Source organism: Papaver somniferum, chromosome 2, assembly GCF_003573695.1.
Source record: "Papaver somniferum cultivar HN1 chromosome 2, ASM357369v1, whole genome shotgun sequence".
Classification (NCBI taxonomy): Eukaryota; Viridiplantae; Streptophyta; class Magnoliopsida; order Ranunculales; family Papaveraceae; genus Papaver; species Papaver somniferum.
This window is the reverse complement of record NC_039359.1, coordinates 141,326,066-141,398,154: the sequence shown is the minus strand read 5'-3', so window position 1 is coordinate 141,398,154 and position 72,089 is coordinate 141,326,066. Positions and strand designations below refer to the sequence as shown.

The 72,089-nt window shown below is 36.8% G+C and overlaps 2 protein-coding genes across 5 annotated transcripts; one reads left to right on the top strand and one right to left on the bottom strand.

Moving 5' to 3' along the window:
* Positions 1-35,163: 35,163 nt before the first annotated feature.
* Positions 35,164-36,399, bottom strand: LOC113354040 (transcriptional regulator SUPERMAN-like). The gene is made up of 2 exons (XM_026597491.1): positions 36,303-36,399; positions 35,164-36,143 (listed from the first exon to the last, which is right to left on the bottom strand). Exons 1-2 carry the CDS (start codon positions 36,303-36,305, stop codon positions 35,388-35,390), a joined length of 759 nt encoding a protein of 252 aa, XP_026453276.1. The 5' UTR covers positions 36,306-36,399; the 3' UTR covers positions 35,164-35,387.
* A 14,804-nt stretch (positions 36,400-51,203) lies between these two features.
* LOC113349302 lies at positions 51,204-55,431 on the top strand. Of its 4 annotated transcripts, none has more exons than XR_003360070.1 (3): positions 51,204-52,664; positions 52,763-54,514; positions 54,677-55,431. XR_003360070.1 is itself a non-coding variant. In XM_026593249.1 (3 exons), the coding sequence occupies exons 1-3, from the start codon at positions 51,500-51,502 to the stop codon at positions 53,973-53,975; spliced, it is 1,794 nt and encodes a 597-aa protein (XP_026449034.1). In that variant the 5' UTR covers positions 51,204-51,499; the 3' UTR covers positions 53,976-55,431. The 4 variants fall into 4 exon arrangements, 3 of the variants coding, with proteins under 3 accessions (XP_026449034.1, XP_026449033.1, XP_026449036.1); XM_026593249.1 differs by having other exon boundaries at positions 51,204-51,571; positions 52,156-52,664; positions 52,763-55,431; XM_026593251.1 differs by having other exon boundaries at positions 52,221-52,240; positions 52,317-52,664; positions 52,763-55,431.
* Positions 55,432-72,089: the final 16,658 nt, after the last annotated feature.

Sequence of the window (72,089 nt, the reverse complement as noted above, 5' to 3'; positions counted from 1 at the left end):
CAATTTCCTATAGTCAATACAAACACGCCAACCCAACGTCACTCGGGTCGGGATTAACTCATTGTTATCATTCTGGACTACAGTAATACCGGATTTCTTGGGAACAACCTGAACGGGGCTGACCCACTTACTGTCTGAAATGGGGTAGATAATGCCTGCATCTAACAGCTTAAGAACCTCGGTTCGAACTACTTCTTTCATATTAGGGTTTAGTCTTCGTTGCATCTCCCTAGAAGGTTTGGTATCTTCCTCTAAATAGATCTGATGCATACAAACAGTAGGACTTATACCCTTAATGTCTGCTATGGTCCACCCTAAAGCTTCCTTGTTGTTTTGAAGGACGGTCACTAGCCTACTTTCCTGATCACTATCCAAGTCAGAAGCAACAATCACAGGTAAAGTTTCAGACGGGCCTAAAAACACATACTTCAGGGTATCTGGCAATGGTTTTAGGTCCAACTTAGGAGGCTCTTCTAACGAAGGAACGAGGGTAGACTTAGAAACTGGTAGTGGTTCGAACTTAGGTTTCCATCCGTTACTATGTCTAACAAAGGGGTTGAATCTAACAAAGCATTCACCTCATTAATCACATTATCATCATCGAAATCAATCCCAAAGTGAGCTAGGCATTTCTCTAACGGATCTTCTAACAAAGTGTTTGGTAATGACTCCTCGACTAATGTTCCTATCATGTTTACCTCTTCTATGCTCGAGTCATCTAGTTCAGAGGGTAGCTTACTAATATGAAAGACGTTCAGTTCAATAGTCAAATTACCAAAAGACAAATTCATAATACCAGTTCGACAATTAATGATCGCATTGGATGTTGCTAAAAATGGGCGACCTAAAATCACTGGTATCTGGTTCTCTAGGTCAGGGACAGGTTGCGTATCAAGGATAACAAAATCCACTGGATAAATAAACTTGTCGACCTCAATAAGAACATCCTCGATCACACCACGAGGAATTTTAACGGACCTATCAGCTAACTGAAGTGTCATCTGGGTAGGTTTCATATCACCAAGTCCTAGCTTGAGGTACACATGGTATGGAAGTAAATTCACACTGGATCCTAAGTCAAGCAAAGCTTTCTCAACACGGTATTTACCTATTGTGCAATAAATGGTAGGGGACCTTGGGTATTTATACTTAGGAGTAGTGGTATTCTGAATAATGGAACTCACGTGACTAGCTAGGAAGGCTTTCTTTTGGAAACTAAGCTTACGCTTTCGTGTACACAAGTACTTAAGAAACTTAGCATAAGCGGGAATCTTCTTAATCGCATCCAACAATGGTAGGTTGATAGTAACCTGCTTAAAAATATCTAATATATCATTAAAGTTCGACTCGCTCTTAGTTGGAACTAGCAGATGGGGAAACAAGGCTCTGGGAACAAATCCGGGATCAGCAGGACCCTCATTGGTCTTTTTAGAGACTCTATCAGTCTCCTCATTTTCTGGCTCAGAAGGGTGAACTACAGCATGTTCACTATCAGGCATGGTAACCTTATTGTCAACTTTCTTTCCACTCCTAAGGGTTGTAATAGAGTTCACATGATTGTACGATTTCTTTGCTTTAGGATTGGGTTGAGTTTGACTAGGAAACTTACCTTTTTCCCTCAAAGATTCATTTATCTGACTAACCTAGTTTTTTAACTTAGAAATAGCTTGAGAGTTAGCATAACATATATTTTTACTTTCTTCTATCCCTTGAGCAACCATTAGGTTGATCTTATCAGAGTTTTTAATAAAAGAGGCTAGAGTGTCTTCTAAACTTGTGATCTTTTAATCCGAAGGGTTCTGAAACTGGGGTTGACCTGAAGAGTTCTTAGCATAACAAAAACCTGGGGGAGGCTGAGAATTACTAAACTGACCTTGATTCTGGCCCTTAGACCAAGAAAAATTAGGATGGTTTCTCCAACCAGGGTTGTAGGTTTCTGAGTATGGGTCAAACTTCTGACGGTTCTCAAACCTAGCGTTGTTATAGACAGCATGGGCTTGTTCTTCACTAACATGACCTTCCCAAAACGAGTTATTGGTCTCTACTCCACAACTAGAGACTTGAGAGGCTCTAATCCTATCATCAGGTTCAACAAGAGACCTATAATTAGGCTGATTCAATTCCAAAGCTTCTAACATTCTAGACAAAGCATCAAACTTAGCATCTGACTCGAAGCTTGTATCTACCACATTGGTGCTACTTCTATTGACCAAGAGTCTTTTAGGGGGTTCAACACAAGACTCTCACTGTTGGGATTTTTCAGCGATAGCTCCTAAGAAGGTAAAAGCATCATCAGTATTTTTACTGGTGAACTCACCAGCGCACATAGACTCGACCATGGCTTTGGTCAAATAGTCTAAACCATTATAAATAATCTCAACAAGTTTCATTTTATCAAATCCATGGTGAGGACACTAGGATAGGAGATCATTGAATCTCTCTAAAAACCTATAAAGAGACTCTCCCTCTTGTTGCACACTAGCACTAATTTTCTGCCTAACAACTGCAGTTTTATGCTTAGGGTAGAATTTCATATAGAAAGCAGCAACAAGTTCCTGCCATGTTTCAATGGACTCAGGTGGTAGGTTGTTCAGCCAGGTCTTGGCTTTATCTCTCAAGGAAAAGGGAAACATATTAAGTTTCAAAACTTCATCAGTGAGGTCTTTTATTCTAACTGTCCCACAAATTTCCTCAAAGTCCCTAATATGAAAATAAGGGTCATCATCATCTTTTCCTAAGAACATAGGGATCATCTGAAGAATACTAGGTTTTATCTCGAAATTAGCCGTACTGGCTGGCAATTTAATGCACGAAGCTCGGTTGGTCCTAGTTGGGAACATGTAATCTTTCAAAGTTGCCATCGCTGGCACAGCTGAAGTACTAGGGGTACTTTCCTCACGAAGAGACAGATTCTCAAAACTAAAGTTTCCAAAAACAGGGCTCTCAAAAGAAGAGTCTTCGAGCTCCACACTTTCACAAGAAGAACTTCTAGGCTCGTCACTAATAAAAGGGCCAAAATTATTTCTTTTCCAAGACCTTTAGGGCATACACTAACAAAAGAAAAAGAAAAAAGTCCTAAAAGGAAGGGAAGTTCTATGCAAACACAAACAAGGCTGACTCCACCACAACAAACCTACTGATTTCTAGCAAACAAAAAGAATGAAGGCTCCACTTAGATTGTTTCTAGACCAGCTTCTAATCCTTCGAATGGGAATTCGTTACAATTTGATCAAACCCCTCTGGAATCAATCCGAGTCAAAGTAAGTTGAATAGAGGCGAGGGAAGCTGCGTAGAGCTTTGATACCCAAGGCCTCACCGCTATCACAAGGCGGCGCAATAACGCATTCAACTCACAGAAACCATCATGAACTTCGAAGTATGCTAAAAGAGTAACCAATATTTTTCGAACGACTTTCCTACTAAGCTCGTTACCCTATAGGTCTCGTTCTATTCCTAATTTTAAAGCTTAGGTTCGCGTTTGGTTTCGTTTTCCTAAGGCGGGCAAGAAGAGAACGGTGATGAAATCCGAACCCTTATCTTGTATGGCCAGTCCTTTCCCTTTACTAGGAATTTAAAACAACCGTTTTCAGTTCCTCAGCATATATGCAAACGAAGGAATACAGTAACTCGCTGACAGGGGATTCACGAGTGTTTCAACAGGCTTACCTCCCGTTCCAGACGGGAGATGAACCGATGTCGTCGACTCGGGACACAAATCCTATGTTGTGTACGAACCCGAGGTGATATCATAATCACCGTCCTTCTCTGCAAACAGTTTAATATTTAATCTACCCTTCCGTAGGGTTTAAAAAAAATTAATGTCCAAAGTCCAAAAGAAAGGTCCAAAAAATAAAGTGCAAAAATAAAAAGAAAAATACAAAATAAAAATAATTCCTAATACAATCTAATAAAATAACACACTCTTTTTTTTTTCTCTCTTTTTCTATAAAATAAAAAAAATTCTTCTTCTTTAGCTCCTTTCGCTTTGCCTGTTACTTCAAGTCTTTAAATATTCGCCAAAAGCTTTGGCAAAAAATTCTTTCGCTCCAAATTCCCAAAATCTGAAAGGAAAAGACAAAAACCCAAAAATATAAAGAAGAACAAAAAAAACTAAAAAAAAATAAATCTAAAAACTCTATCCTAAAGACAAGTCCGCGTCGGCGGCGCCAAAAATTTGATGTGTTCTCAAAGTTGTTATAGATAGTGATGAAAGGTTTGTTTTAAGACTTGTGATGGCAATGAATTTTAGACTTAATAAATATTTAAAAACAAAGAAAACTTATTACAAAATTGACTTCAAGATATTAGAAAACAAACAAGACACTGATTTCACTATTACACATGAATAAATTATGGTAAACAATCCAAAACTCTAATTATATTGTAAGACTCTTATTTCTTAATTCACAAATAATCTGGAAAATTCTCAAAAATTAATTGTATCCCTAAGCATAGATTATCTAAACAAAGCATAACCTATCTAATTGAATCACAACTAATGAAGAAATTTTTTGCAAACAATTAAAAACTCTGCAAAAGCAGTGATTGAGTGAATTATAAATTATAAATTAGAGGAAATAAATGATTACCAATTATTCATGCGTAAATAGCTTCCTCACTGCCTTGGTTGTGGGAGAATTAGCTCATCATCATGTTGGAAACACGCTCAAAAATCATTTTTATTGCACAAGGGGTTTACAAATGAAGAAAATGGGAGAAATAATGCTTAAACCGGGTTTGTAACAATTATTTCTGTTACAAACCAAACTGTTACAAAGAACGATATAAGGTTTGTGTAGCTGTCACTGTTGCAGATAAGTATGCCCTAGTGTCGCTGTTACTGTGCAAATAAGTCTGCCTCTCCATTGTAGCATGTACGACGGTTTATGTTGGTCGGTGTTCTTCGTGTGGGTCGTTGTTCTTCGGGTGTTCTTCACCAGCAGCAACAATGGAGTTCTCTGCAACTTTGATTTCTCGCCTCTGTTGTCTTCTAAAGTCTCCCTAACTCCCCACCCCCTTCTTACTAATCCTCAGACACTTATATAGCCTTTCAACACCAAAATATCTCGTCATAACTTCATCAAATTCTCCATAACTCGTCTTGAAGAAAAAACATTCTTCGAATATTTTCTTCCCTGAATTAACTCTCTCATGCGCCTGTTGTACACGGAATTGATCCAGCAAGTTTCTACCTAATACCAGTATCAGTTATACATGCAATATCCTCAAGAAATCTCCTCAACATGGCACAAAAATCCCGAGTATCTTTCCCATACGTGGCTTGCCCTGTTTTCTTCTTGCGAGTTATCCAGCCAAATTCGATCGAAACAAGCGCCCATAACAGATTTTTTATGACATATCACGTCTATCCACTAAGTTTCAGGGATTTAATCTCACTAAATCACGTCCGAAATTCGATCGAAAATTCTGGCAGCAACTGTGACTATTTTCCCGCCAATTTCAATTTTCAAAAGATGAAGAAGAAGGGGTTGTCCCTTAACTAACAGCTGGGGTGCGAATAGGAAAGAAGGTGCCCCTTGGTAATTGAGTTCCCCATACCCAACGGTGAGAGTCCGAATAACACGTGTCCTCCAAGGGTGCCCCGGGCAACTTTTCGAGCCGAAATTTCCAAAAATATTTATTTCCAAAAAAAAATATTTACAAACACACAAAACACCATAATAAGGACGAAAACGAGTACTAACAATACGAAATATTGAGGACAACTTCGACACATAAATACGTCTATCACATTCGTGCATGCGGCTGAAGCTCATTGGAGGCCAAGGACATTGTCAGCGAAGCTGGAGCTAAAAGAGAATTTAATTCTCTTTGTTGCGGTCAAGAAAATACAAGGACATGGACTTGAAATGAATCTTGTGTGCTGGCAATATGAACCATGGTTGCTGAACGTCTGAGACAGCCTGAAGTTTTTGACATGGGCTTAACAGCTCGGTAGTTACAAGCCTGGAAACCTGCTGAAATAAAAGAGTGACAGAAGCCCACTGTATTTGTTAGTGGAGTTCACCTCAAGTGCAGAACACATGTGCACTCAAGATGGGAGAAAAATTAGGTCTCAAAACCAAAGTCGAGCAAGTTCATTTATTTCAGTCACCAGTGAACAAACAAAGAAGGAGATCTGGTTTTGTTGTCGTAGCCTTCAACCTAGCCATGGCAGAATTCAAGTGCCAAGAAGCTTATCTGAAGATGAGAAGAGGAAGGAAGATGGAGTAAAGTTGTTGGTGTGTTGGATCAGAAACATGGAAGAACTGAAGCTGTTGTTGCCCTTATTTGTGTGGATGATTAAAGTGGGTTTGGAGAGAAATTCAACAGCAACAAGAATAAGAAGATGATGTTGAGCTTTGGTGTCTTTGAGGCTCGAGTTTGGAGCTGAAATGGGTTCGATTTGGGCCAGAATCACATGGAAGAAATGGGGTTTGCAGTCACTTATTCAGCTGCAGAACGAGATGATTTTAGGACAAATTCGTGAATGGGAATGAGCAGAATTTGGGGATTTGTTGCTGTTGGGTATGGTAGTCAGGAGGAATGGCTCAATGTTGTGGTGATTCGGTTAAGTTTTGAGCTTGTATTGATGCCGGAAATCAATGAAGAAGATGTTACTGTGGCCTGAGATTGATGGGTGTTTACGAGAGCTGAACTGAGCTGGATTTCAGTGAAAATGGGAAGATGGTGATGTTGCTGCTACTACCGAGTCTCGTAGCTGAATGGTAGCGAATTTGAGAAGTTTTGAGTTGAAGTTCAGCTGGAATATGACGTTTCTGTGTCTAATTTTTACAATGGGTCTTTACAAGGGGTTTTGAGAGATTTTGAAAGCTTGGAAGGATACGGTAGAAGTAGCTTGAACGAGTGGCAGTTCTATGGAGTTTTGGGAAAGGTTTTGGCTGAAGGGAGTGTTGGAGAATAACAATTAAAATTGATCAAACAAATAATAATCAATAAAAGAGGCACTTATCTGATTTTCGTGTGTTCTCCTTAGTCAACTGTTAATGTCTTGAATATCCTGCTAAACACCATGGAAACAAGAAAAACGGTAATGGTAGATTGAGGCGCATGTTCAACATATTGTCCTTAAGACAAGAATGCCCCGGCCACACTCTGAAAAAGATGATGCTATAGCCCTACGGGTACATCTGCCTCCAAGATACAACAATCTTAACAAGCTTGAATAGCACATTCAAACTTGTCCTTCTAGAACTTGGCAGCGGAAAACTCACGAATCGTTAGCACTTAGAACCCTCGTATCAAACATCGAAAAAACGAAGAAAGTACTAAAAATCTTAGGGGATATAAGAGAGGTTTTTTCTATATATCTATACAATAAAAAAAATTCTTCGTATATATAAAACCCTAACCCGATAAAATTTGGAAGGTGTTTTTATTTTTGGAAAACCTTTTTATTAGTAATTTTTATCACATAAAACTGTAATTTTTTCCAACAATCCCCACATGAATAAAAATACGATAAACACGGAAAACAAGAAATTCATGAATAGGCATAGGTGTCCATAAGGTCTTGAACCTTTGCTTAGTGAGAGGTTACCTGAACTACTTACTTATTAGCCAGTGTCCATAGGTCTTGAACTGTCTAACATTTGGTGTAACTCGCGATAACAACCACACATGATATCTCCACGGTTGCTGCAAGCTCCGCCGTTGTGTCCATTTTGGCCTGGACGTCTTGTTTCTCAGAATGCCTAGAGAATCAGCTCATATTCTCATAGTAAGCGACCCACTTCCTCATTCAGATAGGTGAGTTCCATTAAGAGTGTTCACTGCTACACCCCACTTCAATCTTAAATTGAAACTATGGAACTCATTAAGACTTATTAAAGTCACCCTTCACATGAAGTCACACTATCACATCTACACCATAGGGAGGGACAGGAGATATAATCCTCTGATAGTGTTTACCTTTACCTACCATAAATTAGTTGTCTCATTCGAAACCTTGATCTTGGGATCTCCAGTCAGCAAGGTTGAGTATCCTTCATGGCAAGTTTATTTTATATGAGCTTAAGTCCCATTCCCCCTCGATGTATAATTACGAACTATCTCTTTAGAAAATCCTTTCGTCAAAGGACCACTAATTTTTCTGTTGACTTCCCTAAGTCTGTGAGGTTCTCTTTTGACTTTACATGTCTACTGAGACCTCTTTTTGACTTCACGAATCAAATAAATTACTTCATTAAAGAGTATAGTTGTCTTACCGAATTATCCTTCTTCGAGTATGTCTAGACTTTGTCATTGCTCATTTACTTTAGACTCACATAGTCAATTGAGTTTCTGCAATGATGGCCACAGGCTTCGGTCACAGAGGAATATCTTCTAAGAAGCATCTTAGTAATCATTCGTCTTCCTCTTATGCTTGAATTAAAGCACACAAACTTTGATTTCTTTAATATACAAGTTCATTTTGTCTGTTTTAAGGACTTCCTTAGACAGACACTCCTTAAGAGGATACACACATAGGCTAAGATTTATCCATAGCCTGAAACAACAACATCTCTTAAGGTCAGTACAATATGTATTACATACACAATTTAAGATGTACCTCAAGTATCGCAAATATCTAATCAGATCATCCAGTAATTCTCTTGAGATACATGGGTATTTGTATACATCTGATATACTGCACATTTACAACACACATTAAACGCATCGAGTTTGACAAAAACCATTTCCTTCAGAATTTCTTCTGGATCCTTTCGATCATTTAGATCATATCAGCCATCTTGGTCTTTCAGTCAAATCATAAACATATCACATATTTCATAGGTGGTTGTAAAGCATATATCACATAATTGAAATTAATTATGTACCTCATGCATTCCAATCTCTGGTCTTCTAATCAGAGCATCCCTGTGTTTTCCCAGATTAAACGCGGATATGCACATCTATTTTGCAACACGTACTAAACACGTTAGACAGAAAATAAAAAAAATAAAAAAATATATGGTTACCTACTGATCCTTTAGACCATGTCAACCGCATATTAGTTTCCTGTCAAATCTGAAGTGGTCCATAATCACGTGTCTTTCTTATATTCTTCAAGGTTTTTTAATGCATTCATCATATACCTCTCATCCTTGATGGATTGCAAGATCACATTTCTTATCCCCCACATTTAAATACTTCTCTTAAGAATTATTTAAAACTTAGCTCTTGGTTTGAGCAAGTGCAAACCGACATCAAGTTCAAGAATTAAGCATGAATATGTGATGCTCTTCCCCTGAAACGAGCTCCACTATACCTTTGCATGCTTATTCAAAAGAATTGGCAAATTAACTTTCTCATACCGACGAGTACCGTTGTACCTTCGCATGATTTTATTGATGGAGAACACACTTTGATTCGCACAATCTAGTGATTCCGGTTCCCGCATACATCGCTTCGTCTTTGCACGTAAAACAGATGTGAAAGTTGTAACAGACCAATAAATCGATGTAACATATCGAACTCCTAGACTCTCATCAAGCAAGTCACCAAGCTGCGTTCGTTCTGGATGGCTGCTACGTGCAGCGATAGTATAATAAACACATGCAGCACAGTGAACGTAGAATATAGTCAGACAGAAAAGCCTGACGCACCTCACCCAAAAGTAGTTGAACTTGATGTTTTTATCCATTGCGGAAAGCAAAGAACACACTCTACGAAGACGCCAGAGACTAAGCATGATGCTCCAAGAAATTTCCCAATGGTTGTCAACGAATACGTAAGATTTTCTGTCTCGTAGCCAATGAAGAAGGTGATGAAGATATCTATCAAGAAGATTCCATCGATGACAATATACGCGATCTCCAGTCCTCGAACTGGTTTGAAAAGAAAACCATATTGGAAAGGAGCCATCAGTGCGGTGTATACGACTAGCAGAAGGAGAAAGTTCTGCCAGATTTTGTAACTTCAATCATCAGGTGAAATTACTGATCCCTTCATGACTCTAGGGTAACTCCTCCTAGCACCACCAACTAATCCAGAATGGCTGCTTCCATGGTTGGAAAAAAAAAACATCAACTTATTCAATGTCCTTCTCGAGCTCAAATCCACCACCATCTTTTAATCAGTAGCAGACCTTCTCCCACTCTCAGCATCTTCATGACACTGCCAAGTTTCAAACTCGATGTACACTGCCTTCAACAGCAATCAATCCATTCCCAGGCATCGTGAGTAGCATCACTGATCAAACTAGCATCATCACTGCCAACTCCATTGGTAATGGCAGCATCACCTTGATCTTCTCCGTCACAGCTCCATTAACACCAGGAGTATTGCATCTCTATATCGATAATGGCATAGACCAAGTCATCTTTATCTCCTCACTGTCATTGTTCTGTTTTGCTCGTTCAACTCCTAAACATCACCGCCATTAGAATCGCTAGCAGTTATCGTCTACTGCAATAAATGGCTCGAGCAGCAGCCAACAACTTCATTCTTTCGATCAGTCACCGTTAAACCTTCTCGATACTCTGCTCGACTTCTATCTAAGCCATCTGTGATTCAATAATTGGAAGACGCACTGCAACAAGTTCAAAAAATAGCTCAAGAATCTCTTGTGCAGCCATCATGTTCTCCTCCCGAATGATATGCTCGACCCGATGACGAAAGTGCAAACTTCCACTTAGCGAATTACTCGACAGGAAACTGCAGTTTCTTCTGTATGCGAGGACCACATAGGCTTCAAATATCTAGAGTTGTCCGTAATCTTATGGGATATGGTATAACGCTTACTCCAATATTCTCTCTTGAGGTAATCTTTGATTACCCAAATTTCAAAACCGATGACAGGATTACCTAAAAGCACGCATAGACACCCATCCAACACACCAATATGCCGATATGTATAGTTAACGACTTCAGAATCGTCTGGTTGTAGGATTTCTCTGGTAATCTCATCTGTTATATCCAATGCAACTAATACTTCGGGTGTAACTACTACTTTGGAGGTAGAAGATGACCAACCTGATTTGGACAACGCAAACGAATGAAGAGCCCCATTACAAAATACCCCGTACTCTTGTGATTTAAAACTACACATAATATAAGGGATATTTCGAATTCGTTTCCATGCATTCGATCTAAGTGAATAAACGACAACTTCAGACTGGTTGAAGTTTGAATAGCTCTTAATTCATACGAAGTTGTATTCATCACACTTCGAGTTATAACCGAACCCATGTCTGGTCGATAGGTAACCAAGATTCGGCTTACGAGACATATCATCAAATTCAGGTGGTGGTCTTGCCAGCAGTTTGTATTCAACCCATTACATGAACCCACAAAAGAACTTTCAGCATTCACCAGCTGTTTGCTAGCGGGCGAAGATTCTATCTTTTGAATCGGCACTTTATTAATACCATCACCATCAAGTAATGGTGATGTAAACGAATCATCATCTAAAGTGTTATATACTTCGTTGGCACCCTTTGGTGGCAGGATTCCAAAGATAAAAGAAATCCCTTTCCTGATTCCATAAGCGTAAGCAAAGTATGCCATTACAAGAACCAACCAAATCAACCAAACAGTATACATATGTGGATTTCACCGGTAGCCTTGCGAGGATCTCAGGATAGAGATCTTGCGGAATGCTTGACATTGATCCTTTTCTCCGTTGGAGTTATAGAGCGAGCATAAACCCAGGGTTTGCATCCGGAGGTCGGATTTATACACCTCTGTGGTTGCATCTACAACGATCTTTGAACCACCAAACGATTCTGTAACACCTAGTCGCGGACGCTTCAACATATACAATAAGCACATGGTCCAACAGCTTTACTGGCGTGATTTATAACGAGTATTATCAGATTGACCCGCCGAAATTAGAGGATATACAAGATATCCCATATAGGCCCCTGATTAAAGCACATATTAACCAGTTAGGTTCATCACGATCACATGTAGACTTAAAAAAGAAAACCAGTCGATGTGTATAGTACGAGAGCTACTGATCAAACCCAATTCGATTCTTTCTTAATTGCTATTCTAATATATATAATTCTTGTCTTAAGATTGTTGGAGAATAACAATTAAAATTGATCAAACAAATAAATAATCAATAAAAGAGGCACTTATCTGATTTTCGTGTGTTCTCCTTAGTCAACTGTTAATGTCTTGAATATCCTGTTAAACACCATGGAAACAAGAAAAACGGTAATGGTAGATTGAGCGCATGTTCAACATACTGTCCTTAATACAAGAATGCCCGGCTACACTCTGAAAAAGATGATGCTATAGCCCTACGGGTACATATGCCTCCAAGATACAACAATCTTAACAAGCTTGAATAGCACATTCAAACTTGTCCTTCTAGAACTTGGCAGCGGAAAACTCACGAATCGTTAGCACTTAGAACCCTCGTATCAAACATCGAAAAAACGAAGAAGAAGTACTAAAAATCTTAGGGGATATAAGAGAGGTTTTTCTATATATCTATACAATAAAAAAAAAATCTTCATATATATAAAACCCTAACCCGATAAAATTTGGAAGGTGTTTTTATTTTTGGAAAAACCTTTTTATTAGTAATTTTTATTCACATAAAACTGTATTTTTTCCAACAGGGAGTAGTTCTAAGTTGCCGTTATAACTGAATTGGTGGTAACATGCATACTGGTGGGTGTTGTCGAAAGGAGTTAAAGCTTTTGAAGTTGAGACGCGATTATGATTTCAGGCTACGATTCAATGAAGGAAGTGGTTTGTTGGTTTGAGTTGGAGGTGGATTCTGAGAAGTTACAGGCAAGCCATGAATGACAGGGTTCTTGTGGCCAATTTTGTGCATATTGTGCGTCTAATCTGAAGCTAAAAGGGTAGTCCAGAGACATGGTTGCAGTCATGGGTTTATTGAGAAGGTGCAGAGAGTTAGGCGCAAGTAATGAGGTGTTGTTGCATCCTGGTTTGAGTGAATAAGTGCGTGGGTTCTGAAGAAGGTCTGGTGGATTTTCAAGCCGATAAAACAGCTACGGAGAGGAGCAATAACAGCCGTGGATTAACTGTGAATGAATGGATAATGTATGGGGTGTTTTTCGGAATGTATAATGATTCAGCTGAACCAATGGGGAGGATATATAAGAGAACCCTAAAAAATTCAACATGGGCTATCTTGACATCACCAGTTTTGCCGCAGCTGTTCCAGAAATCTTAAGAGGAGTTCCAGTGATTACCAACAATACCTAGCTTCCAGAAGTAGTACAGCAGCAACTCTGGTTTGCTGCCTGGTTTTTCCTAAACTTCTGAGTTTCTTTTACACATCTTAAACCATATACTTTATTGTTAAGAGCCTATGAATATGAGTAGCTAAACCTATTTTTGATTAAGGGCGATTTGGAAGCCCGAAGCCCGGATTATGAACTCAATGATATGAAATAGTTTCTTCTTTCGCCATTATTTCCGTTATTGTTTGATTTATACTATGCCAATATTGTTTATGAGTTATTTGTTGATTGTTTAAGTTCGAAATTGAATAGTCAATTCATAATCTTATTGCTAGTTTAGAATTTCTTTGACCCGTAATTGTCTAGAAACTATAAACACAAGTAGCAATATATGGGTATTGATGATGGGACTTTGTTAAGTACCCATATGTAGAAATTGACACTATTAGGTGATTCAAGCTTTTGAGTTCATCACTAGGAGCAACCTTATCTCACAAAACTTAGAGCATTTGTTTAAGTCACACCTAGAGAGCGTACTTCTAGGAAACTTGGCAAGTAGAATCCGGTAGTCGAGCGCTTCCTTATCCGGTGAGCTTAGGAGATAATAACTGGATAGTTGAGCGTACTAATTATCTTAGGGTTGTTAGTAACGAGATAATGTGAAGAACGCAGTTATGTGTCACTTTGGTTTATATTCCGTGGTCGAGAATGAATCCTTAATCAATTCCATCTCATATTTGAATACAATTTGCAATTTTCAGAATTTTCTACAACAAAATAATCTTGCTAAGAGTATTTGCATAACAACTTTTGCTTAACACACCTCCCTTGGGACGATCCTGCTTCCAATATATTACTTGCTAGTGTAAAGAGAAGTAGAAAATATTATTTGCGAGTTTGACACCTCGCAACGAGTCATTAACAAAAGCTCTTATGTCTAATCTAATAAACTCTTTTGTCTGGTTAGATCAATCTAACTTTAACTACCGAAATAGTCAAGTATAGATTCGCACTCAATCAAAATAGATCTCAAAGAGATATATTGAGAATTCCGATCTCACACAACTAATCAATCGAATAAATCTTATTCTAGTTGGATCCCATCCGATCAAGGTTTGTGCACACAAATTCACAAGATACGAAAACCAATAAGAAATCTTCCGCGTCTTCAAATCTTCTTTAATCTTCAATAACCTGCACAACACCACTTGAATCTCTTGTGATCAATCATGCACAAAATGAGGTCTGTTAACAATGGATTATCACAAGATGTCTTTAGATCTAACAACAGTTCTATAGATCTCGTCGATACTTCGATCTAGTTTGAGTGAATCTTATATCAGAAGAGAAGATTCTCAAAAATAAACAAACTAGGTGCAATCAAAGTTTCAACAGCCGTTAGTCGATCAAATCAATCGAAAACTAATAACACTACAATTATCTAATTTCCCACCAAAGGTACCCGTAGAGCTTCTTGATCCCATAGAAGTCTTTAAACGAGCGGTCGTAAGATATTTCACCTAATTAGCATACTTTCCTCTCCGAATAGACGGCTCTACCAGAAACAACAAGAAATGAAGTTTGCCTGGCTCTTAGGATAGTTTGCTAATACAAAATTTGGTATTTATAGACCAAGGATGTTTGGACATCAAGGAATTTCCAAAACCGAAAATATTCTCAAGATTTGCAATGAATGGCGAAATTCGGTTTTCCTAATTCCAATAAATGCGTGTCCAATATTTCCGAAATCTCTCAATAGAAAATTGCAATTAGTAAATGCACATTACTGATTTTTATTATCTAGAGATATGCATTAATTGTTGGTAATTAGAGCAAATAAAACCAAAAATCTTAATTAAAAGATTCTTAATTTATTTCGGCACATGATCACCTTGATTACTAAGGAATATCTTTGAGCAATAAATGATAAGAGTTACTGCTCATGTTCAAAGTATGTTGACATCTTTTCACTGCAAATCCCTATTTCATATTTACATGGATTTGCATTCTTGGAATCTATTATACCACACTTCCAAACAAGTTTAGAATTGGTTCACCTGTATTCCAAGACTACTATGTGATTGATAAATTACCAAATCACATACATGGGTTCAATCGGTTCTACCAATCACTAGGATCGGTTATACCTAATTATGGAAATACTTGTGATCGGTCACACCAGTCACTAGGATCGGTTACACCAGTTACAAGGATCGGTTCCATCTACCGTGGTATTACTTGTGATCAGTCACACCAGTTACCAGGACCGGTTACCCCAGTTACCAGGACCGGTTACCAATTACAAGGATCGGTCACACAACACTCGTGATCAGTCACACTAATTACTAGGATCTTGTTACACCAATTACTAGGATCATTCACACCAATTACAAGGATCGATCATACCATCACATGGTGATTACTTAGGATCGGTTACATCGATTAATAAAAACCAGTCATACCAAATCATAAGTAAGGCATTGTGATTAGTTATACCAAAATACATAACATAAGTTAAGATCGGTTCTACCATCTCACACATATTGGTCATCCAAAGATTTGCAATGAATAGCCGGACCAATAAGCCTGATGATTTCCCTTTCGATTCACGAAGCAAGTTCTTGAATGTACTTCCTTTAAACAAATGCAAAACATTGTTTCCTAGAATTAAATATTCACCATAACCCATTCACATAATCATAACAATATATACAAGATTATGTCGATGTCATATCTACGAAGTTCAAAAGATAAGTATTATACTTCGTAGTCTAATTCCCTAATACTATGATCATACTATTACGATCATGTCACATCACTAGAGTATTATACAATATGTACAATATATACATCTTCACAATTATGTTTTCAATATAGCACGACTTGAAAGATACGTTAGGAATGAAACAATTCAAGTCAATATTACTAACATCAAGTGAAAGGATGATGTCGTTGTTGTAGTTCGCTACTTCTTCACATTCTTTAGGTCTTCAGAGTAATACTTATATGTCTCAACATTCCTAGACTTTCTAGTCTAACCTAAACGAAGTTGCCTCTAGTATTTAATTAAGCGACTCTAGATGAGTTTTGGTACTAAAATATGACAACCAAACTTGACATACCAACGCTTGGTGCTATGCTCTAACACTTTAGTTCGCAAACAGAGTTCACCAATGAAACTGAGTTCATGTGGAAAAACAAATAGTTAGCGTACAAAGTATGTGAACAACTTGTCATAACTTTCGAATTAGAACCTACTCAATGAGTTCGCCCTGTACGAAACTACAGTTAAAGACCTTACCTAGTCTTGTTTTTTTGTAAACACAGTTCGGAAATAATAGTTCTGGACCTAACAGGTAAACCTGTTCGCAAACACAGTTCGCAAACAAGAGTTGCGGACCCAACTAGTATTTCACAGTTCGCATACAAGGTACGCATACTTTTGTATCCAAACATTGGTAGTAGTTCTAAAACACTCAATCAATCAATTTGAAACATCCTTAGAAGAAAACATTGGTAATCTTACACATACCAATAGCTTCAAGTAATTTTCAAATGATTATTTGATCAATACGAAACATCCCGAGTTAGCATCAAATGATTGTCTCACACAGATGATGTAAGATGTTCAAGGTAATTTTCACATGATCAGTCTTGCCTTAATATTTAGTTTCCAACAAGTGAATTGTTTACAACTAAAGTTGTCAAGTAGATGATGAAGTCAATACATAGCTAAAGAATGCTTCAAACTCGTATTTCGAGAATTATATAAACGAGATAAACTCGACTCGAAATTTCAAATTTGTATAACACAAAGTCTATATAGATATACAACTTAGTCTCATTAGTAGATAGAATTGAATAGACTTCTGAGTGATAGATAAGTTTTAGTCTCCGCATACCTTTTATCGTCGAAGTTCTTCCAAGTTCTTCAATAGATCTTCTTCTTCAATTGGCGAATGCCGTGAAGTCTAAAGCTCAACTACACACTTTTATCCTAATCCGAGACATTGATATAAGTAAAATAGAAATCAAGATATAGTTTTGATCAACTAAACTTGACAACCCTTGCGAGTTCGACCAAGCAGTGCTCTAACATTTATAATTTAAATATCACAGGTTGTGCATTGATCAGTCATAGCAGATACATCCGACTTTGTTTATTGGATACGACTTGATTGATTCTTGGACATTGGTCATTGGTACCATCCAAGTTATCTCTTTGTAATTAGGTTGACAGGTTCAGTTCTGTAAACGTTATAATTGCAAGAGAGAGAGAGATATAACTCCAGACACTATTCCTTGATTGAGTTTATCTCTCGGAGTTGTGTTGAGTTTGTCCATACAGTTTGCCTACAAAAAATTTGGTGGTGTATTTTGGTACCCCCAGTGTTTTCAACTAGAATTATATTCAAGCTATAGATTGGAGTAAGATCTGGAAAATTGATACTTCTCCGACCATTATACTCTTTTGGTTGAAATGAACTCATGAAATTATCCTAATAAATGCTAAGATTGCTAGCATTAACCTACATTGATCCTCTATGCAATTCTTGCAATCGTCGAGAGAAAAAACATGACACATCTCTTTATGGGATGCCCTTTTCTATCCTTATATGACAGAGGTTATTTGGTAATAACTATACTAAATTTCAAACCAATACCAACTTCATGGATTTGTTTAGCTCTTGGTTTGGTGAAAAATGAAAATCTTGATATGAGGCACATGATAACGATGCATGCCCACACTTGCTAGTTTATCTGTAAATCCAGATGTGATCATGTGTTTAGAAAAACTGAGCTTCATGTTAATGTTGTTGTTGAAAGCATCAAACAAAATCTGTGCTCTTATAAAAAAAAGTTAACAATAATGAAAGACACATTCTAACTTATCTACACTACAGAAAAAATGACAGCTATCATAATGAACCGATATATTATGGCACGAAGCTCTTTGGTGTTATTATATGTACTATTATGCACCATATAGGACTTTGACAACAACCGTTTTTATACTAGTCTAATAGATGTTGATTTTTAGGTAATTGCATTAGAACAACAGGATATCCAGGACACGATGACGAGGATGAAATCTGGGGAGGAGCTAAAAGAAAAGTTTAATCTCATTCCTTTTCTTGTTAGTACCCAATAAAGGAAAATTATATCTTTTTAGTGACAATTAGGCTTGGAATTGTCGTCTCATGACAGACTTCTTTAGTATAAATTAAAAACTAGAAGAATCATAAGAAATAAGGCCCTACATGCAAAATGGATATGGCGCTACGTAAATTAGAAATGTGCGTTGTGGAGAAGAATCATAGCGCAAAAGTCTGGTGGGATACATGAAGCGTTATTTCCCAATCATTCAAATAGATCTATTGGACGGAGCCTATAGATGGGTATTCTTAAAACAAGGGACTTCATTAAAACTGGTACTGATTTGATTATAAGGGATGTTGCTGAAATCTACATGATACATGACAGTGGAGGTAAGACAATGGTAAAGGTTTTTCCGCAGCTTCTGATTAGTCGACGTTTGAAATTGAAGGATTTATATCGTTCCCAGAAAAATAACTTTGGAATCCTAAGGTACCTCTAAAAGTCTCGTTCCCAGACAAACAAGTCTGCCACTAGAGGAATTGGGTACTTGTTCTTCACTGTTAGCTTGTTCAAAGCCCTATAATCAACACACATACGAAGCGAGCCATCTTGCTTCTTTTGGAAGATAAACGGAGCACCAAATGGAGCTTTAGACGGTTGTATATAGCCTGCTTCCAACAGTTCATAAATATGCTTGCACATCTCCTCAAGTTCTAGCGGTGACATACGATATGGTGCTTGTGCAGGCGGTCTCTCCCTAGCACCAACTCAATTATATGATCGATCCTACCCGCGGTAGTAGCGTCTTAGGTAGTTCTGCAGGCATCATGTATGGAAACTCTTCGAAGACCTCAGCTATCTCATCCTCAACTTCTACTACCTTTCCTGGTTTGATCTCAACCAACACGCCTAGGAAAGTAGCCAAGCCTTGGCGCATACCTTCTTTCACCTGAATCGCAGACAAATATGGCTTAAGAATCTTGTCTGGTTCATTTTACCTCACCATAGAGACAAAACATGGGTATTGATGGTGTTGTATCAATATCCCATTTCTATGAGGTAATGGCGACGCCTTCCCCGCGCAAAAGAAATCCATGCCCAAAATCAGGTCATAATCATCCATGACCATCACTAGAAAATCTAGTTTTCCTTTCCATTGTCCAACTTGCACATCTGCATTGCGAACTTTACCTCGACTGGTTTGTGGTTCTGTTAAGTTCAATTCCATGTCAACGTCTGGATGAATGAAAGACTTGGTAGCACCGGTATCAGCCATCGCTAATACCCACTCTCCATTGATCTTCACATCAATGTACATCAGTCCAAAAGACATCTTCTTCTTGGTGTGTGCTTTGCTCCCTAGCAAACGATTGATGTTGTGATATTGGTTCATACTAACATCATGCTGAGCCCTCTCAGCATCGTGATGTTTCTCATTAGCACTTGCAGCATCTCCGGTACCCTTGGTGTAGTTCTGATATGTAGAACAACTCGTTTCACCCTCATCAAGTTGTTCCGAGGATATCCTTCGTGTATGATTATCACTTGCAGATTCTTGGATTAAGGGTTCACATACCTTTAATTATAACCTTTGGCTTGATCTTTGGCCCGTCCTTTGTATGCCTTGTACTTTCTGTGTGGATCCTACACTTCAAAATACAATTCATGACCAAACTCAAGAACAACAACAAATTCACACAGCCTTCTATAATCCAACGTGAACAGAGAGACCCTTAACCTGGCTCTGATACCCAAATTGTCACAAGTCCGCAACACCCAAATGCAAAAACCAACCTTGATAATGACAACTATGCTCCGCAGCACAATTTCAACCAACTCGCACTTAGCCAATACTTCAACTTCTTAACTAAATCAAACAAGATGATAATTGAATCTAAATAATGGATTCTCATTAATTTTGACCCTACTTTTTGATGACGTGTATTGTTGTGGTGAGAGTTTTAGGAAACAGAGGTTTGTCATTCACTTTGGCCCCACATAAGTTAATAGAAAAAAAAACTTTACACTTTACTTACACCTCCCAGTTTTATTCTTCATCGACCACCTCCCCACTTCTGTTCATTCACGACCAAACTCACCACTATTCATTCACAACTAACCAAACCCACTAATTATCAAGTCAGACAACTGCTTCAGATCTATTCTTCGATCACAAGTGCTCGTAACTGTCTATGAAACATTTGTTCCAATAAATTTGATCGTCTTCGTCGATCTCACTTCATCAGAATTGTGTATTTAGAAAGGTGCCATTTTCTGAAAATTTGATTCTTCAATCTCATCCACGAACTGCGCACAACCAAGAAGACTCAACGTTAAGAAAATGGTTGAGATGGCAAGTGATGCTATTAACAATCTTACCTTAAGAAAATGATACCCTTATATGATCCAACAAAGGTAGGTTCTTCAAATTTTTATTAACAAAGATTCAATCTTTTTTCAATTTGAGCTTACATTCAATTTTACATTTTTTAAATTGTTGTTTTGGATATTGGATTTTAGTTGTTTGCTAAAATGACTTAATGGATGAGTTTAATAAATTCACTATTGTTTGTGTTTAAATTGTTTAAATTGTTAGTATATAGTTGTGCATCCCCACTTAATCATCCTAATATCATGGAATGTAGTACTATTGAAGCATGTATTAATGTTGTTGATTTCTCTTTCTAGCTCTGAATATTTACTACTGATTAATGTTGTTGGTTTTCTTTTCTGTTTGTTTTGAATTTTTGATACGGGTGTACAGATGAGAAGGAGTACAGACCCAAACCACATAATTTTGATGCATTTACACAAGACTCCACAACATACCTATGAGATTTCACAGAAGTTTGATTACTGTGCATTACAGACCATACGCGGGTACTTCTGTACATCAATGCTTTAATTATCCGGCTATTAAACTTACAACTGATAATGCAAAACAATGCCTGCATCTGTATTTTTCGACAAAAAGGGTCTCTTAGTGCCATTGGACCAGGACATATGCTTAATGAGATATGTACAGATTAGACCAAGGTCCAAATCCAGTTAGCATTGTAGGATCAGAATCTCGCAATGACAATGTTTCAGCGAAATTATCAATGACACAGCACAACAGCGTCGCTGCGTCGCAGAACAATTTCAGAAATGATACGATAAATGACGTCAGCTAGGATCACGAGAAAGATGTGATAGTCCTGCGAAAATTAGAGAGCTTGCGAAATTAACATTTGTAAGGTTGCGAGAATGTCGCAGACCATACCCGAAAATAAAGGACAGATTAGCTTTCACCCACTATGTATTTCCTTATAAATAGTCATTCAAGTTGTAAAAAGAGAGAGATCTTTTTTGATAAGAAACAAGTAAATAGGAGAGAGAAAATCTAGAGCAGAGATCATTCTTGATTTTTGTATCTTTTCTTGTAAGAACATTCAAAGATTGATCAATAAAATTAAGAGTATAAACCTAAAAATGAGTTGATTAATAATGAAATCATATGAGGGGTGTAGAGTAGGATTTCCTGCAACTACATAATGGCGCTAGAAACAGGGAGGTATTGAAGATTATTCTAGAAAAAGCTGAAAATTGATATTGAGATTTGTGAAAATTTAGAGTGATTGATTAAGAATTTTCCATATTTTCTTGCAATATTGTTAACATTGAAGAAATGGCTAGAAGAAGAAATACATCCGAACAACCGACTACTGTTAGAAGAAGCAAGAGAATTGCTGGAAAAGAAAGAAGTGAAATGGGAGAATCTACTAGAATGAGAAGTAATAGAGAAAATAAAATTCAACCACCAATTCAACAAACACTAGTTCAAGGGAGGAATACAGATTATGATAGGGTGAGCATACACACTTGGCAATCAAATTCGGCAGAAGAAGTAGAAGAAGAGCAACAAAACAGAAATTATAGACAGGAAGAGAGAAATCAAGAAGCAGATGAAGGAATAATTCATGGAGATGAGGAAATTGGAGCGTTAGAAACGTTGAGACGAAGAATACATGAAGAAAGAAGAGCTGAGGCAGAAGAACGTGCAAATTTAACAAGGCAAAATCACGAATTAAGGATGGAGAATATAAGACTACAGAATAGAAGATCGAGAAGTATTACAAAATCATATTCAAGATCGACTAGAAGAGAAATGAGGCGAAACTCACCCACAATCAATGCTGGAAACAATATTCAAGAAGAAATATCAAATCCTAATGAAGAATATCGCGAAAATAGAGAAAGAGCTGATGATCGTTACGTTCCACAAAATGAAACTTTTGATGATGGGCAAAATTGGAAATCAAGAGAACGGACAATCAGGGACGAAATGACCAAGATGGCGAAGGAAATCGAGAGGAAGGAAGAAGAATTTTACATGAGAGAGAAACTCAAAGAAATCAACAGACAATTGAAGAAGAAATTGAAAGACATTATGCTGAACAAGCACGTTTAATCTGCGAACGTGAAAGATTGAGAGCGGAAATGGAAGAACAAGAGCTTCAGGAGACAATTCGCCAGAACAATCACGACAATCGAGAAAGAAGGCGTACAAAACCGGAATAACGTAATCTCAATGAGGAGTATGATAGAGTAAAGAGGATGGCTGAAAGACAGCGAATTGAATTGATAAGAAATGAACAAAATCATGGAGGGGAAAATGAAAGGCATCATCATATGCGAATTCAAGATAGAGATGAGGAAGAGAATCGCAGAAGAAGACGAGATGAGGATAATGAAGAAAATGCAAAATTTCGCGAAGAGATAGAATGAACGCAGAAGAAGGAGGCGAAATTAAAGAGACCAATGGATCAAGATTCAGGTGTAAATAAACAAATCTTGAAAGAATTAGAAGAAAGAGGAATGCTAAATAATAGAGGAGAAGTAGGGAAGACAATTGGATGAAGCAATAGAAGAAGCTGCGAAAACTCCATTTACAAGGGAAGTACAATTAGGAGGAATACCACCGAAATGCAATTTCCCGCATTAACCAGCATTTTTGATGGAACAACTTGTGCAATTCAACACATTAAAGCCTATGTGAGGTGCATGTTACAATGGGAAAATCATGATGCGTATTGTGCAAATATTTCGCATCCAGCTTAACAGGAGAGGCGTTAAAATGGTTTGAAGGTCTACCAAAGAACACAATAACCTCCTTCAATCATTTGCAGACTACATTCTTGGGGGCATATATAAGTAATAATTCCTCGCGACCTGGTATAGAAGATGTGTTTGGATTAAAACAAAGGATTGGCGAAAGTTTGAAACCCTGACTAAAAGATGGAGAACTATGTGTAGCGAAATGGCTGGCCGTGTAGATGAGAGATATCTTATATTATCATTTATCAATGCTATGTTTGCAACAAACCTATTGTATGTCCAAATTTTCAGAGTCAAGAATACGATCACAATGACTGAATTGCGAGAACTTCAAGAAGAATACATTGCTCTAGAGGAAAGGCAAAATGAAATGGAATCATATCCAGTTGCGAACACCAGCTCACAAACAGCGAATGCAAGCTTATTACCCAAGCTAATAAACACAGTGGCGAATACTTCGCAAGTACAACAAGAGAAGGTGACAAGTAACAATCAACAGAAACTGGTAGCTATGGGAAGCCGAGATCAAGAAGAGTATGAAAGAGAAAGAAATTTCTACAATCGTGGTGGAAATAACAAGATTCAAAGACTCGATCAACCACAAGAAACTTATGGAGGTCAAAGACAAAACTATAATAGAGGACAAGGAGGTCACAAGGTAGTATGGGAAGAAATCAAGATGCCACCTCTAAATGCAAGTGTGGAGAAGATATGGGAAGCTATAATTGATGGAGAATATACCAACACCATGGAACATGGGAACGGAACCACCTCCAAACCACAGAAGTCATGAGTTTTGTTCTTATCATCATTTTCATGGACATACACAAATGATTGCAGAAATGTAAAAAGAATTATTTTGAGAATGATAGATCAAGGAAAACTAAACGACTTTCTGGTAGGGCATCCACAATCTCAACCTTACCACCACCACCAGAGCATCACAAAGTGAATACGATGAAAAAGAAGAAACATTCTTCATAGAAGTTGGTGCAAAAGAAAAAATCTATTCTGTCACTCTATCGTACATTCATATAAGACAATTGAAGATTTTCATGATAATGTTTTGAGTAGAGTGTTCGCAAGAGATAATGATGGAAGAGAAATTATGAATATTGCGAAAATCTCGCCACTAGAGGAATGGCAGAAACAGATCATTTCTTTTACCGCAGAAGAAATTCCCGAAGGAGAAGAGGTGCATGACAATCCATTGGTAGTAAAATTAGAAATTAATCCAAAACCGAAAGAAGATGAGGATGATGAAGCTGAAGATTCATGGGCAATAATAGAATTCTAATCGATACTGGAAGCTCTGTGAACATCTATTTTATCATACTTATAAAACCATGGGTGGAAGAGATGATGATCTTATACCATCAACATATAAGATATATGGTTTTAATGGTACTGCTAACAAGCCTAAAGGGGAGGTTACTATGCGAATTCCATTGAAGGGAATATCTTCTGAAATCTTATTCTGTGTCGTTGATGTAGAATCACCCTACAATGCGTTAATTGGTCGACCTTGGCTACATGGGATTCTAGGTGTAGCTTCAACTTTCCACCAGTGCATCAAATTCCCTCACCCCAGTGGTGTAGGAATCATAAAGGGAGATTGGGTTGAAGGAAAGAGGTGTTACGAAACTGAGATAGAATCTTGCGAAGGAAGAGCAAACAAGAAGGAAAACTGGCGACACAAAATCAAAGATACACAAAGAAGTGAGAGGTTGATGGTGGATGCAATCGAAAGAAAGGAGAAGAGATGTTGCGAAACTAATGCTAGCTCAGAATAAAAATGATGAACATACCACTACAAGGAAGCAGTAGCAGAAAATAATAAAGAAGCAGAGGATGACAAAGGTAATAAAAACAAGAAATGTATGAATGATTAAGTTGTTGCGATACTCTCGCAATAAGTAAAATTCTCAAAAATACATTTGATTGAATGGAAAAATTGAGATTGCGAAATTCAGATACAATATGATGATTTGCGAGACTCTCGCAGAGATAATGAATTTTACAGAAAATAATCAGAGAAAAATGACAAAAGAGAAAGAGGCGAACCTTTATGGCGTACACCCTAGTTCGCGAATACAATTTCGCAAGAGGCAAATGTAAGACCTAAAGTACGTCATATAAGGGGGTACCTGTTGCATGGCTCAGGGAAAGGCTACACCGCCACCGGAACCTGAGTCATGGAGATTTGGGGTCAATGAAGCCCATCCGGGAGAGGCACCTTGGATTCTCAGCTTAAGCATATGACTTAGGTTGGGCGACTAAGGTAATAAGGACTCTCCCAAGGAGTGCAGATCTGATCAAGGCGCCGAGGTACACGGTTGAGTCAAGAGTGCCAGGACGTTTGAAGCGTACTTTGCCATTCTTGACAAGTCTTGGCTTATACTGCACTCGGCCTGAAGAAAACCCCACTTAGGGTGCAGTCTCGTAACCATAAGCCCTATAGGTAAAAGGGATAAGAGGCTGCGAAAACAACTGGTTGTTGTTAAGACTGGATGGGAGGAGCTAACCTTGTATGGTAGAAGTACGCCTCCTTGAAGGGGCAACCAGGGGGAGATAAGGGCGGCACCCTCCATTAGGGAGCTGATAAGTGTCTTAAGACGCAAATGTCATGAGGCTTTTTATTCGCAAGGATATTAAGGCTTGTCATATTTGTGCAACAATCCTGAAGAGGCAATAATACAAAAGAAAAGATAAGACGAGATCAATGGGTTTTCGCATGAAAGTGCGAAGACGTCCTGCGATTTCGTCGCAAGACGGCAATGTCATGGGGCTTATTTTCGCAAGAATATTTAGGCCTGTCATATTGTCGCAACATTCCTGAAGAGGCCATAATACAAAAGAAAAAGTTAAGGCAAGATCAATGGGTTTTTGCATGAAAGTGCAAGGACGTCCTGCGATTTTGTCGCAATGACAAGAGGTGGCATAATAAGACCTTTAATTAGGAAGGCAAAATAAGACCACACAGGAATGAGATTTTGAAAAGAACAAAATTCACTTCGCATAAATATTAAGCGAAATTGAGCATAAAATAAGAATTTTTATGAAATCTCTCATTTGGATTCAAATAACAGAGGCAAGTATGGGAATGTATGAAATTAGAAAATGTTATTTGTCTCCATATGATAGATTTACTCAAAGATTCAAGAATTAATGATTATATTGATTAACTGTATTGCAAAGAAGAATTGTTTTAATAATGCAGGTCAAAATGAAAGAAACACAAATATACAGAAAGAAGAAATAAATGTACAAGTATTACAAAGAATCAAAGAAAGAAATAAAGACTACTTCTTAGTTAATCCTTCATTATCTTCATCAGACTTGTTCCTTCTTCGTCTGCGTCAGAATCTTCATCACCATCAGAACTTCCATCACTATCAGATTCTTCATCGTCAGCTTCGCTATCAGAGATAATCAAACTGGGAGTATTCTGTGGGATTTCTTCCAAGAGACAAGGATAATCAGAATGTGGGATATTATGATCGTCACAAACCATTTGGATAGTTTGATTGCGAAAATGCATAGCATCATTCTTAAAATTCGCAACAGTGATCTTGATTTGATTCTTTAATCTAGAATACTTGTCGTTGCGAGAAGAAAGATTCTTTGCGAGTTCCTCCTTTTCAGCTTCGAGTTCTTCAATCTTTTCACGATATCTATTTTCAGAATCTGCGAGAAAGACAATCAATTATTAACTTGATGAAATTCATAAGAAGCAAAAGATTAGTAAAGAAGAGCAGTTAGTAACCTTCTCTGTCAGAAATCATATCTCTAATCAAGGCTGTATGCTCAACTTGGAGACTAACATTTACACCTAAATCTTTTCTAGCATCATCTAAGATTTTCGCAGCCCAAACAAATTCATCCTCACTACTTATAAGAAGACGAGAACGAATTTGATTTTCCCTTTCGCAGAGTTCGATGTTCTTGCGGTTAGCTTCATCTCGTTCAAGTTGAACTTCAAGAAGAGCCTCTTGGAATTTCGCCAAAGCCTTGGCACCTTGATCAGAGATGCGATCTTTATCATCTATGAGACCGCTAATTTTGGTTCTTAACTCATTGGTTTTCTCTTTAGAATCAAGAAGGAGACGCTTAAATCGGTTGGCTAAGCCTAAACTAGATCTATGGTCAATTTCTAAGAGGCGAAATTTAGATCTAAGCTCATTTAGAGAAAGAGATGAAATTCTATCATTTGAGAAGCTATTTAAGGAATTGTTAAGACGCTCAAGAAGGGTATCATTATCCAAGGCATTAGGAAATGAACGAAGAAGGGTAGCTTCATCAGAAAGACCATAAATGTCTGCAAAAAGGATCATTTAAATAAGATAAAACAACAGGATGAATGAATAAAGGGAAAAGAGAAAAGTAACATACCGTAAAGCTGATTATTAGCTTGCTGAAGACTAGAGATTTTGTTCTTATACGAAGAAGAATCAATTTCTAATTGTCTATTTTTCTCGCGAAGACCTTTAACTTCAGCTTCCAATTCTTCATTCTTTTTGCGAAATTGAAGATTCTTCTTTTCAAGATTTTCGCGTCTTCTCTCTAGATCTGAGGCAACAGCAAAAGAAGCTTTTCCAGCCTGCGAGAAAATATAAAAAATATTAATATAAAAAGAAATTTTGAGTTATAACAATGAAGAAGTAAAAGGATAAAATTCTACCAGACGATTGAGAGAATGCAAGAAGTCGGGAGTCACTGATCTAGAAACTCCACGAAGAGATCTATCACCATCCAGTATAGGGACATTGCAAAGGGTAGCGAGAGCTTTGCAGGTATTTGAGAATTGGCTATCTCCCATTCCTTGTAGAGAATCAGAAAAGAGTCCAGAGAGCTTAGCCATAGAAGATTCAGGTGGAGAATCTTCACTTGCAGCAAGATCATCATTGTCCTCATCACTCTTGTCACTTTCAGAATTTTTGTGAGGAGGAATATTTGAAGGAGAAGAAGAACGAACTTTCCTTTTCTTTGGAGGAGGACCAGTTGATTTTTCCCTGCGAAGAGCACCTTTACCTTTATCACCAGTCTTCGCAACATCGGCAGATTCTTCTACTTCGGCAATAATCTTCACACACAGATAGAAATAAGAAATGGAAGCATGGAAGCAACGGTATACTGTTTAAAATCATAATAGAAAATTAAAGAAAATTTAAAATCATAAGAGAAAATTTCTTACCTCATCTGTGTATGAGCGAAGAGCTAACAGAGTACTAGCTTTCCCAGTCCTGTTATAACTATCTTTCAGTTTTTGGATCTGCGGAATGTCGCAAGAGTTAGCGAACAGAATAATAAAAATCAATAAAGAAATATAAAGTGAGTTAAATTGGAAGAAACATACCTATTTCTTCTTCTCGGACCAAGAGAAAACCCAAGGTTGATAAGCAGCGAGATTCGCAGGAAGATCATTTGACCCAGCAATGTAGGGTCCTTTTAGAATTAAAGGAAAAACACACCATTTATCATCTTTGGATTGGCGAGGAGTTGTGTTTTCACCAGAATGCCAGTCAATATCTTGCATGAGAATTTTGGCTTCATCAATGTTATCTTTCCTTTTTAAGCGAATACCCCAGCGAGTATTCTCTTTCTTCATGGAGATAAGTTCATAGTTCTCAAAGAAATTCGCTACTGTGTATTTCTCAACAATTATCTCTAGGTATGCGAATTTAGGATCCCTAAGTTCTTTGGAGTACAGAGATCCTCTACCAGCACCACGGTTAGCGAACTCTAGCATCAGACGGATGCAGTCCCCACTCAGTTGGAAGATAGCTCGCGAAAATCCCGAGTGAGCGAGAATTTCATAAAATAAAGGAAGATCTGGGTTATAAAGAGGAATAGGGAGACCTACGAGAATCTGACCGAGCGAAATTATGATTGATTGATCATCACAATACTGATCAGAGAAAAGTTTGACAGAAAGAATTGATTTGACATTTTCACCAGGAATGGTGGAGAGTGTGAAACTTTTATCACCAAGATCTTTTTGGACATCTTGTAAATTCTTCTCATATCTATGACCACTTGGAGCCATATTTGAATATAGAGTATGGGAATGAATAAAAAGTAAGAGGATTGAAGGGGGAAAAATTACAGCAGCAGAACTTGCAGAAGAGTAACAGAGTTGCAGAGATGAGAGAATAAAAATAGAAGAGAAAGTAAAAAGAAAAGTGGAAAGAAGAGTATATAAAGGAGATTTTTTTACTCGAAGAAATAAACACCATTGAGACGAAAAGACGTGAGCGGCTGAAAAGCAGCGGTTACAGAAGACGTGTCAAGAAACAAATGGAAGAAAGAATACGTGTGATAAATGCAGAATATGAAAAGATAAACATCTGCGGCATTTCTCACATCATTCTCTACTTTGCAGAGAAGATATGAGAAGAGGCAAGATGTAGGATCAGAATCTCGCAATGACAATGTTTCAGCGAAATTATCAATGACACAGCACAACAGCGTCGCAGAACAATTTCAGAAATGATACGATAAACGACGTCAGCTAGGATCACGAGAAAGATGTGATAGTCCTGCGAAAATTTGAGAGCTTGCGAAATTAACATTTGTAAGGTTGCGAGAATGTCGCAGACCATACCCGAAAATAAAGGACAGATTAGCTGTCACCCACTATGTATTTCCTTATAAATAATCATTCAAGTTGTAAAAAGAGAGAGATCTTTTTTGAGTAAGAAACAAGTAAATAGGAGAGAGAAAATCTAGAGAAGAGATGATTCTTGATTTCTTTATCTTTTCTTGTAAGAACATTCAAAGATTGATCAATAAAATTAAGAGTATAAATCTAAAAATGAGTTGATTAATAATGAAATCATATGAGGGGTGTAATGTAGGATTTACTGCTACTACAAACATTTTTGTTAAAAATTGCTTTAGTGGATGGCTTGGCATTGTTAGGATCACTTGGGAAAGGTAGTGTTTGTGGAGCTACTTGAAACTGGTGGTGCAGTAACAAAGAGAATGGATTTGAAGCTGGAGAGGGTGAAGGAAACAAGTGACATCGACACCCCTGTTTCTGATGAAATTGTAAAGGTCAATATCAAGTTCACTGAACAGTGTGAACACCCATGGTTTCGTAAGTATTACTTATTATATCTCTTCTACTATTATAGTCTAATGTTATTGTTTTATAAGTACTACTTATATCTCTTCTCTAATGCTACTTCTACACGGTAAATAGCAGTTTCGTTAACGTCATCGCGAACAAGCGGTCGCGGATGTGACCCACTGCCCTTAAATACGTTGTTTGTGCATGACAAAACTGGACAGCACAAACATTGCTCAAAGACAGAGGCTCACCATGATCACATCCTAACTGCGCCTATGTTTTTATGTTGTTAAATTAATTCAAGTCCGTATGGCTTATGAAGATGGATGGATGATCAAAGTGAAACCATCAAGTCTAGATGTACTTGACTTTTTGATGGATCTGAAGGGTTACACCAAGTTCTGAGAGGAAGAAGATGCCAGCCATTAAGATGTCTAACATAATGCGTATCGGGTTACACCAAGTTCTGAGAGGAAGAAGATGCCAGCCATTAAGATGTCTAACATAATGGGTAGCTTTCCTGTCTAAATCTTATAATAGAATTTTAATTTGGAGTTAACTAATTGATATTTTTTGTATCTGTTATCAATAATTATTTCAATGAAAAATAGTCTGCTTAATATGGTTTGCTTTCAATCACACTTATCTTTCTCCGTCTTTCCGAATGATGGTAGCCATTATAATTATGGAATTAGCTATTACCCACTAAGTATACCAATTTGAAGACTCCAAACAAGGTGGGTCTCTGAGTCTCAGATGTGAAGAGTACAATTGGAATTGAATTACTTTCCTACATATGAAATCTTTCACATCTCACTTTTTTTAATTGAATCTGCTACGGTTGAAACATTACTATGGAAAATGGATATGAAACATTATTCCAAGCATTTCATCCATTAATTTTAGTTAATTACTTGGTGGGCACTGGGCACCGAAAAAAATAAATAGACGGCTGCTATTGTGTCACAAAAAAATCATTACCTGGTGCGGAGCACGGGTTACTATCTAGTCTCTATTCAACCCATACTAAATAGATGTTTTGCTCACAAATATTTCAAGCTTCCAACCAAATACACACACTCCACTTGATACATAAACAGTAAGCCAAAACAAAGGGACAATGCACCAACCAAACTTAGCTTTAAACTAGGCCGTAACATTTTATTTATTGTACATTTAGGTTTACACACTCTTCTTGTTCCGGATTACCCAATCCCTTCACAAGATCAGGCTTATATAGCCTTACATAAGCTATCTACAAGTAACTGTCAGGCAGTTACAAATTTACTTTAAATATGGCAGGTAGCCAACTGTGCTAAATTGCTCAACTGCTCGCCTAAAGCCAAACATGCTCGTCCTATCTGTTAAGAAAGCATAAAATAAAACAACTTCCGTGTAAGCAACTCGAAACCGTCAACGCCATGTGCCCGGCACATGTCATCCAGCCTTGTTGCGCCCATCATTGCTAAGCATCATTCTCCCAATGATGCAAGTGTGCTAATGCAAGTCTTACTTGCATGCCTGCACGTCTCATGCATACAGTTTACTTGCCAAACTCATTTGGCATCTCTTGATGCTAATCTCGCATCATTGGCCATGTCCAAATCCTATTTGCCACATGGCATTGTCTAGCTGCAACTCAGACATGCGTCCCGCATATCTGACCTTGGCCAAGTCACTGATGATGCGCAACTGTTATGCTTCTTCATTTGGCCACTTGACACCTCATTTTATAATCTTCAAAATCATTCTAGTGCCTCACTAAGGCCAGAACCTAGCTCCCTATTGGATGCCAAGCAAGGTATTACAAGTAGGGTGATGATGTAATCTCTTAGGCTTCGGCGTAATTTTCTTATTGAAAAAGAATTTAATCTCACTCGTCACTTTGCACAATACTGACAGCTTCCATGAGTAGTAAACTAGGCAACTAGCAACAACTTGTTCAATTGACTGGTACCTTGTTAGGCCCATAACCAAGCAACCAACCCTGAAAACCAGAACCAGTCTGAAGCCATCCGATTACGTGGGCTGCCTCTATCCAAACCTCTGCGTGTACCAGCATTATTCAAATTTGAATTTTTAATACCAGCGGCCGAAGCGTTATCTGATAGGCGCAAATTTTGGGGAATACCATCCTTTCTTTCTCTTTTTTCTTTTTTATCAGCTAAGAGATTTTGTTGATCTGACTAATTATTTCCATGGAATCAACTGAAGGACGCGCGTATTGTCGCCTTATTTCTGCTAATCACCGCATCACGATCATCGGTGATGATGAAGGTGTAACTTTGCTATAAGAATTGAATATCCTGATCAATCAGTGAAAACACCATAATTAATCTTGATCGATGAATTAACAGTCTTCTACTTAAGTTTCTGATTGAAGAGCAAAGTTCCAACAATCCTCCAAATAGATTACCAAGGAAACCAAATAAGTAATTTTTTATGCCACCAATGAAATGGAATTCCAAATATACTAACCCATTGCCCAACCTTAACTTCTTCTAACTTCGCAGGAGCATATGCCACCATGGATAAAAAATTAATGGAGGGGAAAAAAATTAAAAAAAAAGGAGAAAAAGGGTGAGAATAATGGGATGATGGAATATGATAGTGATGTGCGCCGACTGGGCTAGCTTTTAAAAAATAATGCTTGTTGTTGTTATCTAATTCTCCATTCCCATTCCCATTCCCATACTCTTTCACTAAAACGTGTGTATTGACAGTCTCAGCTCTTTCTTAATTGTCCCTTCTTCTTCTTCTCTACTTTCACCTTCCACGTGTGGGGGACCTTGCCCCATACCAGCCCTACCTACAAACTTGTTCTTTCACTATCGGCCCCCCCACTCACAAGTCACAACTTACATTCTTGTGTCCATTTATTTACTAAAACGAAACTATGTGGCAATATCAAAATGCATGAGTGATTGATACAATGGTCAATTGATGGAGTGATCGACGATAGAAAGTGCATCAGAAACCTATCTAGAGAGATGATCATGACGTGATCAGATCAGAATAATCAATTATAAGTCAGGTTATTCTTGTTATGCCGGTCAAAGTTTTTTCATTTGGTATATTGTTTAATTAGTTTACGTTCCTCGGATTTAATTACCTTGGAAAGGTGCTGTGTAAATTTTGTAGTCAATATGCAGGTACGTAAGAGTAAGAACAGGAGTAGTCGAAACATTATGATATATGAGTACAGAGTACGTATAACAATCGTAGTGACGTGCTTTAAATGTTCTGTGTAAACTCATCATAACAACACAGTGCTACTAGTTCGTCATGTGTTCAGTGGTACTCATGATTTTTACCGAGATCGAGAATCTATCTAATAACTCTGAGAGAGAGAAAGTGATCATCATGCATTTTTGAAGCTGAAATGATATATGCAGTGTTTATTATGTGTGTTTGTGTTCAGGTTTCCTTTTAAGGAAATGCAATCATACCCTGGCTGACACTCATTACGTTGTCGGGAACATGCACAAGTACAAGTCTTAATATCACCATTCATTTTAGCTCGTTATTAGTGTTAATCTACAACGAACTAATAGCTGATTTTGTTAATTAGCATTAGAATTAGTGTATTTGCTTAAATTATGCCCGAGACAAATAAACAACGCGGTACTTTTTGTAGGTGTTGATATTTTGAGGACAGTTAATTTCTCAGTTTGATTGCAAGTTACGTTTTAGGTAATAATGAGAGGTTGTGAATTTCTCCTATTCCACAAGTGCAAACGGAACTTTCTAGCTCTTTTTACGATTTACTCAAATACTCAATAACACTGTACGTACCCAAAACTAATCTGTCACTAGCTAGGACAACATCCCCAATGTGCGAGCCTCGGAAAGATTACCTGATGACCAACGACACGAGAAAAAACCCACACAGCATCATCACCAAACAATATTTAGCAAAAATACGACCAAAAAGAGAGTGTACCTTATTTGAACTCACAAACACTGCAAAAAGGAAAAAAATATATCCGTAATTAATTTAGCGTCTAATTAATTAACAGCAAAAAACGTTGAGAGTTCGTCGAGACAAAACTCAATGTAGTCTGTTTGAGCGCCCCGGCCTGCCACCCGACCAAAACACTACTAGATCATCCTTCGACAGGTAAGGGTCAAAACATGCATGATCACCCTCTCTTTTTTTATACTTTTTGTTGTTGTTGTTGTTGCTTTTTTAATGTTTATATATAATTTGCATATTGATATAGCCATATAGGCATATCTTGTTTCAGCCTATCCATCTTCATTTCGGATAACTAGAGTGTTGAGAGGAAAAATATACTGTCTCCTAATAAGATACAATATCACTCGATTGGCAGATAAATCAATCACTTGGCACTTTGCTTTTTATCCAAGACAAACTCATTAACAAACTCATTGGCTACTATTTCTACTACTACTTATAACTTCATTTAGGCAGCCATCATTCAATCTATCTCAAGTCTGAGTGACATTTATCAGCTTGGTTGGCGTATCCTATACTTTGTCTTCCTCATACAGTGTATTTATGGTAGTATATTTTATTTTCTAATTCAACTTACAAATGTACTGTACACTTTCATAAATGATCTGCATCTAAAGGGTAAAGTTGTTTAAAAAGGACAATTTCATCAATAATCAATAATCTAATCAATATATTATTGTTAACTGAGATACTATTATTATTGTTAACCTACCAAGATCTAGCTAGCCACACCAACATGAAATTACAAGAGAAAGAAACAAAAATCACATGTCACAATGGTTACTCATTAGTCATAATTGAGCAAATTCATAATTAATTAATCACTTTTTAAACAAGTAATTAAGAGGTAAAAACATAAGAGATTGATGATCCATGCATGCAGAAGTTCATCAAGAGATAGGTCTAATTAATGAAGTTGAAGGTAGTTAAACACTAGAAATCTGATCTAAAACACTGTTGATGATGAGAGTACTTATGAAGAAAACCCAAGCCTCAGCTCCAAATCTAAGTCATCTTCACAGCACAAGCCAATCTCCAAATCGAGCCTAACATTTTCACCATAAATCTTCATGTTGTTGTTGCTTCCACAGTAATGGTGGTGATTGTAATTCTCATTCATAAAATCCTCAAGCTGATGTCTGTCTCCAACTTCCGACAACATATCCATCATAGGTAAAGTAGTTGTGGTGCTGTTATTTGCATTCTCCTGGCCTTTCGTGCTCGACAACTGACTGAAAGAAGATGAACTTATAAATGATTTTATCCTAATATTGTCCTCAGTAGAAGGTGGTGTTGATGACGAACAAGCAGTGATAGATGGAGGAGTAGTACTACTAGGCAGCGGGTAAGCAATTGTAGAAGGGTAGGCTGCAGGTGGAAAATGGTGATTAGTGAAAGCAGCAGCAGTAGAGGATGATGGGTGAAAATTAGGGTTTGTGCTAATGAAGTTAGCATGCTGATATTGGTTAATGTCCCAAGGAATTGATTGGTTCAACCTAGCTCTATCTCTCCTATGAATATTCATATGCCCTCCAAGAGCTTGAGCAGATCTAAATTCCCTTTTACAGAAACTACATGTGTAAGGTCTTGGTGGCCATGAGAACTTATTGCCTAAAGTTTCTTTCCCATAACTATAACTTCTGTTGTATTCCCATGTTTCCTTAACTTTGTTGCTGTTGTTGTTCTTGTTGATGAGGGTTCTCTCCATTTTTTGTTTTGACGATTCAACCTTACATCAATGTCAAAACAAAATATCATTAGGATTTGCATACACAAAAGAAAATCAAAGTACACATAAACATGATGATCACAAACAGTAATGAAAGCCTAACTAAAAGGTTAGAATTTAAAGAGATTAAGGATGAAGAAGAGAAAAATTGTAACTTACCATAACTTATAGCTTGAAACAAGAATTGATGTAATGATGAACTACACGGAGATCAGTAAATTAGAGAAAGAGAGATGAGACAAACCAATATGTTTTCAAGTGTGGTTGAAAGAACAATATGAAATGAGTATATGATGAAGTAACTGAGACAAAAAGTTAAGAGACGAGACCCATCTCTCAAAACAATGAAAGTGAAAGAAAGAAAGAAAAAGAAGGGAAGTGAGTGAGTACGTATGACTCTGTGAAACATATGATGATGATGCTGACGAGATAGAGTTATGGTTTGGTGGTCAAGGAGAGACTACATGTACTAGCTAGATAGTAATAATAATGAGAGTTTGTTCAGAAAGAAATAAAACAAAACCCATGAAAATTCTAACACTTAAAACTGAAAAATCCGAATGGAGGTACCAATCTAGTGAAAGTGTATTTATTTCTACATTTGGATCTTACTTGGTGAATGTTGAACCTTTAACTTTGCCAGGTTATACCCTCTTTCCTTTTTTGTCCTATTAATTTTCCCCTATAAAAATCAATATCAAGTTATATGTACGTTGTAGACCCTTGAATTTATATATATGCTATTTGTCAGCCTATCTCATGCCATGCCAAAAATTTCTACCATCTAACATATATATGGATTGGTTTGAACTAATTGACACAGTTTATGACGCACTGAATAGAAATGGTAGTTCAAATAAGAACATTTTGAGGGTGTTGATAAATAGATGTCATGCACTTCACTTGAGAAAACTACCCTCAATTATTTTTTTTATTCTTTTGAAAAGTACTACCCTCAAATTAATATCGACTACATTCAAGTATTTTGAGTGAGAAATGAACCCTTTTTCGTATAAGTTAAACTAGTACAGATGGTTTTGCTATTCTTGGAAGAACAAGGAGATGAACGTATATATGCTTTTTTGAACTTAAGAAATTGAAGATACTGATTTTTCTTAGTTATACAAGTTAAACAATCCCTTGTGCATGCCGAGTTAAGCAAATCCTAATGACAATGCAAAGTGCCACACACCATGCTTTTATCTTAAATTGGACAAAACCCATTTCAAGTTAGATAGATGTAATCTGATAAAGCTGTAGTCCATTGAGATAGAGACATTTTCCATACCCAATTACCCATGTATGTCACCATGCAATCTCTAAAAGATTAAGTCAATATCCAGTGGTTAAAAAGTCATTAAGTACCATACACATTGTCAAATTTTTGTGTGCAGGGCAGCAGGAGGAATCCTGAAACCTAACGAAGCTGCTACATTTCTACCGGTTTCATACACCGGATAGATACACCCCTATGTGGCATCGCAAGTGCATGGCCAGCTATTCACGTATGTGTCATGAGTAAGTTTTTAGCCAAAAGAAGAAAAGTTTGATATGAGATTTAGAATTTTTTTTTGACTAATTACTACTACTATCAATTAACAGAAGTTAACTACACATGCTTGAGAGAGATAGAGAGAGAAAGAGCACTGACAAGACCAGAAGTGACAAAAGATTATCTAAGAAGAGAAGAGATTTAGGGTGATTTGAAAGGATGAGACTGATGGCCAATTAGATGAAACTTTTACGTTGCCAAATATAGTTGAGGTAAGACATGCTTGTATACCCGGAATAACAGTCACTACCCGCAGTATAACACATGTTACCTTTTCTTTTACTCTACTTGACTTGATTTGTTTGGTTTTTAGACCTTTTCTTAAATCGATCCCTGCATGTCTGTTTCATTTCACATCAATATTTGTATTTTGACGGGTGTAATTGTGTTTCTTATCTCTACTACCTTAGACAGAGACAAACCAACACAGACAATTTCCATCAGTCTCTTGTCTATTGATTTCATCTTTAAGACTTTACCTTCCCTTTCACGATTAAAAGTTTAAAACCCTTTGTCTGTTCATCCTGATGGTATATCTCTTGCGAAAAGTATTTCATCTAATCTCCTACAAGATCTTGTTGCTGCTGGCAGTCAATCGGATGCTGATTCTGTAGCTGGCAAGTCATTCACGTTCAAATGCTAATTTTGATTCAAAATCTAGCGCGAAAATCTCAGGTATCCAAATTTTTCTACAACTAGTTCTGGTTCTGCACTATTCATCTGGGTCTTCTGTTGGAATAAAATCGAATCACGGCCCAATAGCAAAAAAAATTAAAATTTAATAATAATTTGAGCAATTATGTACGATGTCTCTTTTTACTACATGACTTGGCGTAGAGCAAATCCTATGGGTAGTGTCACTCTTTCAAACGAAGGAGTGCACTACCAATTTGACCAAATTAGAGACTTAGTAGTGTTTTTGACCCCATTTTCCCCCAAACCTGTTCATGCACTCGTTCATTTGGACGGGGGACTATCCCATCAAGATAAAAAAACAACAAATGGGAGACAGTGTCCCGTTAGTAGAAGAAAATTTGGGTTGGACGGGGGACAGTCCCCCATCTATAACGATTTTCACTATCTCACGGGGGACTGTTCCCCGTGAATGTTTAAATTCAGTTTTTTGAATGCTAAGTTTTCCCTCCCATTATTATTTTATTATTAAATTTTGAAACTTTTTTCGTTAAAGGAGGATTGTCCCCTATTTTGCTTCAAGTAGTGCTCTCTTTTTTTGCTCATAATGGGTTCACTCGTTCATATGAGCGAGGGGTCCTTCATATGGGCGATCTTCAAATGGAGACTACACATAGCCTTTGCTCCTAAAGTCATCCAAGTGATTCATCATTCACTAAATTGAGTTTCAGTTTGGATAATCCAATATATTTCTAAGTTGGTAGATAGGAGTAATTGAGATGTTTATATCCCTTTGTCTAATCAACAAAGTAAACAAATGAGTTACTTATTCATTCTTCTGGGAGCCGAATAATTCTATCTCTTGTTTTTGCAAAAGTGTTAGTGATACTTTTGCAAAAACAAAGGAAATAATACTTCTTTCTATTTTCCTGTGAGTAATAGGTACAAATAGTTCCACTATCATTCATAGACAAAATAAAATAAGATTGTAACCGAAAAATGCAGAACTTTCTATATAAAATTGGTAGCTAGTTAATCCAATTTTTTATTTATTCGAGTATGATGATGTCATAGTTACCAATGAACAGAATACCGAATGTCACTTTTTCCTCGTTATATCCATGTATGTTATAGTGTATAAGACTTTCTAATTATCAAATCCATAGTACATATACGTTGGGTATGGATCATTTATTAATACACTGTTAACTACTAAAGGAAAGACTTCAGAATATGACTATGGTGGAAGACTGGGAAGGCAAACAGTGGATATAAAATAACTCATGATAGATCTGTATAGTTAGAGTTTCTACGAAGTAATCAGTAATTCATTAATCGATAGAAAAAACCATAATAAAATCAATAAATTATGAATAAATATGTCATTTTGTTTAACTAATATACAAAATTAATTCATTCTAACTTTAAATTATTGTTTTTGAAAGACATTTTGTGCAGCCCATCAAGAAGCACTTAGGTTCAAGCATAACGACACAAGACCAGATAATTACAAACATCATGAATAGCAATATGACTAATAAAAAACATCCTTGTTGTCAAAACCTAGAAGGACCACAAAAGATGTATAGTTTCCTACGTCATACCAGTCCTGATTTACAACTGCATAGTGAATTTCAGTTAATCAGATGCAATAAATTATGATAATAACTACTAAACCTAAAGGCTAATTTTAATATAAAACATTAATCCAACATAATTAAGTTGCTCATCAGTAATAAATCTTGCAGCCAATATGTTTGAGAATTCAAGAAAAAAATGAATTTGTAGGGCTACGAAATTTAGGGTTTTGTAGTGATAGATCATGGCTTAAGAGTTTTGATAAGGATGTAAAGGTTAATGGTTTTTATTTAAGTGAGAGGTTCCCTCATTCATAGATCATAGCACCTGAGTATTCCCTTAAACTGACGTGGCAACAATATCGTTCAAGTGAGAGGTTCCCTCATTCATAAGGCCTATTCCTATGCACATGTCAAGCAACTGATTTTACCACTTTAATACCCACTATGGGTATGTAATACCCCGATTTCGGCAGTGGTTGGCCGAATGGAATATAGTAACGATTTTTTCTTTCCTAATATCGAGGCATGATGAGTACACTTGATTGAGTTATGGAAAAAAAAACTTCTCTATTAAGCGTGCTCGGTCGAGAGTAGTCACATGATGGGTGACCTCTCGGTCTCGGGAAGCTGTTGCTGGATGACCGCAATAGTGTCGTTCAAAATTCCACACTGTTGGATAACCGCAGTGGGTAAGTGGGAACAATATCCACCGAGAGTAGTCACATGATGGGTGACCTCTCGGTCTCGGGAAGCTGTTGTTGGATGAACGCAATATTGCCGTTTAAAATTCCACAATGCTGGATAACCGCAGTTGGTAAGTGGGAACAATATCGGTGTTAGTTGGGATACAACTAGGGGCGGGTCGCTTGTGCTCGGATGAGAGAGTATGCTAGGCGTTATGCCAGATACTAGTCTCACAAGAGGCAAGGAACGTCTACATTATACCGAGGCCTTTTTAGCACAATTGTCTCCAGAATTGGCAGAAAACTCTGCAGTTAAGCGTGCTCAGGTGGGAGTAATCCAGGGATGGGTGACTATCCGGGAAGTTTCTGCTGGATTACCGCAACGATGTTCGTTAAAAAACCCCACATTGCCGGATGATCGCAGTGGCTAAGTGGGGACAGTATCGGTGGAGGGACGGGACATTAGAAATGGTATCAGAGCCGACGATGGGTCACCTTCCGAGGGTGGGAAGGTACGCTGGACGGGGTTCTTCTCATGAGGGGCAGGGAACGTCGGAGATCCGGGCTTAAGAATATATTCAGGAGCCGAGGACGGCTTCAATTTAAGGTGGTGGTATTATAATTCGCCGATTTCAGCAATGGTTGGCCGAATGGAATATAATTTGCGATTTATCCTTTCCTAATACTGAGGCCTGATGAGTACACTTGACTGAGTTGGGAGAAAAAACTTCTCAGTTAAGCGTGCTCGGCCGGGAGTAGTCACAGGATGGGTGACCTCTCGGGAAGCTGCTGCTGGATGACCGCAGTAGTGCAATTAAAATCTCACACTGCTGGATAACAACGGTAGGTAAGTGGGAACAATATCGGTGTTAGTTGGGATACAACTGGTGACGGTTTTCTTGTGCTCGGATGGAAGAGTATGCTAGGCCGTTGAGCTAGATACTGGTCTCACAAGAGGCAAGAAACGTCTACATTACAATGAGGCTTTTTCAGCACAATTGGCTCCAGAGTGCAGAAAACTCTGCAGTTAAGCGTGCTCGTGCGAGAGTAATCCGGGGATGGGTAACCTCTTGGGAAGTTGTTACGGGATAACCGCAACGATGCCTGTTGAAAATCCCACACTACCGGATGATCGCAGTGGTTAAGTGGGGACAGTATCGGTGGAGGGACGGGTCATTACAAATGGTATCAGAGCCGACGATGGTTCACATGCCGAGGTTAGGAAGGTACGATGGACGGGGTTGTTCTAGGTGCTTCTCATGAGGGGTAGGGAACGTCATAGATCTGAGATTGAGAATATATTCAGGAGACGATTACGGCTCCAATTTAAGGTGGTAGTATTGTAATACCACGATTTCGGCAGTGGTTGGCCGAATGAAGTATAAATAACGATTTGTCATATCCTTATACTAAGGCCTGATGGTTTCACTTGACTGACTTGGGAGATTTTTCAGTTAAGCGTGCTCGGCCGGGAGTAGTCACAGGATGGGTGACCTCTCGGGAAGCTGCTGCTGGATGACCGCAAAAGTGCAGTTAAAATCTCACACTGCTGGATAACGACAGTGGGTAAGTGGGAACAATATCGGTGTTAGTTGGATACAACTGGTGACGGTTTGCTTGTGCTCGGATGGAAGAGTATGCTAGGCCGTTGAGCTAGATACTGGTCTCACAAGAGGAAAGAAACGTCTACATTATAACGAGGAATTTTCAACACAATTGTCTCTAGAGTTGGCAAAAAACTTTGCAGTTAAGCGTGCTCGGGAGGGAGTAATCCAGGGATGAGTGACCTTTTGGGAAGTTGTTGCGGGATAACCGCAGCGATGCCCGTTGAAAACCCCACACTGCCGGATATCTGCGGTGGCTAAGTGGGGACAGTATCGATGGAGGGACGGGTCATTACAGAGTATGCCAAACAGCCAAACATATCTGTCTATGTGCAAAAATATCAGTTAGGCATACACGACAGAGTTTCTAACGAGCGATAGAGTGTCCATCACCAAATGATCAAACAACCGCTCGATGGTCATTCCAGCGCCAATGATAGTCATGCTGCTCGCTGGGTTGATCATCGCTCATCAGTTCTTTATCCAACGGATACAATTTCTCCCCCTATAAATACCCAATTTCAAACTCAACTCACACCATAATTTGGAAAATTATATCTTTTTAGTGACAATTAGGCTTGGAATTGTCGTCTCATGACAGACTTCTTTAGTATAAAGTAAAAACTAGAAGAATCATAGGAAATAAGACCCTACATGCAAAATGGATATGGCGCTACGGAAATTAGAAATGTGCGATGTGGAGAAGAATCATAGCGCAAAAGTCTGGTGGGATACATGAAGCATTATTTCCTAATCATTCCAATAGATCTATTGGACGGAGCCTATGGATGGGTATTCTTAAAACAAGAGACTTCACCAAAACTGGTACTGATTTGATTATAAGGGATGCTGCTGAAATCTACTTGATATATGGATAGGTGAGCAGTCGTTAAGGTTGAGATTTCCTTTGTTATTCAAAATCTCTAAATGTAAAAAACTCACTGTGAAGAAGATGGTTTCAGTTCAAGGAGCGTGGAATTTTAGTTTTAACAGAGATTTGAATGAAGTAGAAATACAGGAAATGGTTCAGTTGTTGCAGTTGATAGGAGATCCTAGTTCGACTCTCGATATGACGGCTATTGATGAAAGATAGTGGAGGTATGACAATGGTAAAGGTTTCTCCGTAGCTTCTTCTTACTCGGCGTTTGCAACTGAAGGATTTATCTTGTTCCCAGACAAACAACTTTGGAATCCTAAGGTACCTCTAAAAGTCTCGTTCCCAGACAAACTAGTCTGCCACTAGAGGAATTGGGTACTTGTTCTTCATTGTTAGCTTGTTCAAATCCCTATAATCAACACACATAAAAAGTTAGCCATCTTGCTTCTTTTGGAACAGAACCGGAGCACCAAATGAAGCTTTAGACGGTTGTATATAGCCTGGTTCCAACAGTTCAGAAATCTGCTTGCACATCTCCTCAAGTTCTAGCGGTGACATACAAGATAGTGCTTGCGCAGGCGGTCTCGCCCTAGCACCAACTCAATTATATGATCGATCCTACGCCACGGTAGTAGCGTCTTAGGCAGTTCAGCAAGCATCTTGTCTGCAAACTCTTCTAAGACCACGCATCAGTTATTTATCCAACAACTACAATTTCTCCCCTTATAAATACTCAATTTCAAACTCATTTCAACTCACACCAGAATTTGTAAATCTTTCTTGAATTTCTCAAACTCTCAGTTTTATTCGTCACTCTTCCAAATCATCAAAGATCATGGTTGATAATATGAACATGGCCGAGTTCGTAACAAACCAACATACTGCCGAAAATCAAAGAGTTTTTAATCGTGACAATGTGCGAAGTCGAATTAGTTAGCGATAACAAAATTTACTACTGAGGAAGATGAATGTATTTGTAGAAATTTTGTTTATTTTACTGAGACTTTATTCGCAGATGAATTCAGTCCCCAAAAATTTTGGGAAATGATTTTTAGGAAATTTCAAGAAAAAACAATGAACCCCAACAATCGCAATGTTTCAGGGTTGAATCATCGCTTCACTGTAATCAATAAAGAAGTTATTAGGTATTTTGTTTTACTTCAGCAAGAAGGTCCAAACATGAGGGATGGTGAAACCATAATGGAATTTCAACAAAGGTGTCGTGCATAATATTATCGTCGCATCTACGAAAAAGACTTCCAATTTGGAAAAAAAATCGAGATCTTAAGAGAGTCGCCCAAATATAATCCAAGATTAATGTTTTAATTTCTTAATTGTCCACTTAAGTCTAAGTATTAATTTTTAATATTTATCTTACTTTAGTTTAAACTAAACTGTAACTCTAGTTAAAATGTAATATTGAAGTAAGAATATAATTAAGCTTAATTTTTAACAATACGAGTCAAATTTTCAAATTCATTAAATTTCGAGTTAATCATTAATAGTCATTTTACAAGACATAAAGCTAGACAATAATAAATTGAAATATAGATTTGAAAAATAAAAATTTGGGACAATGTTCTTCATCTTGTTTATCTTCTTCATTTCATATAACTTCCAATCAATGCGCTCATGAGCGGAGTTTCCTTTATTTATCTTCTTCTTTGCCTTCAAATTTGTTTTTCCTTAATTTTCCTTGCCTTGAACTTTTCTTTGTCTTTTCTTAGTTGCATTTTTGACTTGGTTAATTTCCAAAACTTGAAGAGTTCTTTGCTTTTTACCTATGTTTTTATAACTATCACATATGTTCTTAACGGCACCTTCAAGCACTACTCCAGAAAAATCAAGTTGGTTGTTGAATCAAGTTGGGTTTGAAATCGTGCCATTTGAGAAAATTTTAAAAAATAAGTTACATTGAGAAAGAGAGAAATGGAGAAATTAGATTGAGAAATAGAAAAACATTTTGTGTAAAAAATTTGGCGTAGTTTTTTAGTTTGAAAATTACGTTTTTATAGGCGATAAAGAACTAGCCATTGGCGCTAGACTTTATATCGAGCGATATTAATGGTAGCGCCAGCGATAAAGACTCCATCGTTGTCGATATTAACTATTTCATTCGATAAAAACTCTATTGCTCAGTGCTTTTCCGGACCATAGTGGCGCAACTCGTTTGCCATGCCACCTGGTATGTCAAACAACCTTTTTTTATCCATGTGCATAGGAATAAGCATAAGAAGGTCAAGCAATAGACCTTCCCCATATTAAAAAATTGCACGCGACACCATCACGACCCCTAAACATCTGTCGCATATGTATGTGACCCACTACCACCTGTCTGATATAAGTATCCAACTAGGATCATATGTCATTTAGGTCAAAGCATCATTGATAAATTGGTTTCCAAGTCAGCAATCCTTTCTCACAAAATACAATAGTATGAAATCCACTCACCTTGACTACAAATTTTTTTCATCTGTAATCATCTGACGGTAAGAGAAATTGTACCATGCTTTTAGCACATATGTGAATAAAATTTATACACACTTTCTGTTACTGATTCTATCGAGAGACATGTAAGTGACCTGCTATGTGAGTAAAAAATGATCATGGAATCAACTGGTAATGATATTGAGATGTTGCCACCATTTGATAAGTATACAACTGAACTATTTTACTGATAGATGAACGAATGACATTATATTTAAAAATTTATGTATTTCGATGTTTTTCACGTGTCGTACCAGATGGCACACATCACGGTCCAGGACCTAACATATTTTTTAGAAGTGACTAGCGATTAAGTGTAGTCGAAGCACTATTTTTTTGTTACCGATTGCATTGTTAAGAGACATGTAAGTGACCGGCCATGTAGGTAAAACCGATCATTCACTTCTTCCCCCCACAAACATGTACTGTTCCAGAAACGTTGATTATTTATAAACACGGAAACACATTTTTTTCATTGGATTTTTTTATCTCTCTGAACCAATCGAAGCTTCCAAACAAGACGACTATCATAAAAATATGATATCTGAGGGTAAGATTCCAATCAATCAACTGATGTTATGAGATATGATCGATTGTGAAGTAAAATGGGAGAAATTCCTTTTTTTTTTTTTTGAAGGAGATTTTTTGATTGTGTTAATGGAAATTGTGAACTTAAATAGGATTTGTTATTCCATCCGTTTCTTGGTTGTAATTATCCATCTACTGATGTCACGTGGTATGATCCATTCTTAACTTAAGTTAATGGTGAGTCTCTTTGTTGTTTTAATGACAACGTTAATCTTTGATGAGATTCTCTCTTCAATCAATTTATTCAATTTTAATACTGTAAATGGTAGACGTTTCATTAGGTGCTAGATTTTGAACTTGATTTTTGCAGTTTTTGTGGTTGATTCTATTGAAGATCAGATTGGAAATCATCCAAACTTGACATACCTAGATGGACAGCCGGAGGCGTTCGATTCTTGAGGATTTTTATATATTTATTTTAGATTAATATGTTATTTGATGAATAAGGTTTTGTTTCAATAGAGAGTTCTTCTCAGATCAATTAAATTTGGAACTTCCCCTCGACCAACATCGTTTTATATTGATCTATTTGACTATGTTTTGAGGGTAGTTGATGATTTTTTGTTTCTTCTTAGTGATGTAGGTGAAAGTTTTGATCTACATAGATCACTCAAGAGAGAATGTCGTTGTTACTTCATGTGGTATACAATCTTATATAAATCTTTTGATTATTTATAATTAAGAAACGATTACAGTTGCTCAACCAAAACTATTGTATTGCAGATAGTCGTGGTGGGTATGATTCAACTGGTTTTGTAGTTGATGAGCTACTACCTGCATTTGTTTATGGGCATGGGTTTTGGACTCTTACACTACAATCAATCTAACAATTGTTCAAGTTGTGATTGGGGAGAAGGGATGTTTACTTGTCATCAAATGCCTTCAGCTAAAGAGCTTCAACATTGCAACAAAACAATATAAGTCGAAAAAGAATATAACATAGAGATCAAAGCTGAAGTCACCAAAGAAAGAAAATCAGGTTACAAAGACAACTACAAGATAAATATCGAAGTTATAAACCCGAACTCAAATGTTCGTATGTACTTTATTCGTATGACTGGTATTGAGATAAAAGTTTTTTTACTTTTGTAGGGAGTTCAACCCACAAAAATAACATTTCTCAATGGATAATCAATTTCCATGTCCGAGGTAACAATATGCTAACATTGAGGAGTATTTTTTTTAAATGTATATCTTCTTGAAAAGTAAAGGAATAAAAACCAATTAGTGGTCACCAAATAAATTAAAATCGGGTTTTGCAGGTTTGTTGAAGAAGCTAGCAGACGTACTTTCATTGACTGTTATTCTTACGAGAGTTGTTTGGTTTGTAGAATTATAATACTTTTATAAACTCTGTTCTGGTAGTTATTGATCAAATTTTTGTTTTTACCTTTGTGTTCTTAATGATGATTTAAACCTTCTAAGTTTAATTTCATGATATGTTTAACACACTTCTTTGTTGTTGTTGTATATATATATAATGGATGGTTCCATGAGCGCGCTTTGTCATGTTAAATATTTTTGAGTAGTAGTTTATCAAAGTTTTATTCTAATCTTTTCGTTGTTGATGATGATTCGAACTGTTTGATAAGATTTTTATGTTAATGTAGTTCTTGCTTTTTATTTGGTATAATCAATGTTTGTAAAAGTAAAGTGTTATGTTAATATTTGTTTTAGTGGATGTTGATCGAAACTTTGTTCTTATTCTAATGTTCAGTGAAATTTTTATTTTAATCTATTTTTTTTCTCTCTTTTTTGTATAATTAATTGTTACACACAAATAGCACATTATACTTAATCTTTATTTTTTTTGGTGTTAATCAAACTTTTATTTTAATATTTTCATCATTAATAACAATTTGGACTTTTCGACGAGATTTTTTAATATATTTCTTGATATCTTACTGATTGAACGTCGTAGAAGTAGAATATTTTGTTAATCTTTGTTTCAATAGTTGTTTATTGAAAAAAAATTCTTACTTTTTTTCGTTGTTTACGACGATTTGAACTGTTCAATAAATTATTATTCTTTGATTTGTATTCAACTTTTTTAATTGATCGTTTTAAGCGATAAATTACTTTTTCTGAACTATATATAGTGAACCGAATTTATTGAAAGTTTGATGACAACTCATCCATCAAAACTTAATTAACTCGGATGGTTTCCCTGATGTCGGTGTCCCTCTTTCTTGCGATGTTTTTCTATTGATGAATTTGGTGTTTGAATAGAAATTCGGTGTTTGCTTTGTGTTTTGTTTTAATTCTTGATGATGTAGATCTAAGATGTAATACGTGTTAATAATTCAAGGGACAAAGGCCATGTGTTCTCTAGTATATAGTCCCTTTTATTTAATATCTGGCTTTAATTTTTTTTTAAAATCTTTTATCTCATTTAAAGATCATCATAACTGTCGATTTATTAAGAAATATAAATTCATAATTTCTGTGTTAAAAAATGGTTTCAATTGACAGGCATGGGTATATCAAGCTAGCAGATTAAATAACAATTGGATGGTATGAGTATGATTTCGTCCTCACTCCACAATCAACAAACCAAATTTAGTTTACTCACTGATTGTAAAAAAACGGCATATAAAATGCTTCAACCTGCCAATTATTGGTTTTAAAGGTGACCATATTAGAATCGCAATGTATTTTTCCTAACATTTTCTAATTGCGTACGATCCGTGATAAAAATGAAGAATACCTGCCGAATTTTCATTATAGTTGTCGATTATGAGACAAATTTAGACTCCAACTAACTAGCCACCGTTTAAGTACGCTACTTCATAAGTCATTAGACTCAGACTGATCAGCCAGATATATCCACTTCCGGCACATGTACATGATATGCTTACTTTTAGCCATTTTAGGTTGACTTGTGAAAATAATATGCACAAAAATTGATTGTATGTGTTGATAAACTTATAAATGAGGGAGGATCCATGGACAATCTTATATGTATACTGTCCATATAAGATTGGACAAATTTTTTTTTAGAGTTCAATGAGAATTTGAACCCAATATTTTGATATTATGTTCCTCTTATCAAACTCTGGATTCCTACAAAATGAGCACAATCGGAGACGTATAACACCATCTACCACTTTGAAAATCCAACTCTAAGGTCGACTTATCTTAGCAGATTGTAATTCTCAGTACAATAAGTTTAATAAACTGAATGTTGCCGAAAGATAAAGAGTATGATTCGCAAGGAGTTTCTAATAAGTTGGGAAACACTAGCGGTGGCGCGAACCAATCAAACAAACTAGGATGTGCAGGTGTAAAGTTAGGGGAGGTCTGTGTCACCAAATAGATGTGGTGGTGGCACGGAAATGACATATCCCGACAGTTTCTCCCGCAACTTATTCCGCAAGAGAGAAAAATCAAGGACCCACATTGAACGCTGCCCAAAGCCGTTCGATTGGACTCGGGACACATTGCAGGAGGAAAGTTGGCCAGTCTATCACTTCCTGGTGGTGGCATCCAGGTTAGTGATAAGTACCTAAAACTGTTTTGTTGCTCCAAATTTGTAAGTCCCAAAATAATAATGAGTTGCACAGTTGCATTGCATTATTACATCATTCATTAACTGCTAGTACTCATACTAGTGCCGCCGGCTTGACTTTGAAAAGAAAATACATTGATCTGGCCTTTTACATCAAAATTGGTTGGTGCCAAGATAACTCCTACATCAACCCTGCTTTGTTATGCTGATGAATTATGGGATATAAATGTTGCAAACAATAGAGAGTATTGGAAGCCTAAACCTTGTTTATTTTGATCTGAATTTGATTGAGTCGGGTGTCACATCGTTTGTCTTTTTTATTTATATCATTTTCTATCGAACTCGATGGTTCATGTTCGACTGGATTCAAAAGTTTTTTTATTATTTAAATTTTTATCGCTTTTTTGAGTCAGACTTAATGAGTCAGAAAAAAATTTAGAAAAAAACAACTACACTTTTGACGGTTTAGAGCAACTGCAGTGGTACGACTATAACCAAAGATCAAAGACCAAAATGAAAGACCAAATATGAGTTTAGTCTGCACTGTGACGCTAGGGTAGAGGAGTATATTTAGTCGAGCGGATATATAATCTACGCTTGGTTGTGGAGCGTACATATAAAGTTCGTCCCGCTGAGGCGTAGATATAATGTACGCTTGTTGTGGGGCGGTGATAAAGATTACACCCGTTATGGGGCGTGCATATAGTTTACGCCGGGAGAAGGGGCGTTGATATAATCCACGCCTGTTGGGGAGAATGGGTAAACGACCGCCTGAATGAGGCGTAGGTATAATCTCCCCTCAGCTGCACAAACGTAAACGGCACGTGAGGCATGAACCATAATTTTTGAACCTTAATTTTTAGTTTGTTTAGTGCTTTATAGTTTTGATCTTACCTTTTTATAAAGGGTTTGTTACATGCAGAGTTACATGCATGCTTGGATCGTGTAATATCAAATCGTATGTGGCTTAATGAATATGTTAGGCTATACATGACTCAGCTAGTTTAGAGTCAGAGTCGTATCAAAAAAATTCTACTGTCAGAAACTTGGAATTTACAAATGGGGCGGAGGTATTAGGTCCTCTCATCATGGGGCGTTAACTAAACGCATGCCCGAGTTGGGGCGTTGACTATATCAGCGCCTGACTGAGGCGTATGTATAATGTTAGCATCATTGGGGCGTTTATTATATCACCGTCTGGCATGGGGCGTAAACTTCAGCAACGCCCCGTCGGGCGTGCATTTCAGCACCGCTCCATTGAGGCGTAGTTTATATACACGCATGTTCGTGGGACGAAGATTATACATGCGTTTCATGTGAAGCGTACTTTATATACACGCCCGGTGACAAACGAAGATTATACGTCCGCTCGACTATATATAGGTTTGGTCTTGGTCGGGGACCAAATATAGTCTGAAATTTGGTCTTGGTCCATATTTTAGTCTTTACTCCGTCCCGTTGTGTCTGCTCTCTGGACCATAATTATAAGTTTGATCGTCTACTGTGGTTGCTCTTAGGACCCCAAAGGGAATGGGGAAAACCATGGGGAATAGACTTGTCACAACTCACAAGTTTTTTCTTCATTTTATAGCTCTCTGAACTCCGAAGCTATAAATCTCATAGTCCAGTATTTTATAGCTCAAAATTTTGTTGATCTCTAAAACCCTAACACCTCTTTAACTCATACTCTGTGATTCAAGCAGTTTTCTTCAACCCTAACACGAATCCACAATGTTGATGATTTAGATTAGTAGAAATTTATACATAATCCTCTTAATTTCTTCAATACTTACTTTTCATGGACAATCAATTTGTATCAGGATCAGCACCAGCAAAGGCATCCCATGAGAGAAGTGAAATCCAGCGTCCACCGATTCCAATGGCAGCACCTTGGCTTGTTTTTCCGCACGGGAAAGGTAGGAAATTTCAGAATTTCTATAATCCATGTGAACCCAATAATCGAAATTGCATAAAGTCTATTCCTGAAATGCAAGGTAGAGCATGTTATCATAAACCTTCACATCAATGATGGCTAATTGTTATTGGTAATGTTGAAGATAATGCTGAGTATTCTGTGGCTAACTCTAATTTAGATGATTGTTTCTTGTGGAACCCTGTATCATTAGAAACTATTCAATTGCCTAGCCTCAATCCTCAGTCATTTTTTACCAAACACAAACCAGGAGATTATTTTCTGTTCGACTTAGTGTTATCCTCGCCGCCTCCGACTGACAACCTAGGTTGTGTGGTATACCTCCTTTTTAAACATGTAAACCATTTCGACATTCTTGAGGATATGCACATACTAGCTTTTTGTCGACCTAGAGACACAGAATGGAGAACAAAGATATTGTTTGTTAATGATCCTACCGATGATTATAATCCACTATCTATTAAATCCCTGCTTTTCTTTGGAGGTAAGCTATATGCTTTCTGTAAGAATTCCCTTGAAGATGGTTGGGTTATACAGATTGACATACATCAAAAAATATGGCATCAGGTTGTCAATAATCAGCCAAGGCTAGAGAACCAATTTATCAAAATAATCAAGCTAGAGCACGCCGATTTCACATGGATAGGAGGAGGTGAGGAACACAGTCGTTACATAGAACATTGGGTTGAATCTGGTAATGAAATCTTCAAAGTTCATTTGAATTGCAGTCCAAGAGGATTTAGAAAAGTTGCCTCAACACATATCTTCAAGTTGGATTTCTCATCAATGACCTGGGTTTTGTTGAAATCTTTGGGTGATCATGTTCTCTTTTTGTGCACGAACATGGACGCGTTAGACTTAACCTCTAGAAAGTGTTATTCAACTTCCACATCATGTTGCTCAGCGGCCGACATGGGTCTTGAAAGGGGTTGCTTGTTTTATACACTACTCGAAGATCAAACCTTGTTCACATTTGAAGCTGAAGACAATGCGACTACTGTTATCATGCCATGTTTGCAGCATCCAACTCCGTGGTTTCTACCCACTTGGATAATGATGCCCACAACAGAAAACAAGTAAATACAGCATCAGTGCAACCACAACTACCTTGTCTTTATCATACATTGTTATTTATTTGGTTTTCTAATTACTGTACGTATAAACTTTTTGGCAGGCACCTTGCTGGAAGAAGGACAAGAATAACAGATCTTCTAGTAAGCCAGGATACAGCTGAAACCAGTGTAGAAGAAGAAAAGATGAGCAGGGTAAATATTGGAGGAGGAGAATTAGAAGCCTTAATACAGTGGGATTTTCTTAATTATAATGATTCTACAGAGGAGATAGCGAGATTTCTCCATCCAGTGGATTCCATCCATTTTCGTTTAGCCTGTAAACAAATTTCTGTAGTTCTCCCTGCGTTGAATCGAATATCAGCTTCTACGAGGACCACAACAACTACATGTTTATCTCCATGGCTGATTTCTATCTTTGAAGATAATGAAGACACCATCTGCGAAGTTGTAGACCCAATGCATAACAATGACAAGTACCTCATGAAATTATATGATCAATTGCTTTTAGGTGCTACAATCCGTTTTTCAAAAGATGGATGGCTTCTATTGTCTAACAGGAAAAAAACTGTATTTTGCTACAATCCCTTCACAAGAGCAATCATTTGTCTTCCAGATTTACCTGATGATCATGTACTTGGTGGAATGTCATTCTCGTCGGTACCAACTTCTCGCGATTGTGTGGTGATCGCTGTCTCCAATTGGTTTGACTTCGTAGGTTACGATGAGATATCTTTCTTGGTCACGGAACCGGGAAAGGGTGCAACTGATTGGGATGTTCATGACTTTGATTATGAAGGCCGCTGTGAAGACTACTTTATGCCGTGTATTAACAACCCGGTTTTCTTTGACAAGGCTTTCTACTGCTTAGATTATAATGGGATGTTAGGAGTTTTTAATATGACAGAAGATTCCAGTTGGGAAATACTTCCGAAGTCCTTGAAACAATTCAGTGGTTTTTATCCAAGTTATCTGGTGGGGTGTGATAAAAAGCTTTTACTAGTGAATTTAGGACAGAGTGGAAAATCTGTGGATATTTATAGATTGGATCATACGGAGATGGTCTGGGTAAAACTGAACAGTTTGGGAAAGCATGTGTTGTTCATCAACTATGCATCCAGTTTCTCAGCAGTTGCTCCACGTAGTTGCATGGAGAACAAAATCTACTTCCCAAGATTATATGGCGAAAGAATTCTATATTATTCTCTTGATACATGTAAGTATCATTATGTTGGGAGTAATCAACCTTCTTCGCAAGATTTTCATAATACGAAGGAAAGATTAAGATGCACTTGGATCGAGCCTAGGTGGTCTTAGGCAAGCTTTAATCAAGAGCCTGACGATACTAGTCCTAATTCAAGCTGCGCCTTGGATTGAGCCTGGGTGGTCTTAGGAAAGTCCTAATCAAGAGCCTGACGGAACCAGCATAGCTCAGGAAAGAGGCTAGTCCTAATCAAGACCTGACGATACGAACATAGCATCTAAACCCTGTACTAGTTGGTTCATTATAACTTATGGTACAAAAGTGTACGCAGTGTTTTGCTTATATATGCTGGTGCTGGATATTTAGGTCCAGCAAGTTTCTTTGTCAGGGAACTTTGTTGGACCTAACTGTAAAAAAAAAAAAATTGGTAAATTTCTTTGGGTTTAATGGTATATTTGATACAGGTTCTTAAATTTCTGGTTTTATATAAAAATGTATTTATATGTATTTTGTTATGCACTCATATTGTTGTCAGTGATAATGGATTTTAGCTCTCATTTGGTTGATTACAGGCGCAATTCTTCTATTCTGGCCAGTGTCAGGTGGGTGTACTCTGAGGTTGCTGTGAACACAGGTTGGATAGTTGGGGATGGTGAGAGCATCTCTCTTTAGTTCCATAATTGGTTTGGCTGTGGAAGTATTGCTAGCGTGCTTGGTATCCCTGATTCACAGAGAGCCAATTTGCAAGCTAATCTGAGTTGCATTATTGATGATAACGAGTGGAGTTTCTCTGATGCTATTCTTCCCATTCTAGTCAGGTGCGGAGTGGACGCTGAGCAGATTACCAAGCCTGCTGGTGGAGACAACATGAGAGTTCGGGTGCCAGACAAAATGGGCAGATTCTCCGTTAAATTTACGGCTGGCTTTGGAAAGCTGGTGTTTTATGGAAGAATCATGTTCAGCCAATTCTGGCCGCTATGAACTGGAAGTTGCTTAATCCTCAATGCTGTGATACTCAAGACAGACTTGTGGATGTTGGTTTTGAAATGTTCTCGCTGCTGCTTGTGTAAAAATGCAGAGGAAAGTCTTCATCATATTCTCTAGGATTGTTCTGTGGGATTGTTGGAATTGGCTTGCTGACATTTTCAAGACAAAGCCGGTGAGTGATTTCAAGGCTTGCTACAAGGGTACAAGCATGACCGTGAAGGAGTTGTTGGCAATTCTCACAACTAAAGCTGAGTTATGGAAGACTGAGAAATGTGTCTTTTTTAAGGGTAAAAGAGTGAATTTTTATACTTTATAAACAAAGCTCCACCTGATGATATCAAGTCACTCCATCAGGTTGAAGAGTTGCATGAATAATTGCTGTGATGATTTAGTCTTGCTAGGCTCTTTTATTATGTTTGTCTTGGAGTTCTTGCAGTTGGGCTTGGTGTTGATATGAACTATGCAGCTGAAACTGAAGCCATAATAACATGACTGGAATGGCAAAGTTCGTTGGAGGATTCATGGCATCACTTATTACCGATTTAAATAGGTTGTTTAAGACAATTTTAACCTTATTTTATTTTCTTTTGTAATTCCAGAAGTTACCAATAAATTTTCATATTAAACTCTAAAAAGCAAAGGTGATACGTTCCACCAACACCAGCCATATTATTTGGGTTAAATGAAAACCATATCCAGGAAAAATGAAACAAAAACTCCAAATATTTTTAAATATGCAAATTTCATCGATTTCATTTTTCAAGAATACCCAGCCTACCCTTTTTTTTTATTCTTCTCCGTATTTGAGACTTATCGTCTCTCTCTCGTACCACCAACACCAGAAACTCCTCCTCCTTCTCGTGCACCATCACCACTAAAATCAAAACCACGACCATTTCTATGATCATTCACTAACCGTCTCCTTCGCTTCTTCCCCGCCACCACCACCAGCAGTACCTCCTTCCCATTCTCTTCATTCTAGTTGTTGTGTAGAACTTAGGATTTCAAATTGGTTGAAATGGAAAAAGAAAAAACTGATATTGGATGATAATATAATAACGTCGGAAGTAGTTGTTCGATCTATTTCTAATCTCCTATAATTCATGCAACAATCTTCTCCTTCTCCGGCATCCACCCTCTCTCAAATTCAATTATGGGGTTTTCTTTTTTACTAACTAGTATAACATGCACGCGTGATGCGCCTGCCGCTCTTTCTAAATATAACAGTCAGCCCATGAGCCAACCAACAAACACTTTAGTAAAACCTCTATTGCCGATCAGATAAAGTATAGGTGAATTTCATACCAAAACTTTGTTGTGCTGATATATTATGATTCAGAGTAAATTTCATACATTATAACATGCTCAAGGTCGAGACTTCACAAAATTGGGTAAAAAATATACCTACTCAAAAGGATATAAAAAGGATATAGTAAATATACATGCAGAGTGATAATACTTGATATAGAAGCATATACATCTTTCCACTGGCTTCCATAACAATCTGCAGGTCATGTACCACCTTCTATCATCTTTTAGTCATGTTTCAGATGTGCGATGCAGTAGCAACAACCCATTTGCCTTCTGCATTGATATCAACTCACTACTACTTTGTATAAAAATTGAATGCAAAAATAGTGAATAAGGTACTGTATGCGGCAGTGACATAAAAGTGGAATTGTACTCGCAAATCGAACTCGTTGGTGATTCAAAAATCCAAAAAATGCCTACGTAACACTATTCTATACCTTTTCAAAATTCTATTCAGCTCAGCTAAAATTGAATGTAGTAAGCTTGTTAAAAAAAAAAACTACTCCGTCAGTTACTTTTTAATAGGCCAGTTTCTTTTTTTTAGAAAATTAAATAATTAATTAAACCACAATGAAATTATTTAGAAAATTAACTAAACCACACTGAAATTATTTAGAAAAATCATTCAAATCTACTAACCAACTTAAGTAATTAATTAACCAACCTATGTGAAGAGAGATGGTGAGAAATTCTGGATAAGAACCAACATTTGTTTCTGCCTAAATGCGTAATGCTGAATTGAAACTCGTTTCACTTTATATTAAAATTACAAAAACTAGAGCATCAGGTTAAGTTTTGCAAAAACTTAATGCAGAATTGCAATTAATTTCACTTGCTGATTCGTAATCTTGAAAAACAAAATACAAAAATTAGGGTAATCGATAAAAATTATATACCTGCATAACTTGGAAAACGTTAATCAAACAATTGGTAATCGATTTTGGTTTTGGGTGATTCTATTGATGTTGATTTTGTGTGATTTTAATTTGGGAAGAACACAATTTTTTTGAAGAGAAGAACGGTTTGACTGTAAGTGGTGGATTTCTGTTTCTTTAATGGTGGTTATGGTGTTGTCGGTTACGGCTGGTGGTGGTGACACTCAAAGGAGATAAAGAAGATAAACTAAAAGAGGTGGATAGTGGTGGTGGGGAGGAGGAGAAAGAAACTGAAGAGGAGACGAAGAAACGATAGTTTCAGAAATGGCAAAATATCAAAGAAATGTGAAATCGCAAAGTTGCATTCATTGGGGTTCGACCCTTAATCCTTTTAGTTGTCTATTTTACAGATATAACCTTCCTAACTTCTACATGCTAGTGTAATTATTGGAGGGATAATTTGGATATTTCCATGGTGTGACACCAAAACCACCCAAAAATGTCTCTTTTCTTTATATTAGTAAGATATGTAGATTTCTTATCTAGGGTTCATCGTTTCATTATTTAATTGGTGAATTACCTTTATTGATTTTAAATTGGATAGCGTAATGTGACAAAGTTACAATTTTTATGGTCAAAATTGGATCTGAAATTAAGATGGGTGATTTATTGATGAAGAAGATTAAAGGGGTTATTATGGAACTGATGGTGGAATTGATTGCTGAAGTAGACAGAGACGTAGCTGAGATTTTGATGAATTTGGTTGATTGTTGTTGTTGAAATTCATGGGTTTGACAGAAATAAGAACAATGATATTTGATGCTGGAAATTATAAAGAAGAGATGATTTTGCTGGTGGATTTGATAGATTGGCAGCAACATCAGTGTGGGTATGATGATGAATGTTGAAGCTGAAAAGATGAGTTTAATGGTGGTAGTGAGTGATTGGGTTGTGACGTAAAAATCAGTTGAAGAATGAAGGGAATGAACTCGTTGTTGTTGGTTGGTTCATGACTAAGATCCATTTTGCAGTTGCTTCAAATGGAGGATACAGGCAGTGAAAATAATCACCTGCAATATGTTGGAACCCTTTTTGGTTTCATCAGTTCTACTGTTATTTTGGAAGCAAAATAGGGTGGAACCCTTTTTGGTTTCATCTTTGCTTTTCTAACTGTGCATTATTGAGTTGTCCAAATATGTCAAAATTAGCTTGTGTTGTGAATTATTATCATGACTTGTTACCATTGTGTCAAATGTCGATCGCCAAAAAACGATCCTTGGTGTGTTTCCTGTTATAGTTTAATATTTCGTTGTAATTGGACTTCTCCCTTGGAACATAAAAATGTTTTATTCCTTGAAATATATCAAAATTTTGAGTTTAAACCAAGCCGTGATACGACCCTTTTCCTTTTGGTTTCACCTGCAATATGCCCTTTCTGGTTTCATCATTTTACTGCTACAATGGAATCAAAATATGTTGGAACCCTTTGGTTTCATCAAAAAACATACATAACATTTTGCGACAATATGGTGTGGGCTAATTAAACATAAATGAGACAATCATAATTGAAACCATTCATAAACCATTTAAACCTTTTATAAACTATTATAAGCATTTAAGTTTACAACTACTTGACAATACACTAATTTGTATGTACTCGTTTATAATTCTTTTAATGGTTTATCCATCAGGTTCATATATTTCATCTTCTTATTCTTTCCACCAAATTATTCATTCACGAATGAGTTCTCCTCAAATGCTCATCTCTGGATAGAGTTACTTGCTCCATCATTTGTAGACCAAAAGTTACAGAAAACTGCTCGGGAGTGGTCTGCAATATCATATTCTTTATTCTCTTTAACTTGAAACAATCTCGTACTAAACGTGGACTTTGCTTGTCATATGTACTTAAGATCATCTTTACGGCTACCATTTTTTCTTCAATTCCTCTTCCTTCTTCACACCTACATAGAATGGTTTGTAGAAATTTCAAAATGGGCATGCTACAAGGGCCTTCATATGCTCTCTCTTATTTTATATCAAATCCTTTATTCTAGGAGTCACCACACACAAATGAGTCAATGAGCACCTAAACGAATCTTCACGTATTTTCCCTGCAAAACAAAACTAATTTTAGCCAAAACAAGAATAAACTAACACTGCCAAATCAATACTGGTTTCATCAAAATGACCAAAAATAGTTTCATGCAAATGACAAGAATTAACCAACACCACCAAACCAGTAATGATGGAACCAAATTCGACAAGAGAAAAATGATGAAACCATTAATCAACACACCAGCAGTTCAGGTGGAACCAAGTTCGACAAGGGAAAAATGATGAAACCAAAAATGGTTTCATCAAAACTACCACAATTAATCAACACACCTACAGTTCTGGTGGAACCAAATTTGACAAGGAAAAATGATGAAACCAAAAATGGTTTCATAAAAACTACCAGAATTAATCAACTCACCAACAGTTCTGGTGGAACCAATTTCGACAAGGGAAAAATGATGAAACCAAAAATAGTTTCATCAAAACTACCAGAATTAATCAACACACCAACAGTTCAGGTGGAACCAAGTTCGACAAGGGAAAAATGATGAAACCAAAAATGGTTTCATCAAAACTACCAGAATTAATCAACACACCAACAGTTCTGGTGGAACCAAATTCGACAAAGGAAAAATGATGATACCAAAAATGGTTTCATCAAAACTACCAGAATTAATGCCTACGTGATTTCATCAAAAAAAAAAAACCAAAAAAAATTAACACCATCACCACAAAGTTTATACGATTCTTACCTTTTGGAGTTTTTTTCACTGTTTTCCTTAACTTTTCATCTCTTTTTGTCTCTTGGTTAGTTTGCTTCTTCACCATTTTGTTGTTTGAGAGGATTTAAGTCAGAAAATTGAGATAATTTAGCTCAGAATTGGTTTCATTGGTAGAAGTAAGTAATCATTGAAGAAGATAAGAAGGGAAAATCGAAAACCCGGAGGATGATTATGGATGAAGACATGAAGAATTCGTAAATCTAATTTAGGTCAGAATTGGTTTCATTGGTTGAAATAAGTAATCATTGAAAAAGAGAAGAAGGGAAATAAAAAATCGAAGGATGCTTTTCTCGACGGATGAAGTAGATCTGATTTCTTCTTATGCTACAGAGATTAAAAAAGAGAAGTAGAAGAAGATAATGACGGTATCGAAAAATGAGTATGGTTTATTTGCTCTGTTAGCTTTCGGACGAATAAAAGTAAAAGATATTTCAGACAGTTTAGGAATTTTGGGATTTTTTTACATCATTTGTTTTGTTGGATTTTTCTTACATGGATGTTGACAGCCCTGAAATTACAACGCGCGCGTTCATAAATTTTTGGACAGCGGCTAAAAAACGATAACGGGTTTTGGTAATTCTTGGCAAGATGAGGTACCACCAGGTGCTGCTCTTATGTTAACCAAATAGCTCGAGTCAATGCCTTTGATCAAGCGTTGGACCAGATTTTCCATGTGCCCTATTACATTACGGCCATCCCCTACCAGAATAGATAACACACTCTTAAATACCCTGTGTTGCCACTCCAGATTTTCCCCAAATCAGCGTTAAAATCGAAGCATCCTCCTCCTCCTCTACACTTTTTACACTTCCAGTTGCCTTTTCTATTCAGTTAATTAGCAGAATTACTTGCTGCTCTCTTCTGTAAAGAGTTAAGAGCAATAGAAACTTATACCTAAGCAGCTAAAGCTTCTTTCCCTTGTACAGTAGCTAGCTAGCTAAATAGTTTTTCATGGACAATCAATTAGCTTCAGGATCAGCATCAGCAAAGGCATCAGATGAGAGAAGTGAACAGCAGCGTCCACCGATTCCAATGGCAGCACCTTGGATTGTTTTTCCACATGGAAAAGGTAGGAAGTTTCAGAATTTTTATAATCCTTGTGAACCTAATAATATAAATTGCATAAAATCTATACCAGAGATGCAAGGTAGAGCATATTATCATAAACCTTCTCATCAAGGATGGTTAATTGTTATTGGCAATGTCATAGATAAAGCTGAGTATTCCGTGGCTAAATCGAATTTAGATGATTGTTTCTTGTGGAATCCTGTATCATTTGAAACTATTCAATTGCCTAACCTTGATCGTCAGTCTTTTAGTAGTAAATCAAAACAGTATTTCTTGTTCGACCTAGTGTTATCCTCACCACCATCTCTGAGTACTACTTCTGCTGATCCTGACAACCTAGGCTGCATAGTATTCCTCCTTTTTAAACATGTAAACCATAGAAATATTATTGAGGATATGCACGTACTAGCTTTTTGTCGACCTGGAGACACACAATGGAGAACAAAGGTGTTGTCTATAACTGCTCCTGATGATGATGCTTATGCACTAGATATCGAATCCCTGCTTTGCTTTAAAGGTGATCTACTCTCTCCGTTCTTTTTTAATAGGCAAGTTTCTATAAATAAAAGTTTCAAAAAATAAGCCAGTTTTCTAATTGGGAAAGTCAAATGTTATTTTAATTTTTTGGGACCATTTTTCTCCTAACTTCTTTTGATGACAAGTGTCATGTAGACCACTTCACTTTACTTCTTTGGCTAACAAGTGTCATGGGGACCATTTCACTTCACTTCTTTTATTGACAAGTGTCATCAGGACCACTTTCAATGATTAGTTCTCTTAATTTCCTTAAATTTCGCTAAAAGCAAAACTGACCTATTAAAAAAGATCGGAGGGAGTATATGCATTCTGTAGCGAATCACACTTTAAAGACAATTAGCTTATAAAGATTGAAATACAAAAACTATGGTATCATGTTGTCGGTAATAAACAAATCAAATATGTTACAATAATCGACTTAGGGTACACCGATTTCACATGGATAGGTGGAGGTGAGGAATACAGTCGTTATTCCGAACATTGGGTTGAATCTGGTAATGAAATCTTGAGAGTTCATTTAAATTGCAGTCCAAGAGGTTTTCAAAAAGTTGCCTCGACACATATCTTCAAGTTGGATTTCTCATCAATGACTTGGGTTTTGTTGAAGTCGTTGGATGATCATGTTCTTCTTTTTGTGCTCAAACATGGATATATTATACTCTTGAAAGTGTTATTCAACTTCCACAGCGTTTTGCTCTGGGGCCGACATGGGTCTTGAAAAGGGTTGCTTGTTCAATACACTACTTGAAGATGAAACCGTGTACATATTTGAAATTGAAGACAATGCTACTGCAGTCATCATGCCGTGTTTAAAGCTTCCAGCTCCATGGTTTATGCCCACTTGGATAATGATGCCCACAACAGAAAACAGGTATACACAGCATCAATATTGCAACCACAACTACATTGTGTTTACGATAATTGTTACTTGTTAACTTTTGTAATTACGTATAATTTTTTTGGTAGGCACGTACTTATTAACTTTTCTAGTTACGGATAATCTTTTTGGCAGGGACGCTGACGGAAGAAGGAAAAGAATAACATATTTTCTAGTAAGCCAAGATACAACTGAAACCTGTATGGTAGAGGAGAACATGGGCAGGTTAAACAATGCAGGAGGAGAATTCGAAGCCTTAAAAAAGTGGGATTTTCTTAATCAACATGACAGTACAGTGGAGATAGCCAGGTTTCTCCATCCAATGGATTACATCCATTTTCGTTTAGCCTGTAAAGAAAATTCTGTAATTCTCCCTGCATTGAACCGAATATCAGCTTCTACGAGGACCACAACAACTACATATTTATCTCCATGGCTGATTTCTATGTTTGATGACAATAAAGGAACCATCTACGATATGATAGACCCGATGCATGACAATGAAAAGTACCTCATGAAACTATCTGATCAATTACTTGTGGGTGCTACAATCCGTTTTTCAAAAGATGGATGGCTTCTATTGTCCAACGGAAAAAAGACTGTATTCTGCTACAATCCCATCACAAGAGCAATAATCCGTCTTCCAGATTTACCTGATAATTATGTACTCGGTGGAATGTCTTTCTCCTCGGTGCCAACTTCTCACACTTGTTTGGTAATTGCCATCTCCAAGTGGTATGAATTATCAGGTTATAATGAGATAAATTTCTTTGTCACCAGACCGGGAAAGAATGCAACTTATTGGGATGTTTATCACTTTGATTATGAAGGCTACACCAAGGACAATTTTATGTCGTGTGTTAACAACCCGGTTTTCTGTAACGGAGCTTACTACTGCTTAGATTATAATGGAATGTTAGGAGTTTTTAGTATGAAAGATTTTCCCAGTTGCACAGTACTTTCGAAGTCTTTGAAAAAATTTGGTGGGTTTTATCCAAGTTATTTGGTGGAGTCTGATGAAAAGTTGTTACTAGTGAATTTAGGACAGAGTGGAAAATCCGTAGATGTTTATAGGTTGGATGATTCGAAGATGGTCTGGGTTAAACTGAACAGTTTGGGAAAACGTGCCTTGTTCATCAGTTATACATCCAGTTTTTCAGTAGTTGCCCCACGTAGTTGCATGGAGAACAAAATCTACTTCCCTAGATTATACGGGGAAAGGATTTTATACTATTCTCTTGATACATGTAGGTATCATTGTATTGGGAGTGATCAACATTCTTTGCAGGATTTTCATAATACGAAAGAAAGACTAAGCTGCAGTTGGATTGAGCCTAGGTGGTCTTAGGCAAGTCCTAATCAAGCCTGACGATAGAATAGCATCAAAAAAGATTAACCTGCGCCTTGGATTGAGCCTGGTGGTCTTAGGCAAGCCATAGTCAAGGGCCTGACGATACCAGCGTAGATCAGGAAAGATTAAGCTGCGGTTGGATTAAGACTGGGTGGTCTTCGGCAAGTCCTAATCAAGAGCATGACAATACCAACCAACATAGCATCTAAAACCCTGTACTAGTTGCTTCTTGTTAACTTATGCTACAAAAGTGTTTACAGTTGTGGCTTATATATGGGCTTGGTTTTTAGGTCCTGCCACAGGTTGGGATTTGATACAGGTTCTTAAATTTCTCTTTTTATCATAAAAAAGTATTTTTATAATTATGTGATAATGTGGTTTGCATCTTCACAAGCGTATACCAAGTTTCTCAGTAATCATAAGCGTATACGAAGTTTCTCAGTAATTCTTGGTAAGATACCAGGTGCTGCGCTCTAATTCTTGTTCCTGCTCTTGAGTTAGCCAACATGTCGAGTCTATGGTTCTTCTGCCTGGGATCAGTGCGTTGGACAAGATTTTGTAAGTTGAGAACACAGACATAAAACGAGAATTTATGGAAAGATTTGGGTGAGGTGAAGAAGTCTCAAATGAGAAAACGGGGAAGAACTGGTGAATGGTTGCATCTGGATGGTCACCATGGTTGTCTTATAGAGTTGTTTGCCAATGTTTTAGACAGAAAACAGAACTACCTTTTTATAATACGTCTAAAATTCTTCATTTTTTGATGCATAAGTCATTTATTTATTTATTTGTACTCGCTCCGTTTCAAATTTTTCAAATTAATAAGCTAGTTTCATGGGTAAATTGTACAATGAAACCTTTATGCATCAAAGCCTACTATTTTAAAGCGTTGAAGTATTTAAATATAAAAATTATTTATAAACTAGCCATTAGCAATTTTAATTGATGATGCATTAAAGAATCAACATGATTTTGTAAGATAAAAGGCTTTGAACTCATGACCTCTCTATACTAAGAACAAATTAGCAAACCTCTTATTACTTGTTGACATAAATTTTACTATTTTTTGTAAATTAAAATTGACCACAAATTTCTAATTTACGATTCAATCAAACAAATCGTGCTACAACTCTAGCATATCCGTTGGCTACATATTTCGAGTTTTCTCATCATATTTATTTTCATAAGTCAGAAAAAGAAAATTATTTTGAAAACAAAAATTATTGTATAAAAGTCTCTCTGGTTAAGTTAGCACAAGGTCCTGTGAGACTCGAGATCAGCTCAGGGTGAAGGATATGTGGCTGCCAGCTATTCTGACAACAATAGCTAAGATATGAAAACCAAGGAATGCATCTTTTTTTGAAGGGGAAATAGTAACTTTTCGTACTCGTAAAACTAAAATTTAGCTCCTGATATCAAGTTACTGCCGAAGGATAAAGAATGACATGAAAAATTGCCAAGATGATCTTGTGATTGTCAAGTTGTTCAATGTTAGTTTTCCAAATATGATCAGACAACGACAACAAGTGGTGGCACAAAAAAAACGCATCAATTATTGTCATATTTCACAACTACTTGTGAAATACCTCGTACAATGACGGAAGAAGTCCTCGTAAAAGTCTTGCAGAATGCGTTTGGATTCCTTCTGAAGCCAACAAGCTAATGTTTTATTGTGATGGAGTTGTAGTCCTTAACCATGATGCTGCTGGTGCAGGGCGCATTCTTCGCGAGTCAAAGAGTATATGCTCAGGCGCCTTGGAAGTGGGCTTGGGTATTTCCACCAAACATGATGTACAGATTGAAGCTATTATTAATGGTTATATGAACACGAGGCTAGGATTAGTATTAACCTGACTCACATACTGTGATGACCCGTCCCGGGAATCCCAGAATTGCTCCCGCCCGAACACGCTTAACTGCAGAGTTTTCTGCCAACTCTGGAGCTAATTGTGTTGAAAAGGACTCGGTGTTAGGGAAGGATGAACCATCACTAATATTTCATTCGGCCAACAACTACCGAATATCGGGGTATTACACGTACCATACAAATTAATTAACGTACACTTTGAGAACTTGTTTAGTGGCTTAGTTGGCTAGAAACTAGTATTGTAAAAAACTTATTTAACAACATGTGACATCGGAGTCCAATACATTAGTTGAACGTTTAAATCGTCTAGGATAGTTAGACATGTCTTGAAGAAGGAGAATAGACTTATATGATAGAATGGATTCATGATTAGTAATGGATAATGATTCTTTAATCAATACCAATCTCATATTTGGGTTACTGAAAAGGCGAGGGTATCCAAATATACCTCAAGCTAAAAAAATTCCTACCTATAAGTCCTTTCTCCGAAAGTGATTGTCTATGGACTGAGTCGAGACAATGCAACTAATCGGTTCACACTTCGTGTGATCGTCTATGGATACGAGATCGAAACAATACAACAACGAAGTATGTTTACTTGATAAAAAGGTTCGGACTTAACCAAACATAATAGGATTGCTTATCAAGTAAACAGGAAATTAATGTTTGTGTAATTTAATTTAATTATAATAAAACAATTATAATGCGGAAAATAAAAGTAAATGACACAACAAGATTTTGTTAACGAGGAAACCGCAAATGCAGAAAAATCCCGGGACCTTGTCCAGAATTGAATACTCTCAGGATTAAGCAGCTACACAAAATTAAACCAACTTCGTATGGTTGAGACCAAGCAACTAAACCTATAGTTCACCTAGTTCCGTCTGTATTCCCACGCCTCCGACCTATGAATAAGTCACGTACTTGGAACAATTACTTTGGTTCGTATTCCAAACAGTAAAGGGACAACAAATCTGTTTGGTATCAACTCTCTTCAACCAAGTGATGTGAGTTCGACAAAGGTTCTTCTGTTTATCTCAAATAAACTCCTTCGTCGGGTTCTTAGATCTATCTTATTCTCAACTACCGAAGTAATTGTTAAGATTTTGCAATCAATACTTTTAATAACAAAGAATTGTATTGATGCCGATCTACACAACTAATCAATCCAATATACCACAAGGATAAATCGATTATAGTTGTGTCCTCTTATACCGAAACAAGTTTTGTGCACACCAAAGATTATGAACCCCAAATCAGAAATCTTCAATATATTCTTTTTCTTCAAATCTTCTTAGATCTTCAATAAACACCTACACACAACAACTTGAATCTCTTGTGATCAATCACGCACAGAACGGAGTATGTTAACAATGGATTATCACAAGATCGTCTTTAGCACTAACAACAGTCTAAAGATCCCTGTCGAAACTTTTATCTAGTTTGAGTGAATCTTATATCAGAAGAGAAGATTCTCAAGCATAAACAAGCTAGGTGAAACCAAAGTTCAACCACCGTTAGTCAATCAAATCAATCGAAAACACAAGATAAACCGCAATTATCTAGTTTCCCACGAACGGTACTAATGGAGATTCTCAATCACAAAGAAGACTTTAAACTGAGCGGCCATAAGAGATTTCGCCTAATTAGGTTACTCTCCTCTCCGAATAGGCGGCTACACCAGTAACAACACAACCGAGGAAGTTTGCTGTCACGAAGGATTAGTTTGCTAGAAATGCAAACTTCAAGTATTTATAGACAAGGAAGTTTGGACACCAAGCAATTTCCAAAACCGAAAAAATTCTCAAAGATATTCAATATATTCCAAATTCGTTTTTCATAACTCCTGGAAATGCTCTGTCCAAAATAATGACCGAAAATCCCTTTGGAAAATCTCAACTAGTAAATGCACATTACTAATTCTCATTTTCCTAAACTAAAATCAACAACCTTAATTAAAAGATTCTTAACTTATTTATATTTCGATCCTGGATTTTCTTCCTGTAGCTATTAAGGAATAACTTTGAACAATAAAAGATAAACATTACTGTACGTGTTCAAAGTATGCCGACATCCTTACTTTGTAAGTCCTCTTTCATACTTATAACCTTGAAAACGATTTGCCACACTTCCAAACAAGTTTATAATTGGTTCATCTGACTTTCAAGAACTATGTGATTGATCAAGAACACTCAATCATAAATCACGGGTTTAACGGTTCTACCAAAAAAAGTTTCGGTTCTACCTCCATGTGAGTATTGTGCATAGTCACACTAGCTTTCCAAAATTCGGTTGACTAGGTACTAGGATCGGTTCCCCACATATATATGGTATCTAACTTATATGTGTTGCACATGTCCATAGGATCGGTTCCCCTTTCTGCTACAAACTTGCTGCACCTCATACAATGATAGATTTCCCTTTGTGATGTGTTACACCTCTTCATAGGATCGGTTCCCCTTTACCCATATTCGGTTCAACAAATCACAAACTCGATCGTACCATCTCAGATGATTACTTAAGATCGGTTTCACTAATAAAAGTCATACCAATACATAAGTCAGGCCTTTGTGAATAGTTTTACCAAGAACATAAACAAGTCGTGAGCGGTTATACTAAATCACACATATTGGATGTTCAGAAGATATGCAATGAATAACAATCCCAATAACGCCTGGCGATTTCCTTTTCGATTCATAAACAAGTTTATGAACTTACTTCCTTAAAACACATGTAAAACATTGTTTTCTAGGATGAAATCCTCACCTTATACTCATACATAATCACAATAGCATTTAAACAATTATGTCGATTTCTTATCTACAAAGTTTAATGGTTAAGCAATAAACTTCATATTGTCTTCCTTAATACTATGTCTATCTAGAGTGTTCATGCTTCGCAGTTTTGTTTGTAATATGCACGACTTGAAAGATACGTTAGGGAATGAAACAGTTCAACTCAAATATCACTAACCTCAAGTGGAAGAATGATGTTGTCGTTGTAACTTCTTACTTCTTCACTTCTTCGAGTCTTCACAATACTTGTATTGTCTCATATCCTAATACTTTCAAGCTAACCTATACGAAGTTGACTCTAGTACATAATCAAGCGACTCTTAAAATCAGTTTTGATTCACTAAAATATGACAACCAAACTTGACATACCAACGCTTGATGGGTTCAATCGATCTATGCTCTAACAGTTTAACATTACTAGAACTCTCTTAAACACTTCTAAGACTTCATTAATCACTTAAACACTTATGTGTGTGCATCATGATTAAAATCTTAAGTGTTTGAATGAATACCAAATTTCTTTTGGTTCTTTGGCTAACTTGTCAAACCTAATGGTCATTATACACGGTTTCATAACCAAACCTAGTGTATATTTTTCTATTGTATTTTTCAAGAATAGAGTTTGCTTGATTCTCAAGTTATCTTAAGCAACCCCTGGTCTTGGAATAAATAGAGATGCTCTTTCAACTGGGAAAATCAATCCCTGACAATTTGTGTCCTAGTTGATTCTAGAGTCGTCCTCTATTGATCTGGGTTTCCTATGAGAAACATAATTAGGTCTACGACTATAAGACTTAGGTTTGGGGATTCGTGAAGCTAGGTCAGACTATCTTTACCTTGATAGTTCGTGTATCCTGATCTTGCTTTTTATTATCGAGGTTCTTGTAATCTCTTTTAGGCAAGATAGGTAGAAATCACAAAGTTCTCTTCGTCTCAGACTTTGTGATTCCTCAAGATGGATATCTGAAAACTAATCTTAGTTGATGTTTTGAAGATTGTTCATGATAGGTGGTTAAGAATCTAGGTTTCTCTTCGAAAGTCGTAAGATCCGGATTTGTGAGGTTTGCTAGCTTTGTCTATTGCAAACAGATTTCCACACCTTGATCTTTGATCCAAACAGAAACCAAATAATCTTATTTGTTACAGGCAGATTGGTATAAAAAATATTCACTTCGGCTGAAGCAACTCTTGGGATGTAAAGGACCTCATCTAATAGAATCAAGTGTGTAGAGCCTTGTGAGGTTCAATACACGTAAGGAGCGCGACAGAAACTGACTTAGAGGGTGGATTCGGTCTCAACTACATTCCAGTCCGAACTCTGATAGTAGGCTAGTGTCTATAGCGGATTAATACAGTGTGGTGTTCAAATTTGGATGAGATCCCGGGATTTTTGTGTTATTGCGATTTCTTCGTTACCAAAATTTCTGGTGTCTTGTGTTTTTCTTTTTCCGCATTATATTGTTTATTTTTATAAATTTTATTTTTCTTTTCTTAATATTTATTACATATTTAACTAATTGGAAGCCTAACAAGCTAAGCTCCAAGCACCGTACTACTACATTAGTTGAATAGGTTGTCGTACTGACCTACTGATAGACACATTTTTGTGTCTGATTTATCTCGATTCGATATCTTGTTAGTGCTCAATTGTTGTACTTATTATGGTTTTTATGTCTTTGTAGATGTTTTCGGAAGAATAAGCTTTTGTGATGAAAATTGCTCGAAAAGCGGCATTTGGACCTCGAGGAGAAATTACTAAAGGAACGCAGAAATTTTACTTCGCACACCCCAGAAGTTACTATTTCCACCCAGTTGCTAAAGGGACTCTGCAGGCAGATAAGGGGAGGTCACCTTCAACATTTTGAATTTCTGATTTTGGCGGGAAAGTGTGTTCTTCACCGGCAGAATTAGGGCTGGGATTTTGATCGAATTCCATGAAGACTAAAGGGATGAAATTGATTGGGTTTACTTCTTAGGCCTAAACAGGCTTAGTATGGTCGTGAAGTTGGACCCAAATTGACTAGAACCCGGATTGACGTGAAACAAGGAACTGAAAAATACTATAACCCCCTACTATATGGGTTGAATATAGAGAATCCCCACAAAATGGATCCTTCTCTATCAACTCCATTATTTCACATTTTGATATTTCTAGGCCCATAACTTTAGAATTCAGGGCCTGTAAATAAAAAATTTACTTCATAATACCAAAACAGCCCTTTAGTATATATAGTTATAAACTAGGCATAGATTTCATTTTTGGTTTCTTTTTCTTTTTCAGTTTCTCTCTCTAATTTTCTTTAGCGCTCTCTCTCGGATGAAGAACCAGTCCGAGAAACAATTCCTAATCGAAATTCTCAATGAAAAAATGATTTCGAAACTTAGATCTAAGATTTTGCAAGCAAATATCCTGATTATCCAAACAAAAATTCTACATCAACATCACTTTCTCTCTCTGGTTTTTGCTCCGAAGAGTATTAAGGTTTTCAGTTTCAGATCGTCAACGTCGTAGTTTAACGGAGAAGAAGAAAACGATTTTAGCTTCATCGATTTCATATGACGATTCTTATGGATCTCCGTTGATGATTTTGATTGAATAGCTCAATGAACTAATCGATTGAAATAAATAGATTTGATCTACGTCGATTAAATATGGATTTTTCAGTTGATTCGAAGATATCTCAGGAATTGATTTAATCGATTTTTGTTCAATGGATTTACAGATCTGAATGATTTGGTTCAAATTTATTTAACAACTGATCATCAATCTACGAATTCTCAATTGATTCTAGTTTGTTGTTTCAAAGCTACTCCATGTTAGGTTTTCTAATTTGAAGTTGTTGTTGTTTCTTTTGATTTCTGAGATCAAGAAGAATCATCACTGTTTCGGAAGAATAGCAACAGAATCAAGGTACGATTTGTTTTTTAGTTGTTGTTGTTGTTAGTAATTATTCTCGTTTCGATTTTAGTTTCATTCTCGATTTCAATTTTGATTTAGTTTTATCACAATCTAATTTCCTATGGGAACCAATCTTGATCTGTTTTTGATAATTTAATTTTTGTTTTGTTCATTTTGATTAGGTGATTTTCAGTTAGGTTGAAGAATAATTTAGGAGTATGTGGATTCAATTTTATAAATCAGGTATGTATAGCTGGATTTAGGAGTATGTGTTTTCATATGAACTCAATTTGTATTTAAGATCTGTCAAAGTGGTTTAATTAGTATTTGATTGAGAGTAATATTTATTTTTGTTTCAATTGATGTTTGTAGGTAGGAGGACTAGCAGTACCTAATCACATGACATGTTATTCTGGTCTCGGTGGTGCACTCAGTTTTATTATGTACAGTTTTTCCTAACCCTTCAACTGTCTATGAGCTAATAGTAGTGGAGAATACAAATTTTTTATCTCCTATGTTTAGTTAATACTGGACGTGGACTTGTAATGCTTTCAATTTGATATAAATATATGTGAAAATCATCATTGCTTTAGTTGCTAGAAGAAACTACTTCGTGCATCGTTGATTTGCGTATAATATGTTTATATCTGTGATTCATATTCCTAAGAACTGCTGAACTTTAGCAACTGTTGAACAATGCTTGTCAGACGCGGGCTTAGAAATGTTATTTAAGCAATTGTGAAAAGATGTGTAATGTTATTTAAGAAATGTTTTTGTTTCATTGAAAGATTTAGGAGAGAGGTCTGAAATAAAGAAGAAA

Coding starts and splice junctions, on each gene's coding strand:
- LOC113349302 (XM_026593248.1), top strand. CDS start 51,952: ATGCACATACTAGCTTTTTGTCGACCTAGAGACACAGAATGGAGAACA. Junction 52,665..52,762: donor ATGCCCACAACAGAAAACAA/GTAAATACAGCA, acceptor ACTTTTTGGCAG/GCACCTTGCTGGAAGAAGGA.